This window comes from Chenopodium album, chromosome 10 (genome assembly GCF_948465745.1).
Source record: "Chenopodium album chromosome 10, dcCheAlbu1.1, whole genome shotgun sequence".
NCBI lineage: Eukaryota > Viridiplantae > Streptophyta > Magnoliopsida > Caryophyllales > Amaranthaceae > Chenopodium > Chenopodium album.
The window spans coordinates 50,231,596-50,303,684 of NC_137843.1; the positions used below are offsets into that span (position 1 = coordinate 50,231,596).

The 72,089-nt window shown below is 34.9% G+C and overlaps 2 protein-coding genes and 1 long non-coding RNA gene across 6 annotated transcripts; 1 reads left to right on the plus strand and 2 right to left on the minus strand.

Annotated features, from left to right (window-relative positions):
• Positions 1-21,598: 21,598 nt before the first annotated feature.
• On the minus strand, positions 21,599-24,922 carry LOC145564041 (cyanidin 3-O-galactoside 2''-O-xylosyltransferase FGGT1-like). The gene is made up of 3 exons (XM_081624398.1): positions 24,208-24,922; positions 22,679-22,860; positions 21,599-22,089 (listed from the first exon to the last, which is right to left on the minus strand). The coding sequence occupies exons 1-3, from the start codon at positions 24,918-24,920 to the stop codon at positions 21,599-21,601; spliced, it is 1,386 nt and encodes a 461-aa protein (XP_081480524.1). The 5' UTR covers positions 24,921-24,922.
• A 28,695-nt stretch (positions 24,923-53,617) lies between these two features.
• LOC145564042 (uncharacterized) lies at positions 53,618-58,390 on the plus strand. Of its 4 annotated transcripts, XR_014094732.1 has the most exons (7): positions 53,618-53,773; positions 54,075-54,134; positions 54,724-54,835; positions 55,562-55,627; positions 56,127-56,231; positions 56,331-56,769; positions 58,156-58,390. It is a non-coding gene; the product is annotated as an uncharacterized LOC145564042 (long non-coding RNA). The 4 variants fall into 4 exon arrangements; XR_014094731.1 differs by lacking the exon at positions 55,562-55,627 and having other exon boundaries at positions 58,156-58,389; XR_014094730.1 differs by lacking the exons at positions 54,075-54,134; positions 55,562-55,627 and having other exon boundaries at positions 58,156-58,388.
• Positions 58,391-69,022: 10,632 nt separating this feature from the next.
• On the minus strand, positions 69,023-70,337 carry LOC145565330 (uncharacterized). Its single transcript, XM_081625371.1, has 2 exons — positions 69,978-70,337; positions 69,023-69,619 (listed from the first exon to the last, which is right to left on the minus strand). Exons 1-2 carry the CDS (start codon positions 70,335-70,337, stop codon positions 69,023-69,025), a joined length of 957 nt encoding a protein of 318 aa, XP_081481497.1.
• Positions 70,338-72,089: the final 1,752 nt, after the last annotated feature.

The window sequence follows — 72,089 nt, forward strand, 5'->3', positions numbered from 1 at the left end:
TTCATTAATTAGATTGGAAGGAATGTAGAGGATTACATTGATGACATGATAGTCAAATCCAAGCAACAGTCGGATCATCTTTCTGACCTCCGAGAAACCTTCATCACACTTAGGCGACACAAGGTCATGCTCAATCACAAGAAGTGTGTCTTTGGTGTTTAGTCTGGGAAGTTTCTCGGATTTTTAATTGATCAAAGGGGGTAAGAGGCCAACCTAGAGAAGATACAAGCGGTGATAGACATGAAGTCACCTCGTACTATAAGGGAAGCTAAAAAACTTACTAGTTGTCTGGCAGCTTTGGGGAGATTCCTCAGCCGGTCAGGTGACAAGTGCCTTTATTTCTTCAAGGCGATAAAAAAGAAGACAAGGTTTGAATGGGGGGATGATGCTAAGGCAGCCTTTCAGAAGTTAAAAGAACATTTACACTCTTTGCCAAGGCTTGTTAGCCCTCTTCCCAAAGAGACGCTTTACATGTACTTACCCGTCTCATATCATGCCCTCAGTGTTTTTCTCCATCCTGAGAGAGATAGCATTCAACTCCCGATCTATTTCATTAGCTATGTGCTCAAAAATGCTAAACTACGTTACCCCATGGTTGAAAAATTTGGCCTTGCTCTTTACATGGCTGTCAAGAAGTTAAAACCTTACTTCCTGGCACATAAGGTTGTTGTCTACAAAGACCAACCTCTCAAGCGGCCAATGAAAACCTTGGAGTCATCCGGTAGGATGCTCAAATGGGCTATTGAAATGCAAAGTCTTGAAATCACTTTTGAACCGAGAAAGGCAGTGAAGGGTCAGGCGTTTGTCAACTTCATTGTCGAAATGATAAGGTCGGTTGCACCGGACAATGCTGATCAGGTTTAGAAAGTGTATGTAAACGGGAGCTCTACCATGAACGATTGTAGTGTAGGCATAATCCGTCAGTCTCCCGAGGGGGACAAGTATGAGTATGGTCTACGGTTCAAGTTCCAAGCCTCAAACAATGAGGCAAAATATGAAGCCCTGCTAGCCGGTATCCGTATGTGTAAGGCGGCAGGGGTAACAAAAATTGACGCCTACTCTGATTCACAGTTGGACGTAAGCCAATACCATGGTTACTATGAAGCCACCAATCCGGCTATAATAAAATATCTTCAGGCAGTCAAAGTGCCCAGGTCTGAAAACAATCAGGCGGATGCACTGTCAAAATTGGTATCCTCCGCCTCCTGTGATACGCCTCGGTTAGTCTTCTAGGAATTCATGGAAAAACAAAGCATTATTTAAGAAGAGCCCATTGGAGAACTTGACCGAAGCTCTACCTGGATGGATGGCATCCGGGCATACTTACAAGACGACACGCTGCCTGACTCACCACAGGAAGCGGCTATCATGAAGAAACAAGCTGCAAACTTCGAGATGAGAAACGAAGAACTCTTCAAAGCAGGTTTCATAAAACCTCTGTTGAAGTGTGTTACCCCAGAAAAGGGGCAAGAAGTCCTCGAAGAATTGCACGCGGGATAGGCGGCAGATCCTTGGCTGTCAAGGCCAGACGGCAGGGTTATTTCTGGCCCACTCTTGTGTTAGACACCATGGAGATGGTAAAAAAATTTGACAAGTGTCAAAGGTTTGGCAAGCTCATCCATCAGCCGACCACTAACCTGACAGCAATCCATAGCCCAGTCCCGTTTGCTAAATGGGGAGTGGACATCTTGGGTCCGTATACACCTGCGCCAGGCAGAAATCGGTACATTCTGGTGGCTGTGGACTATTTCACCAAGTGGGTTGAGGCAGAGGCGGTAAAAAATATCAAGACTAAGGATGTCATCTCTTTCATTTGGAAGAACATCGTCACCCAGTTCGGGGTACCTATGTCTATGGTTTTTGACAATGGCCCTTAGTTTGAAATGCCTCAACTCAAAACTTGGTTGGGAGATCAAGGCAACCGGTAGGGCTAATGAGAAGGGAAAGTTAACTCCTAATTGGGAAGGCCCCTATCCGATTTATGAAGAAGTAAGAAACGGCACCTACCGCTTGGAAACCCCAGACAGTAGGCGGCTGCCTAGAACTTGGAATGTAGATAAATTAAAAAAGTACTACTTTTGAGAGTTGTAAATTTTTGTAAATAAAAAGCCTGTCAATGAAAAGTTGCTTTTTATTTTCAATTACTTGTTGCTTTATATACATCCGGAATGTTTTAAATACCGTCTGTACAATGTACAGACGGCGTAGTTTTAAGTACTAGACATAATAAACTAAGTACAAAAACTTAGTGGCTAAATAAATGTCTGGCAAAGACGTGAGGCTAATGGCCGGATAAAATTTAAATTTATAAATCCGTCAGCTCCAATATGAGAAAGGCGTCTGGCGACGCCTATCTGGGTGGAATCGTTGCAGAGGGCATCTCCCATTTGGGTGGCAAATTGCTCTACAAACATATGCACACGGCCGAAATTGAACGACCTAATTGGTCAACTCATAGTCGTTTGAGCTGGGTAATCTAAATAACGGCTAAGTCTGGGAGCACCGGATGTCTAAAGACATCAGCTGGTGGCCGGCTGAAGTTCTAACTTAGATTATTTTTCGAAATTATGCAAGTCCTCCCAACGTGGCAAACGGACATTGAGCGTAACAAGATTGCAAATACCCCAGGCGAGGGAGAAGAAGTTCAATACAACTATTTCACCGCCTAGGCTAACGTCTGCTCCCTTGAATGATTGGACGGTTGTGTACTTGGCTTGGGGCAATCACTACTGTGATTGATTGACTTAGGAACATCTCATACTCCTTAAAATATCAAAAATTCCCAAGTCAATCAATCAACAAAGCTTTGAAACCAACCACACAGCCCAGGGGCATGTATAGCTGGTTTGTCATTTGTCGCAAGATATTAAAGAGTTAGGCAAAATTTCAAGTAGAAACAACCGAAAAATGCATAAAATCGAAGCAGATTGAATCAAAATCGACTCAGTTAGTACTTTCATAAATAAAACTCGGCTATAATAGCTGGGAGGAATAATGTTGACCGGATAACCATCCGGGTAAAAACAAAATTAAATTGTTGATTCATAAAATTTAAACACACGGCACGTAGGCCAAAAATGCAGGCGGCTCAAAGCCGAATAGAAGACAATAAGATTAAGCTTGAGGCACGGCCGATCCCTCTCTTGTCTGCTCAGGCGGCGGTAGAGTAGAGTTCACCAGAGTTTCCTCGGGACCTTGCTTTTTCTCCACAGCCTGCCTCTTGAGCTGGCTCCTCATCGACCTCCCTGTTGGCCCATGCGTCGAATAACCTTAGATCCGGCTTGCCTTCGTCCTTGGCGTTTATAACTTCATCAGCATACTGATAAGCCAAGGCCCAGATACCGTACTCCTTCCCCGGGTGTAAGGCCTCCTAGGCTATCTTCATATGGTCTGTGCAGTCGGACTCGTTCTCTTCAACGACTTGCTCTTGCTCGACCTCCAGCGTTACCTTGAAATTCAGCTGGGCCTGGTCCATTTCATTCTTCAGGCGGTTGACGTCTGTGCGGAGATCAATGTTCTCCTTGTCAACTCCCTCAAGATCTTTGAGGTCCGCCTTGGCATTTTTTAGCTCAGCCTCGAAGTCAGAAGCCTTCTTCTTGGTGGTTTCCAGCTCAGCCGTCATGCGCCTGATGTTTTCCGCCTGCGTTAGTTTAAACGCTTTAGTCTCAAGATCATTTACTGTAGTTTGGTATTGAGCAACGTCTGCGGAGTCTCGCGCAACTTTATTGGCTCTTTTTACCTCGTTCTGCTTGTGGGTCCATGGCCTCTTCAACCCATCAACTCTCAACATAGCCTATGGACACAAATGGAGTGTTAAGGGCTCAAGCGGTAACATACTTAACGAAATTTGTTGGAAAAGTCATACCTTAGACAGGAGGGCCAAGATCCGTTCAAGGTTGAACGTCTCTATGCCAGGGATGGCATCCTTCTCCTTCTTGGGGATGGCCCCAAGCATAGACTTGGCGTATTGCTGCACATTCGGCCACTGAGGGAATCTGCATCATAACCAAGATTGGGTGAGTAAGTTGTGTAGGTGGCACCTATCTGCAGACGGTTTCCAGAAGAACCTTCAGAAGTCTGTTGTGAGTGAGATTTCACCTGCATGGGCTAGGGAAGCTCAAATGGTGATCTGAAAGGAGTAGCCATACCTTGCTCAATGATCTGCAGGTTGTCATCACCTATAGCCGCCGTAGAGCTGCGAGCCACCTTGGGCTGCTCGCCTGCTCTAGTCACCACCTCGGTGCCAAACTTGTTGCCTAGGTCTAAACTTAGGCCGAAGCCTTTCAGATTGATGCTCTTCCCCCCGATTTTGAGACGAGTCGTCCCAACCGGAGCTTCGGGAGCCGTCTGGGTTGAGGACACCTATTGAGACTTGGTGGAGCTATTAGCTTCCTCATCCGGCTTTCGCTTGATGATTTTTTGGAAGGATCGAGGAGCATCCTGAAACGTAATTGCACAATGAGTATACATCCGGCATAGAGCCGCCTCTAGCTGAAAATTAAAACAAAGTACCAAGGTAATTATAGCAAACGGTGTATACATCACCCTTGGCTTCTAGTTTAGCCCTTTGTTTCTTCGCCTTGTCTTTGCGAATTTGAGCTCCAGACCGTCTAGGGGTTTTATCTTATGAAACCATGTTCCTACTCGTTTTTGCAAAAAAAAAAACGTTTGTCAGTACATACAAAAGAATATAAATGAAACCAACAAAGAAGCAGACGGCATAATAATTGTCGGATGCATGATTAACGTACGTCTATCAAACATAGAACTAAGACCACATGTGTAATACCTCGTATTTTATTTAAAATAAGTATTTTGAGAAGTATTTAATTGAATTAAAATGTCTTATTTAAAGTATTTAGTTATTTATTTTAAGAAGTTTGGAAATATTTTATAAAAGGAAAGTTTATTTAATTAATTATTTTAATTAAGTTGGGGTTTAATTTAGGAAAGTTTATTTTAGTAAAGTTTTATTAGGGATGGGATTAGGAAAATTAAAAAGGGAAAGTTTAGGGAGAAGGGTCTTAGAGAAGGGGTATAAATATCCCACATATGAGGCAAATCAAAGTTTGCCCAGAGTGGAGAAAACCCAAGGTAAATTTCTCTCTCCTTTTTCCTTATTTTCTTTCTCCTTTTTTCCCCTTCCCCTTTTCTTTTTTTCGGCTGCCCACAACCACCACCACTGCCGACCACCAGCAGCAGGTGGCTGCCGCCGCCAGCAGCGTCAGCCGCCGGCAGTAGGCAGCCAGCGGCGCAAGCAGCCGGCGTGGTGGCTGTCGCTGCCTCCTTCCTCCCCTTTTTCGAATGTAAAAAAAAAAATTAATCTTTGTTTTAAAAACCAATTTAATCCTAGATCTAAATATTAATTATGGGTTTTGTGATTTGATTTTTGATGTTTGATTATAAGTATTATGTTAATTAATTTTCAGATTATGTTTTTAATTAAAAAGCCCCAATTTTTGAAACCCTAGGTTCTTGATTTATAAATTATTGAAGGATTATGATATATAATGGTGTAAACCTTTGATTAAAGTGTTTTAAGACTAAATTACAACAAGATTTAATTAAAATATAGTGTTGGAATTTTTGGTAAAGCATTAAAAATCAAGTTTCTTTAAGGAATTTTAATTACCCATTAATTGGGATTGAATTATGATGTTTTAAATATAATTTCAGCTTATTTTAAATAAATTATGAGGGGTTTTATAAGAGTATATATTGCTGGAAATTTGGGTAGAGTGGATTTTAATATTCTTCTATGATTTTAAATTGTAGGAGACTTTGAAGTGAGTGATTTCTATTAATTGTGGCGATATTAAGATCGTATTCAAGGTACGTTCGCGTACTTAGCATAATTATGTTGATGTAATAGCATGCTAAATGTGCTTGATTGATTACAAGTAGTATCATGCTAGATTTGGATTGGAAATTATGATTTGGATGTTATTGGTGATTGGATTATGAAGCATGATTTATTTGTGATGGATTATTGAATGGAAAATAATAGCTTGGAATATTATTTATGAACCACATATTTATTTATGGCATGATAGATAGCATGTTTAATTAAACTAAATGTTTAATTTGGTTTGGAATATTGAAAAGAAATTTTATTATGGTTCATATAATTTTTATTGATGCTATAAGCATGAGAAAAGGAGCTATATAAGTGTCTATGTACACGGGGAATAAATTGTATGTTGGTGCCTTAGTGCACTTAAGGTGTTTTTAACACCGAGGGATAGGATTTGTGGCGCTTTATGCGTTTAAGGTGTCATTGGCACCGAGGTAGAATTAAAAAGGGTTCAACATTAAATATTATGTGGTCACTAATTATTCAAGAATTAAATTGGTATATTTGATTGTTTGAATAATTATTGTTGATTGAATGATTATGGTTTGAGAGTCATCACCAAGTTTAATAATCGGTAAATAACGTAAAGTGTAAGAGATTGCGCACCAAAACTCTTGGAACGTATATACCTTGAGTATGAACATATGGGGGGAGTTATGTGACTTTATATTTGATCATAACTTCTACTGGAGTACAGGACGCTGTACATTCCTTTTATTATTATTATGCGCTGGAATTCCGCCACCTATGTGTGGTTTTTGATGCTGGCACGGTTAGCTCCCGTGTCAGTAACCTCAATTTATTTGGGGGAGGTTAGTGGGAAACCCATTCGATGCATAATCAACGCTAAATAAATTATTTAGTGTCTAGTGAGAACTTTTATTGAATGTTGTATGCTTGAAAAACAGGTGCAATAAGGTAATTCGTGTGTTGATAGGGAATTGTATGCTAGTGTGTTAATTACGCATATGTACTCAGCTTTGCTGATTGGGTGTTTTGTGTGTTGTTGGCCTTGTCTTTATCATGGCCCTATGATGACCCATTTTCAATGGAGAGTAGTGGAAATAGGTAGAGATAAGCTTTTCAGGTGATGAAGCATTTTCATGAATGGGCATGAGTGAAGAGCGAATCATGCTAGTTTCCATAAGTATATGATGTGTTTAGCGCTTTAATTATTTATGACAATATTATTATGCGTGACTAACACCCAGAGCCGGCACCCCCAGTCCTAGACTCAGCCGTACCAGGAGACCGGCTGACTACTGACCTAGGCTGTGCCGTGTGTGTTGATCATGAATCCATTTATTGAATGTAAATGCACAAACGGAAAAAGCAAGAATGAGCTGAAAGGGGTAGAGATGGTAGCTTACAATTTGACTCTAAAAAGGGGCAAGCGATGACCGGCTGTAGCAGGCGGGTTGGAAATGTTCAGCTTGTATATAACACAAGCGGATGATAACCGGCTAAGTAGACGGGCAAAAAAGAGGTTGTTTGTGAATAACACAGGCGGGTCTCAGACTCTCACTCTCTCTAAAAAGCTTGACTTTCTCTCTCTAGACTTTTTTGGAAACGTCCAAAATTAGGGGGGGTAAATTTAGGGGTATTCTCGTAATTTCCCCGGAATATGAATGGTTAAAATTCACAGTCAAATTCATTCAACCAGTGGCAGAGTGACATGTGTCACAGATGCCACGTCACATCTGTAAGGGGCAAATGTTTTGGGTAAAAATTACCCATGCCACGTGGTCCAGCCAGTAGACGACACGTGTCAGCCTAGGATAAGGCCAAAGTGGACCTATCCCTATTTGACACGTGGCGCTCCTAGAGTTCGGGAGAAAAGACAGCTTTCAGGGCCTAAATCCCGAGAAAGCTAGAATGCGGCGCAGCCCATAAGAATTAGGTCAGAGTGACTTAATCAACGACACACTTACCAATGACCCTATAAATAGGGAGATACTCCCCATTTTGGGGACACCTTCAATTATTAATTACAACAAACCTACATTCTCTCACATCAGAAAAACACCTGATCTCGGAATCCGAGAAGATCTCACATTTACCTTTTCCGCACCTTTTCATCTCCTACGACCAATACTAACTTGATCGTCGGAGGCGAAGCTCCTACCAACCAAGGTCTCCGTGTTTTGCAGGTACAGATCGCGCCAGAACAGTCTTGGTGACGTAACTCTCCCGAGGGACTAAAAAACACCCAAAACACAACTTCTTATGATCAAAACCCGACCGAAACCCGATAAGATGTATGACCCGACTCAAGCATGACCCAACCTGAACCCGACCTGCATAGGTTACGATATTAACTCGAATTAACTCGACTCAGGTTGACCCAACCCACACTTATCGACCCAAACCTGACGCGTTTACCCGAATCGACAGCTCTAACAGAAGGCTACTTAAAAAGTTTTAAAAACGATAATTTAAATATTATAATTGATATCTCAATAATAATATCAATAATAATTACAATAATAATATTTAAAACTATAATTAAATTATGATATAAAAATATAAGGAAAATTTGTTATTATTAATCCCAACTTTGGGTCATTGAATTTATTTAATCCCAAGTTTTGATTATTTTTTTAATAATCCCAACTTTAGGGGATATTTTCATTTAACAGGCCAAATGACCAGTGACCTGATTAAAAGGTTACCTCTTTTATTTATTTTTTCTTTAAACGCCACTTGTCACATTTTCATTAGTTAAAAAATGAAAACAAAAAAACATAAAATTTAAAAATGATACCCCTTCCCGGCCTTTACGCCTCTCCCATCCCCCCCGGAAACACCCCATCCCCTTCTCCCCGCCGGCTAACACACTACCCCGCCCTTTCTCGGCCCACGAAAAGCATCGACCAACACTCCAACACCCTCGAAACTTCTTGCCCTCCCCTCCCTTACCTGCGATTGATGTTGGGTAATTCGATGTTGTCGTTGAAGATAGTTTGAGTGGCGCTGCGCTGGAGCATGAGGGAGATAGGTGGTGCTTCGGTGGTGGACAAGGCTTGTGTTGCAAGGCTGTTGTTGTTGGGCGTGAGAGGAGAACGAGCTAGGTGGATCTAAGGTTGTTGCTAAATCTTTCAGGAGCAGGGGAAGGGAAGAGGTAAGGTGTTTTCCAGCAACCGGTGGGGAAAAGGGTAGGGGATGGGGTGTTTTCCAATGAGTCAAGTGGGGAAGGGGATTAGATGGGGTGTTTTTCGGTAAGTGGAGGGGGCTGGTGGTAGTTTTTTTCATTTTTTAGTTTTTTTTTGGACCAATCAGGTCTTGACACGTGTCACGTAACCTGTTATAATAGGTCATTGACTTTAGTTGACCGGTCATGACCTGATAATGCCCCCCAAAGTTGGGATTATTAAAAAATAATCGAAAGTTGGGATTAATGAAAGTAAATGGCCCAAAGTTGGGATTAATAATAACAAATTTTCCAAATATATATAAAGTTCATATTTTTTAGAAAAGCGGCATAAAAGAAATACGAAATGTGAAACCAATAATATTATATATCTATAATGACCTATATTATAAAAGGATATTATAATGAGTTTTATAAATATAAAATGAAAAAATAGTTTATAAACAATATTGATTTGATAAACGAGTTGACAGAATCACCCAATACAACTTAATTTATCGATATTAATACGATTGAACGTAAAACATCTTTAAAACCATAGAATCATTTTATGTCTATCAAAGGCACTTTAGTCAAGGAATCAGCCATGATGACCCGTATCGATCACGATAGGTTAAATATTAAAATTATATATAATTTAACTGTAACACTTATTGAATTGACGCTTGAAGTTAAGGAATCACCCTTTAAGGAAAATATTAATTCAGACAAGTGAAATATAGTTGAAATGATAAAAAAAAAATATATATAAAAAAAAAAACCGAATGTAAAACCTTTTAAATAATAACTTTCAATCATTTCCTCAAAATATTATAATTAAGGTTTCAAAACCTTGGGATGACACTTAAATCAAAATAACGATTTTTATAATTAAATCAACATTTCAATTTAGAAATTAGATTTAATAGATTGAAATGCACATAAAATAGTGGTTCAAAAATACATGGTGTAACAGCTTCTCTAGCAAAATAATCCCAAAACCGCTTGGCTTCGTCAAAGTACGGATTTAAAGCAGCAAGTTTCAGCTCAATAGCCCTCAATATCCAAGACACCAATATGGAATTCCCCGTGTCCCAATCATGCATCTTTTTCTTCTCAGACAGTAAGGAGATGGTGACTTCAACACACCTAAATTTTTGTCTACATTTCAATGACAAAGTGATTTCACTAGACTATGATATATAATTTTTTCACCCTTCAAGAATTACGTGAGTAATTAGATTACTGGGTTGATCGCTTGAGCCAAGGTAGAAAAGAGAAAAAAGATCAATCTTGCTCTCGTCACCCGTGTCGATTAGAAAGATTTTTTTTTTAGAGTTTAGATTGTAGAGGCTCCAATATCGGGTTAAGAATTGATTTTCCGTAGTCGTATTATTGTATTCACAAAGTTTATATATATATATACAACCTTAAACAAAATACTAGACCACTAACATTAACATTGACCCATTAGCTAAATACAATATTAGGGTTTAACAAAAGGGAATAGGTAACAAAACTATACATTCTATAATTGTGTTGATCGAATTTACATCAGAAAAGATGAAAGTGGGTATCTTATAAATATAATAGTCAACACGTAGCAATAAAGATGATCAATGGGTATTCTATTAATTTAACACTCCCTCCGTTCCATAATGATGTTGTTGTTTGGAATCTTTAACCTTTTTAAAAAAGAGAAAATCTTCTAAATTTCTCTTAATCTATAAGAACAAATATAGTTATGTGGGATCTAGTTTGATTCGTCTTAATGAGTAGATTATTAATATCTAACTTTTATAATTTTTACTAGTGTGATATTAAAAATATTTGCGGTCAAAGATAAGTAAAAAGTTGCATCGATTTACGAAACAAGAACACATTCTGAAACGAAGGGAGCAGTCAACACGTAGCAATAAATTTGATCAATGGAGGTTTCTTGAGAAGCCCCCATCTAATATCATTACATTTATGTGGTTCATTATTGTTCAACTATGAATAAAAAAAAAAAAAGAAAAAAAAAAAAAAAACAAACAAACAAACTTCTTACATACTTGTATAAGAATAAATCACCTATAAGTCTATAACCATGTTAGATATGATATTTTTTTTTTAAAAAAAAAAAAAAAAAAAAAAAAAAAAAAAAAAAAGAAGACGTAAGAAGAAAGCGCATAATTTGGCACTATTCGCAACCTCCCTCCTTATAAAGTAGGGGACCCCAAAGACTAGGTCTAATCTTGTACAAAAGTTAAAACTATTTGTCTAATAAATTTTACTTTCCTTGTTTGAAAACATTTATCACTAGAAGAGTAAACAATATCATGACTCCTACCATGACAATGGAAGCATGGTTAGCAGAATTGGTAAGACCTCTAATCTCTTCTAAATTTACTTCTCTGGATGTCAGTAATCAGTTACTTGCACTATTCGCATTGCTTGTTGTTTTATTTAGTATAATTTGATTAATAATGCAATAATATAACCAATTTGGATCAAGTGAACATATTTATTTTTCATTGCATTAATATATACTGTAATATGTATGAATTTATTTTTGTATCGTTCATATAATTTAAGTATTTACTAAACAATAATGATATATACAATACCATTTATATATAAATATTAAATTTATATTCTTTATTAAAACAACACAATGTAGAAATTTGAAAGTTTATATGAACTAACAAAATCACTTGCCAATCATTTTTAATACATATTTTTTCTTTTGTTCTTATTACTAACACTTAATAGCTGTTAATCTTTTCTTTGTAATTTCTTATATATAGGCCATAAAGTTATTTTTATCAATATTATCAGTTTCTTGTAGTATTAAACATTTAAACTTCTATGTAAGCAAACAACTGAAATACTCCAGAGTATATTGAGAAGTTATCCGAACATATGCATGCCAATCCAGCAGTTAAGTGAGAATTTTTAATTCTTTAAATATATTACTAGCTCAGATTTTAAGATGAATTTTATCAACTTGTAGATGTTAAAAAGAAAGAAAATTCTCCCTCTATATTTTATTACTTGCTCTGTTTACACTATTTATTTGACACATTTGGACTAATGTTTGTGATTTTTATACATAATAAGAAAAAAAAAAAAAAAGAATGAAAGAAAAAAAGTCTTGTGGGTACTTGTTGGAATTTTTACAATGAATAGATTATTAATTTTTAATTATTATAACTATTGAAAATTAAATATATTAGTGATCAAAACTTTGCATTGACATACGTGCTTAGGAGAAATGGAGCAAGTAATAAAATACGGAGAGAGTATTGCCCTTTGACCTTTGCAATCCGTAACTGCGAATTTAATTACATACTTCAATTTGTATTTTTTAAAAAAGAACTACCCTCCCCGTTTTTTAACATTCATCACTTTATACTCCCTCCGTTTTTTAGGTGCTCCACTTCTTAAAAACATCTGTTGTTTTTAGCTACACATTTTCAAATAAAGAAATCCCTCTCACATTATATATTAATTCTCTCTATTCATTGTGACCCTACTATCATTTTATAATATTTTTTCCTTTACATTATACCTCGTAGTTCGTTCTCCAGGCCATTAATATTTCGCTCTATTACTTTTCTAAAATTTTTATTTTGGGTTTTTCTGAGCTATGCTCCTGTGGTTGTTGAGTTTCTAAGCTATGCCCATGCTTTTTCAAAATTACAAGATGTACCCTCCAACTTAAAGTGTTTATTCAATCGTACCATTTGACATTAACCCAACGTTATTAGTTTGTACTAAATGTGAATTACCCCACTTTGGAGAGAAATTTCACGTCCAAATCGGGTTAGAGTAATATAAGGGGATTAATATTAAGCATTATTTCCATATTTTCTCATCTACTTTTTCTTCTTTCTACTAAAAATAACCATTGATATGTCAAGCTCTCGGTGTACTTCTTCCTGTTTTTCTCATGCGCTTCTTATTACTCCTTATTTTATTAAAATTATTAATATCAAGTTAACATCAGAGGGTACGATTGATTAACAACTGGATCGGAGCTTGAGGGCACAACTTGTAATTTTGAAAAAGCATGGACACACCTTGAAAACTCAACAACCTCAAAGGCATAGCTTAGAAAAACCTTTTTATTTTTAACCATACATACTTATATACTTTGTGTTATTTTACTAATTTGTTGTCTAAAACTCGATGCACGTCTTTATAAGGCACTGAAAAACATGGAAGGAGTATCTAATAACTTTATATTATCCATTCAAAAAAAATAAATATTATAATTTTTTTTTTTTATCTTCTCTAATAAGCCCCCCTCCCCCCTAATTAAAATATTTTATCATTACTCACTATTTCACAGTCTCCATTTATTAAAAAACTACTTTCTCCTGCATATTATCACTTTTCTAATTCACATTACACTTTTTGTCAAACTAACTTAATCATTCAGTCATCCCACTTGCGCAATATTATATTTGAGCGAATAAATTTTCCTAAAATTTCTCGTAAATACACGTGATACATTTAAAAAATTAGTTTATATTGTAAGTCAGTCATAATATACGGTATGATTGACGTTTGGACTATTGTTATTGGTTTATGTTATGCAAATTGTTATAATTAACATATTGATGGTACCAATTATTTGATGTAGGAAATGGAAATGGATCCAAATAATTCTAGTCTAATCAACAACCCTTATCAGCAAAGTGAAAAAATGGAACCAACTTTTGAAGAACATCTTTCTGCCACACTTGGTAACGATTTCCCTTATCCAATCCACAACACGAACTACACGGCTTCTCCTGAGGGAGATTTTGATGGTATTGATCAATATATATCGACCCCTGATATTAATGAAATCAACAACGATGATAATAACAACAATAATGACAATGATAATGATAACATTGTAAGCTCTGATGTTCTAAAGAGCGAACCATCCAAAAATAAAAAAGAGACGAAGAAGCAAACAGAGATTGCTAAATCAAAGAGGAAACGACAGCCAGGCCAAGTCCAAGATCACATTGTTGCCGAGAGGAAGCGGCGGGAACTACTCAGCCACATGATGATTTCACTCTCTGCCATGATTCCCGGCCTTAAGAAGGTGAACATTTTTTTACCATTCTGAGTGATAATGTTTGTTTGACTACTAGTATTATTAATCTGTTTACTATTATAATGATATACAGGTCGATAATAAAAATAATTACTTTTCCAAAAAGAATAACAAAAAAAGGCATGTTGTGGTAAAAATATAGACATAAAATAGAAGATTTGAATTTCCTATAAAAGGCACATTTGTTGAGAGACAACATTATAAACGAGTAAACCGAAAGAGCAAAAACATAAAAAAAAAAAAAAAGAGAGAGAGAAAAAAGAAATGGAAAACGGTGGAACAACAAACGTTAATGGTGTGAACAAAACATGGAGATTCAAAGGTAAAGAAGATGGTCACAACAACAATGGTGGGTGCACAGCGATAGCAAAAGCCGATAATACGAACACGAATACGAATGGTACGAAAAATACGAGTAGAGGTGTTACGGTTAGAGAAGCTAGGACTATGATTATGGAAAATTTAAACCCTATGGTCCGAAGTAATTGCCAAAAAATCTAAATTTAAAGCCGATAATGGCAGTAGTGATGATAATGTTTCTTCTTCTACTGTGGAAGACTATTGTGGCGGTAGCGATGACGGTGATGGGGGTAGAGATTCATTACCAGAAATTCATGTAAAGGTAATGGAGAAGACATTTCTGTTAAGAGTATGCTGTGAAAAACAGAAGGGGATTTTCGTCAAATTGTTCCTAGAGGCAGATAAGCATGGTTTGTCCATTACAAGTTTTAATGTTACACCATTAAATGACGTAGCCCTAAATATTACCATTGTTGCACTGGTGATTCACCTTCCGCATTATCTTTACTTATTACCTCCGTTAACTATCCATGTGCAATTTTTAATTTTTTTATATCTGGTAAATAATACCCACATAATAGTCAACGAGACAGTATTTCTTTCTTGAAATCTTATCAATCTACATCAATAAATTTTTTCTATGATCATTTTTGCAGATGGAAATGGGCTATAACAAGTATGTTAGAGATTTGGTCAGAACACTTCACAACGTCCTTCATTTGGCTAACTAGCTACCATCGTTTCAAATCCAACAAAAATGATTAGTTTTTTTTTTTTTTTTTTTTTTTTTTTTTTTTTTTTTTTTTTTATGTAGAATTTGTCTAAAAGGGACATATATGTTCAGTATTTTGTCTAACAGGGACATATATGTTTAAAGTGGTCTAAAAGGACCTTATAAGTTTATTTTGTTGTTTGGGGGACCTTGAGGTCGGAATCCGACAATAATTGACTTTTTTTTTCCGACGTTGACCTCTCACGTGACCTTAAAAAATGACCCCTCATTTCTTTTTTTCCCACGATTTCCCTCCAATTCCTCCTTCTCTCTTCTAATCCCTAAATGACACAAATCAAAATAAGGAAATTTGAGGGAAATCGTGGAAAAAAATAATAAAATGGGTCTTTTTTAAGGTCACATGAGAGTTCAATATCGGAGACAAAAGTCAATTATTACCGGATTCCAACCTCAAGGTCCCTCCAAACAACAAATTAAATTTATAACATCCTTTTAAACCACTTAAAACATATAAGGTCCTGTCAAACAAAATAGTGAATATATATATCCCTTCCAGACAAATTTTTTTAAATGGTTGAGCTTGTACTTGTTTTTCGATTTCATTCCAGTTTAAGCTTATATAGAGAATAGTTGTTTAATTATCATCCGACTTTTATTGAATAATAAGAAGTAGGAAAGTATATGCCCGCATGATACGGCTGCAAACGCTATTTTTTATATGAAACAATTCCATTTTTGTCATTTCAAAAAGGGCGCATATGCTAGAATCGTATTTTCCGAGTATAACGCATCTTGTCGTTTATATTAATCATGTTATTATTGTTATTCCAAAGTTCATTAGAGCCATTTATATAATATTGGAAAACCAGCAACTTGCATATGATATCTTTGAAATTTTTTCTATGGAGGCGGATGCACCATGCTTGGTGCATCCAATGTTCTTTAAAAAAAGGCGGAATGAACATTTAGCTATCCAATAAAGAACATATAGTTGTTTTGTAAAGAACATATAGCTATTTTATAAAGAACATCCAGTTTTATATGTTTTTTTGTAAATCTAAAGAACATTTGTAATTTTAGTAAAGAACATGATAATATTAAAGAACATTATTCATATAGTAAATGTACATTTGGTATAAATGATCATGTATGTATATGAAAAATGTACATTTTACTGTATTATAAAGTACATTGTATTATATTCTAATGAACATATATGTTATAATGTTGGTTACATGTTTTATATACATTGTATTATTTGCATCATATAAGTATATGAAAAAAGAACATTTTACTGTATTTTAATGTACATTGTATTATTTGGATCTACAACTTTTTCTAAATTTGTCTATTTGCTTGTTTTCTACTTCCAAAATATATTAATTGGTTGATCTTCTTCAAGAATTTCATTTTACTTCTCATTGCAACAACAAAATTATATCAAAATCGCAATTAATTTTCAATAAAATCAAATATTACAATTTTCAATCAAATTTATAAAAAAAAACACTCAAACTCAAAATAAACAAGTATGAATGTCAAATAAACAAGTATAAATGTCGAATTTGGTCTTACCTTTGGTTTTTATTTGTCATCTTGAACAATTTTAGGCTCAAAATTTCGAATTTCTTGAAATTTTGTTTGAGGTTTGAGGAATTTAAATTGGTTTGAAGTTTTGTTTGGAGAGAGAAAGTGAAATTTTGGTAAAAAAAAAAAATTAAAATGATTTGTAATTAATGTATGGTAAAAAATAATAATTATAGTAGTATTTATCTATTTCATTATACAAAATTTCATTTTAAAAAAAAAATATACAAAATTGTTGCATAAAAAACTGATGTACATTATAAATGAACACTATGTTCTTTTATGTATATGTCCATGTACATTATAAATGACTACTATGTTCTTTTATATGACCATGTTCATTAGTATATATCTTAATGTTCTTTCCGCGTTTTTGCATTTTGGAGCGGATGCACCATGTGGATCGTGCATCCGCCTCCACGAACCAACTATTCTGATATCTTTACCTTAACTCCTATATAAAAAGGAAAATTTCCGGCCACTTTTGAGTTCCAGAACCATTTGAGTAACTGTGGTGTCAATACTTCTTCCGTTTTTATATAATTAACACGTTTGACTTTTTTCACTATTTATATACTCCTCATCGTTCTTAAATAACAGACACGTCTAACTTTTTTCACTATTTATATATAACTTTGACCATTATTTGTAGTAGCGTATAATTTTTTTTCCTTTTTAATCATGAATGATATTGGAAAAGGTATTAATATAAAGTTTTATGATACCAATTATGTTTTTATATTTTTTATTGGTTTTTTTTTTCTTTTTTTTGAAGGGATTTTTTATTATTATTTAATCATACATATTTAAGGTCAAATTATTACATTGACATGTGTGCCAAATTTAATTGTGAATTATTTAGGAATTGTGGAGTTATTCCATTTTAGTACCCTAACATTTAAACTTTGTTTCCCTCTAGTGCCAAATAATTTGGTAATTCTGGTATAATGCCCTAAAATTATGCCCTAAAATTTATACTTTTCTTTACAATTAGCTAAGATATTTGTCGTCACTTCAAAATCCAAGCAACCCAACATAAACTTCCTTTGTAGGGTTGTGCAGAGCGTAGTTTAGACCGCTTCAAGCTGCAAAGTGGTTTGAAATTAAAATTGCGGTGCGGTTTTGAAAATGATCAAATCGTGGTTTGCGGTTTGGTGCAATTTCCAAAAATATTTAGACCAAAACCGAAATTTAATGTGATTTGCGGTTTTTATATTATATTATTATTAAAAAAAAAATAAAAAAACTTAAAATATATGAGCTAAACTTTGACTATTAGTTAATTAAAGGTTATAAAAAATAGTTTAATATTTGAATTATAAATTAATAATTACAAAATATAATAAAGTTTTGTTTTATAAAGGTATAATTATAATTTTTTAAAAATATGGTTAAACCGCACCACACCAAACCGCGTTTTGCGGTGTGGTTTTTTTTGAAGTGCGGTTTGGTGCGGTTTGAAAAAATTACACACCGCAATTTTGCGGTTTAAGATCAAAACAGCACCAAACCGCACCGCAAACATCCCTATTCATTTGTTTCTCTTTATGTACACATTTTGATTTTTCACTATTTACACACTTTCTTTTATTGTCATTTTTTAATTTATACATAAGAAAAATTATTGTCCTGTGAGAAGTTATTTTTCATCATCTTAAGGTTCTGTTCACTTTCCCTTATTTTTTCTGAACTGAAATTATTTTTGCTGAAATTAAATTATTTTTACTGAGATGACATTAATTTTACTGAATTGAAATTATTTTTGCTGAACTGAAATTATTTTATTGAATTTCTATTATATTTCTTCTTTAAAGTTACCAATTTTTACTGAATTGAAATTATTTTTGCTAAACTGAAATTAATTTTACTAAACTGAACTTATACTTATTGAACTGAACTTATTTTTACTGAATATTATTTTCTTTAAGGTAAAGTGAACATGGCCTAATACATCATTTTGAAAAGGAAAAATTGTCCATTATAATCCCACCTTTTAGGCGTCCGCTAAAAATAATCCCACCTTTGGGTTATTTTTAATTAATTTGACCTTTGTACTCAATTCATTTTAAATGGCCCATGTGACCTGTAACTGGTTGATTAGGTAATTTTTTTTTAATTAAGCCTATACTACACGTGTCACGGCGTTATTGGTAAAAAAAAACTTTTACTTTAATTCTTTTTAAAGAAATAATTATTACTAATTAGCATTAATTAACTTCTTTAAAACTAACTTTATTAAAAATTTAAAACCACCACCACCACCACCACCACCAACCCCAGCCACCTCTTCACCCCACCATCGGCCTAGACTGGCCGCCAGCCTTCGCTGCGCCCAGACCGCCGCAGCTCCTTCGCACCTATCGCCGCCCCTCCCCTAACCCATTTCGTCACCTCAAAACCACCTTAACCCTTACCGAAATAAGGCAGCGAAGAGGAGGGGGTCAAACTCGAGGTATGGGAAGGGTATGGCTGAAATCGGGCCGAGGGGAAGTGAAGAAGGCCGAAAAAGGGACAGGGGAAAGGGAGGGCTGGAAACGTTGCGGGGGAAGTGGGAGGTCGGGATTAATTAGGACGGGGAAGGGTTTCAAATTGAAGGTGATTGGTGGTACAAGTGGGAGGGGGATGGGTAATCGGTGCGAAGCGGCGCTTCGACAATGTGGGGTTGTCGGAGGTTGGGCTATTGGGAGTGGCCAGCCGTGATGGGTGGTTGTACTGGCAGGGGTGGTTTTTTCATTTTTTTTTATTTTTTGATCAATTAAGTAATAATATTTTTATTTTTCTTTTTAAATTTTTTTTATTATTTTAGACCAATCAGACGTCAACATGTGTCATGTAACCTGCTATAACAAGTTAAATGACCGGTTGGGACCATTTAAAGTAGATTGATGAGTACAAAGTTAGAATTATTTATAAATAACCTAAAGGTGAGATTATTTTTAGTGATCGCCCCAAAGGTGGGATTAATTTGGAAAATTTTTCATTTTAAAAAACAAATTTTTATAAATTTTTATCATCACCATCAATAATTATATAATTAAAGATATTAATGTTTAACATATACATCAGCAAGTAGCCAAGCATGACTAAAGAAAATAAAAATTGTTAAGGTTAAAAAAAATGAAACAAACAATATCCACAGACTTAATAATGCATGTGTAGACACCTATATTTGCCCTCTCCTTGTTTCGATGGGAAGTGTGGTGATGTATAAGACCCATTCTTTATGATAGATAAAAAATCCATATTATAGAAGTGTCTCTAGACTACGAAATATGTTATGAAGAAGTAATCTTTAATCCATATTTGAGACCAAATTATCTTATTATTAATTAGGCGTAGATCGTGCTCATACATGGTTAATCTCAATTAATAATGGACCCAAACGCGTCAATTGAAATGACTGGATCAAATGGATCTTACATTGTTGAGAAACGATCCAATCAAATAATTTAACCACCCAATTTTCGTGCAAAGCTTGTACATGTGGATAGTTCTTTTAAAGAGTTTTCCAACATATATTACAAACCCAATTCTGAGTTAAAGCAAAGATGATATCATTCAAATACTAAATTGGGCCCAACAAACAACAGTCTTGTAGTCAAACAGCCATATCTTTTAATCCCTAAAAGATTTTAACCTAATTCTAACAGTATTGAAAAGTATACATTCATAGCTTTCCAACGATATCTCATTTTCATTAATCCAACTTTGAAATAAAAAAGTTAAGGAAGTTTTAATAAATGTGTTTTCAAATAAGGCAAATCGTGCCGCGCACAACTTTCGATGTTACGAGCAATTGCTACACACAAATCCGAGAGTTGCGCTTGGCAACCCATTGTAGCTATAAGGTTTGCGCCACCCTCTGACATTGCGGCTCTAAAGTCCTAAACCTAGATTCCTACACATATAAATAGGGGTATTCGGTTAAACCCAAAATTTAGAAATAATAAAACCCTATACTACTAATATTTCAAACTCTCTTGCTATCATACTACATTTCCCCTCTCTTCCTGAATACTCTTCAATCCTCTCTATTCTTTTGAAATCCTTGGAGGTACGAAGAAGGAGGAAAGTCCAGGCCATAATCGCCTACAAGGGAAATCTAGCAAACAAAGAAGAACAGTTAGTTTCCTTATCACTTAGTTAAATCACTTTCTTTTCTTGTTTTAAATAATTTTAATTGGTTAATTTTATCACTTTTAATCAGATTAATTAATCTATTCATATACTATTTTTTTTTAATCAAGATTAGAATTTGAATTAAACTTTTGTTTTATCACTTAAGAGGTTAAGCTAATAATGTTATTATTTTGTTCTTTTCACGAATTTGGAATAAAAAAGAATAATGACATTTGTTGCAATGTAACCCTTTTATGATTCTTGCTTCAAAATAAAATCAACTAACTATAAGTTTTTAGGTATCATGTTACTATACATATATTATTTGGTGATGAAATTGTGAAAAAAAGGAAGAGGTAGTAGATGACGTATTAAGGCTAGGTCTTTTATTCTCAAATGAACGATTTCCTTGTACCCTTGCTCCCAAACTCATTTCTGGTTTAGTACGTCAATTTAGACATGGGTAAAGTTATGATTCATATTCAGTATCCCTTGAATTCTACTTGGGAGAAAGGTATGAACGAGATTTATAAGTTTTCCAAAAACTCATTGCGGCTTTGTATTAGTTTCTTATAGAAAAAGTGATTGCTTGACTCCTCTTAAATTCAAGGTCTTCCAAAAGGTCAAGAATTTAAACCCTACTATACCTTAACAAAGTGTTAAGTCTCATGCTTTTAAAGAGCCTAGGGCGTCGAAGAAAATAAATCCCTAACGACTGTCTACCAACCTCATAACATGATACACTAAAAATTCATCACTTTATAGACTATCTAATTAAATTCAAAGCAAATCTTGTAGACTTTGAACAAAGCCATCGATGTAGGAGTCCTCAAGCCCTTCCTGTGATAAAAGATTTCTCAATTTAGTGTGATTTTCTCTCACCTCTTTCCCTACTACACTTTCTGGCTCCATTACTTTCTCAATTGCTTCAAATACAGTCTGTTTGGTAAAACAATCATCATCTTCTCCTTTCTCTACTTCAACCCCTACTTTCAAGTCGAGGCTCATCATTCTTGCGTTGATAAATTGATCTACTGCCTGAGGTATCAAAATTAATTGACACTCACTCAACATGGCTTCGGATAGTGATCCCGCCCCACAATGTGTCACAAAACAACCTACGGAAGGATGGTGCAAGATCAGTTGTTGTTGCACCCAACCACCGTGAATTATTCCTCGTCCTTTGATTTTATCCATGCATCCTTCCGGCAAGGCTTCTTCAACTGTTTCACATCCACTAGGTGGTCGTAATACAGCTAAAAATGGCCTACCTATAAGTATATAAATAAATTATTATTAAATAGTATATTAAGTGAGTAGAACAAAAAAAACGAACACAATATATCATAACAGTTAAATCATTCCTACAGTAATCATTCAGTTAACTATCTATTTTAGGAAATGTGTCTTTGAAATAGCTACTCCATTTTTATCTTCCTACTTTCTGATTTGATATGCAATTTTTTTTTTTTTTTTTTTTTTTTTTAAAGAATTTTACCACCTTTTATTTCTAAAAACACCAAATTTATCACCAAACCACACAAAGACCCCTCCATGACATCATGGGGGTCTATGCGTATGTTATCTTATGATAAAATATCATAAATTAAAGGGATTATAAATTTCTTATAAAAAAATGGTTTGTATCAAAAAAAAAAAAAAAAATGGTTTGTATCAATTATATGTCACATCTATATGTACAGGATTGGTAGGCCGCCCGGCAAATAATTTTTTTTTCTTCTTACAATTAACTTAATTAATTAACAATTTGAGGCATTGTCTCGGACACAAATTAGTATACATATATATAGCATAATTAATATGTCGATGATGAATATTAAAACATAACATGTGACATACCAGTGAGTTCAAGTCCATAAACAAGCGCTTGAAGCTGTTCTTTATCAAGAACACATTCACTCCCAAGTGCACAATACACCACGCTACCATTACCAAAACCCTTGAGCCAACCATCGAAGTAGTCATCGAGCGTAGACATGGGTGGTTCAGGCATCACTGGTCCAACTAACAGAGAAGGTTTGCTCAACAGGCAGGGCCGTATCTAGCCCGGGGCAGCCGGGGCACCCGCCCAGGGCCCCCAAATCTGAAATCCAGATTCGTTAAAAAAAAAAAAAAAAAAAAAAAAAATCAAATTAATGGTGAGTGTTACGAAGTAATTGAGCAGCATTTCTTTTTAGTCAGTTAATCAAATTATTCCCTTAATAATCTCCTCACATTAATTTCTCCTAGAAAATAGCTATTTTATTTTGGGGAATTGCCAAATTATTTCCCATAATCTAAACAAATTTATCCGTATAATATTTAATTTTCATCCATGAAATCAATTATTTTTATCACCTTTATTTTTCTGATCTTTCATCTTCCCAAATTAAATCTAAAAATATGATTTCCCCATAAACGTTCTTCTTTGCAATTAATTTTCAATGGGATACAAATCTAAGTCTAAAATTATACTCTTTCAATTGTTCTTCACATATCAATTTCCTTAATCACTTTTTTCTATTTTTTTTTTATTATTTTTTCACCATTATTATGGAGTTTGGCTTCAACGTTCGAAGATGAAATCAGAAACAGTACGAATCTTCTATTATGTCATTGGTAAGTTCTTTAATTTAATTTTTTTTCCAGAAATTAAAAGTTACGGAGTATTAATTAATTTTTTTTTGACATCAGGAGTATTAATTAATTTTACTTTATGATTTATTCTGAAATATTAATTTTATACGATGTTATACGAATTATAGTTTTTATACGATGTCTTACCTTATACGGATTATACTTTTCTAGTTAATTCTCATTTTGTTTGAATTATGATATTTGATTAATGATTATGAATTGTCAAATTGTCAAATGATAAAGATAAATTTTTAATTATGATTTATGAATTATCAGTATCATAGTATATGGAATTTTCCATTGATAAATTTTTTATTATGAATTACCGAATTATCAGTATCACATTATGTCAAACTGTCAAATGATAAATGATATTTATAAATGTATTATTTTATTATACTGAATTTTTAATTTGTGCTATCAATATTTATGTTATTGACTATTGTAGGTGTTGCTCATTCAACCATATATGACAACTTTTGGACTTTCCGGCTTTACTACTAGCATTTTGCGAGATTCGGTGATATCATTCTTTAACTTTTATTGTACTAATGTTTTGTATAAGCGTTATTGTTCTACTAAAATATCTTAAATTATATAAATAAAGTATTGTTTTTTTTTTTTTTTTTTTTTTTTTTTTTTTTTTGCATACCCAATTTTTTCTCTTAGTAAATTAAATCGTCACCCAACTAGGGCCTCATTTTTTTTATCCGCCCCTAGGCCTCCAAAATCTCAGAAACGGGCGTGTCAACAGGTTCTCAAAAAAATCACAATATGCCCCTTCAATCTCCCTACTAGTCTTGATCGCTATTAAATCACATTCTTCAAAACATATTCTTTTTCTTTCAACCAATGTCATCCCTCCTCCGAATACCATCTTACAAAAGTAGGCAAAGGTACGGGCTTCTTTGGCCCGCATCCTTATGGCAGGGCATGGAAAACTAGGAGGCGGACTCACTAGGTCCGCCTCCCTGATTTGATGGTTATCAGGAAGGTTTCGGGCTTGGAGGCTACAATAAGCCATATTTACCAAGTATGAGGTAGAATAATATATAGATTTGATAGAGTATTTTCGGGCCACACTAGGGACCCATTCAGTGAAGTCAAAAAAGATGTAATCAGGCTTGAGATGGGCAAGAAGGGAATCAATAATAGGTCGAGTCAGGTCCATGGCATCCATGAGGAAGGGCCGGGCTGAGGCGGGGACATCATTGGTTGTCTCCGCCTCAGCAGGCAGTCCATGGATTGATGGGACGGAGATGGAGATAAAGGTTATAAGGTTGGGATGGTGGTTGTGGCTGGCTAGTTTGGTTTGTGTTTTGGAAGGGAGAAAAAATGACACTTTGTGACCTCTTTCGGCTAGCTTGTTAGCTAAGTGTAGGAAACAAGTAAGGTGTCCGTAGGCAAACCAAGGGTACATTGCCATATGCATAGATTTCTCTTTTTTGTTGGTGTTTGAAGCCATTTTTGTTTGTTGATTTTGTTTAAGATTTAGGCAAAACGTAGTAGCTGAATTTGATGGTTTATGAAGATGATAATGTGTAACGTATTCATGCATGTATGTATATATTATTATAAAAAATTAATTGTATTTACATATTGCGTAAAATTTTAAATACTCTATTTTTGAAGCTTAATTACAAAAAAAAAAAAAAAAAAAAAAAAAAAAAAAAAAAAAAAAAAAAAAAAAAATCCCTATTCGTAACACTTGTAGCCTTGTTACCTTGTAGGTGCTGCATGCAAACGTAAACTTTTTGTTTTTAGATAGCGGAGAAACCGCGCGCCTACGCTGCACTATGCTGAATTTGATGAAACTCAGATCATACACGTAGTATTGGATTTATATGGAGTAGTTTTTTTCTGGTGAAGGTGTATTAGATTTATGTGCATTGGAATGAATTTCGATGCAGTAAACGTAGAGGGTATTGCAGGAAGTGATATACTACGTATACGAGTAAGTTTGATATGGAGTAAAGTAAACTCATAGTCGTACCCCTTCATATCAGTTTAAAATTTGCCCGGTATTCTAATTTCATAATTTATACTTCGTATTTTAAATTTTTAATAAGGCTAGGACAAAGTGAAATTGAAAGAGTTGGACAAAGGGAATAGCTGTAAATGATAAATGAAGGTTATTCCGCCATTTTCTTTTAAATTTATCATTTTAAATTATATATTTATTTAGATACAACTTTATTTGTTAAATCTATTTTTCACCAATGCAACTAATAGAGTGACAAAATCGATGCCGCTAATCGAGTTATTAAGAAAGTATAAATGCATAAGAAAATACACCCTAAAGTGGCCGATCACTTTATGAGGTGTATCATTGTAATATTTTTTTATTTTAAAGTGTTGTACTTACTAGCAAGCTGATCGCAAATAATATATCTCTCTTCTCATGATTAACAGTCAAATCCGATACTATTTTTTTTTTATTATTATTTCCTTCTCTGTCTTATTTTTTACTTTTTAATAAAATATTAACCTCATTACAAATTCTTAAATAGACCTAGTTCCCACTAATTTAATGTGGACCACAAATATTAGAGAGATACTATGACTGTTTTATTAATTAAAAAAAGTCACTATATTTAAATAAAGATTATTATGTTGTAATAAAAGTAATTGTGGCATTATATAAGACTATCGGTCAATATGAATAATAAAGGTTCTCATGTTAGAATTAGGGTCACTATGTTGAACATAACGTCGTATTTTAGATTCACAATAATATTTCACACAATTTTTAATAAAGGTTATTACATTAAAAATAAGGTTACTATGTTAAAATTAGGGTGTTCAATATAATGTCAGTTGTGTGCGCATAAACCTTAGGTCCACAATAACATTATTGTGCACCAAGTCCACAAGTTTTTTCCTAATCTCATAATAAATCTTTTTATATACTCCCTTTGTTTTGTAATAATTGCAACATTATGTAATTTTTTTTCAATAAAATTGCAACATTATGTATAACATTAAATTTTTTATTTATAAGGTAGGGACTATAGAGGAATATTTTGGATCTTTTAAAATTAGCTACTTTTACAAAATTATTTACCAAAATGACTATTTATAAATTCTAAGTCCAAAATTAACTAAATTATTAACATATTATTGACTTGGAAAGAAAATTTATTTTTATATTCTTCCGTGTGTTTAAGTTTAGTTAATTTATTTATTTTATTTATTTTTATTTTTTATTTTTTTGTTGTTGTTGTTGTTTAATTTGTTTTTGCCATGTTTTGATAGAATAGCCTTTTCTAATTATATTCTCACTCTAAAAATGAGCCAAAATACAATTAGATGTACACAAATTCTCCAAAAAGGGTGTACGTTAATTTTTAGTAAGACAGATTAAAGTTATCATAAATGTGTTTAAAAATACCCTTTACACTACAAAAGTTATTATTTTTCTAACAATGAATTTTACCTTATAAAAAAGTATTAGATTAATCATATTAGCCTTTATAGTATGTAATCATGAATCTGTAAAAAATGACACATTAAAATAAAATTCAAACCAATGACAATTTAAAAATTACCCTTTAATGGTTTAAATTACCATAAAATTAGTACAAGTTACCCTTAAACTGCCATGTTACAATAAAATTAACATACACAAGACTTATAGTTAGATGAAAGTTGTTCCAATAAACTTTTATTACCACAAAATTCAAATCTCTTGAAAATTTCTAGGAAAATTTACATAAAAATATATGCAATATTTTATTACCAACATCAATATTCTATTAAAAAAAAAAAGGTTCACTTCATCAGAGTTTCTAACCACTATATTATGCATCGTAGATTGTAAGCCATGTTGTCAATCTTCAAATTGCAGCCCCAAAGTAAGATCTTGCAACCATTTTAATTTGAGAAAGATTAGAAGAAGCAATTTATCAAATCAACAACTTTTTACAAGGTGTGTGCAATTATCATACATATAAATAATAAGGGAAATTCTCAACGGCGACCCTCAACTTCTGTAGCACTGAAATGGTGACCTCCTTTTTTTTTTTTTAATTTCATAAAATAACCCCAATTATGAATTTGTTTTCACTCATAACCTTATTTCACTAAATGGTTAATTTTAATTAACTATAGTTAGGTTTTTTTTTATAAAAAAGAAAAACTTACAAAAAAAAAAAAAGATAACAAAACCACCAAGGCACCAATAAACCACCCACACCACCACCTCCAAACTTGCCAACCACCGTCACCTCTCCCCCCTTCACTTCCGGTTCCAAAGCTTCCCCTCCGTCCGATAGCGACGCTGTCCCAGCCCCACGATGCTCCATTTCTCTCTCTCCTCTCGCTCTTCTCCTCCCATCACAACTTCCCTCTCTTTCTTCTCCGCCCTGATCGAACCCAAACCATCGTGGTTAAGGTTTCAACTGGGGTGCGACGGCTCGGGTTAGGGTTTTGAACCACCACCACCTTTATCGAAACCCTAAATAGATGGTTTGGGTTGTGGATTTGAGTTCAGTCTGGGCGGAGGTGAAAGAGAGTGAGGAGCGGCGTGCCGGCGAGTGACCTAGATCGTGGGTCGAAGGAGAGAGATAGGGTGAGTCTTGGGTCTGGTAGGGGTGTCGGGTTGGGGTGAGGGCCTAGTGGCGGCAAATGGGTAAGGCTGAGGTGGTGGCAGCGGCTAGGAGAGCGTGATGGTGAAGGTGGCTGGTGGTTGGTGAAGGTGGCTGGTGAAGGTGGTTTAATTTTTTTAATTTGGTTTTTTTTTTTCCAAATAAGATTCATTAATGTCATAAATAGGATAAATTTCTTAAAGAAGGTCATTTTGTATAATTGAAAAATAAGAGGGTTACCATTTCAGTGTTACAGAAGTTGAGGGTCGCCGTTGAGAATTTCCCTAATAAGATAATAATCACAAATATAATAAACATGAGAATGATTCAAAGAATATTTATGATTTGATTATCGTCGTATAATTTCGGTAACTTGGATAGAGCGATTCTAAAAATTAGGGTTCGATAAAATAATAATAATAATAATAATAATAATAAATAAATAAATAAATAAATAAATAAATAAAATTAAAAAAAAAAAACAAACCTACAACCATTCCATGATCCAAACTAAACAAACATAAATATAAAAGTGAATGGAATCATGGAAGATCGATTATATGCAAAGGTGTAATGGGAGTGATTGGAATGGTAATGATGTGAGGCTATAATAAAAATTTATGACTTAAAAATGAAAATCGAAAATATAAAAAAGGACATTTTGTGAAGAACTATCTTATACAAGTCTATTTTTGTGAAAAACTATCTTATTAAAAAAATGTTGTGAAAAACTACCTTTTAAACAATAAATGTTGTAAAAATCTACCTTATAAAATAATTAATGTTGTAAGCTACTTTATGTCGAATTATTGCATTGAATAAGAGGCGTTTAATGACCCATTTTCATTTTTTTTTTCCCCTCCTTTTTCCACCCAATTTCTCCATAGCCCCCTTTGTAACCCCTAATTCCCCTTTCTCTTTCATTGTTAAATTAAGCACATGGTAACAAATTACAACATTTAGTTTTTATAAGATAGTTTCTTATAACAATTTTTTTATAAGGTAGTTTTCAAAAAATTTGATATATATAAGGTACTTTTTCACAAAATATCCTATAAAAAACAAATCAGTTGACAATCTTGACATGGAAAAAAAAGGGAAAAAATTGGTTTTGATAATTCTAACTTTGAGCGATTTACTTAAAATAGTTCAAACTTTTGATTATTCTGGAATAATCTACTTTGGGGTGCGTTTTCTTCTACCACAAACTAATTACTTGAAATCTAGTAGGGCTAACTTTGAATATTGAAGATATCTCTCAATGTATAAGTGATATTCAAGTGATTCACGTTGAAGGTCATAGCTTATTTCTATATTTTTTTCAACGATAGATCATATGTCTAATTCTAATAAGAAACGAGAAATTTATTGTCGTTTTGGGAAGAACTAACGAACCTGGAATTTGTTGACAACATGGCATGTTGGTGTCAAAATGGGGCATGTATCTGCCTGGTCGAAAATTTTAGAATTTGAGCTTCTGCTATAGGGGTGAGCACGGATCGAATATCCGATCCAAAGCTAGATTTTGGATCGGATATCCATATCCGAAAATTGCTATGTTTGATATCCATATCCGATCCGAAAATTTTCGGATATTCGATATCCAGATATCCGAAAATTTCGGATCAGATACGGATATCCAATATCCGACCCATTTATTTATTTATTTATTTTGAGGAAAACATTATGGTGAATCCGACCCATTTAATAATATTATATTATATAAATAATAATTTTATGGTAATTTTTTGAAAAGTTGAATTAAATTAATTCTACATCAATTCTCTAAAAATAAATAATTCATTGCAACTGTTATAGGAAAAAAAAATCATTGCAACTACTTGAACAACCAGAACAACAAGAAAAAAATCAAATAGACTAGAAATTTTAAAAATACAACAAATAATTTTCACAAATTACAAAACAAAGAAATTATACACAAACCAATCACAAAACAATTTTTTTTACACAAGTCAAAATACAAAACAAAAAAATACATTGAAATGAAGTTGAGAAGAGGCGTCGTCGACGTTGTGGGTTGGAAGCTCGAGGTAGCAATGGCCCGAACGGTCGCGGCTGTTATTGCGGTTGTTGAAGATGGTTGAAGGAGACCGTGAGGATCGGACCGAAGGGGAGATGGAAAGCTGGTGGTGCGATGGGTTGCAAAGATCGAAGGAGGAGAAGAAGATGAAAGAGAAAAGATAGAGAGGGGTGGTGGGGTTGTAGTCGTTGCTGAGATGTGTGAGATCTAAGAGGATAATGAAAAAGAAGAGAGAGAGTGGCGGTGAGGATGAATTACAGAGAGAGAAGAGAGAGAGAAAGGGGTGGTGGGATTCAAGGGTTTTGATTAAGAGTTTGTTGGCTTGGGCATTTGGGCATTTGGGCCTTTGGGGGTATTTGGGCCTTTTTAGGGTTTGCTGGTTTGTCTATTTTTTCGGATATCGATATTCAATCCGATATTCGACTTTTTTTTTGGATATCAGATATCCGAAATCTAAAATTTTGATATCCGATATCCGATTCGATATTCGAAATTCCCGGATCGGATGTATTCGAAAATATTTTCGGATTGGTTATCCTAAATTTTCGGACCGGATTTTCGGATTATTAGATAGTTTTGCTCAACCCTAACTTCTGCCTGGGCCTCTTGGAAGGGTCAGGGACTTGTCAGATGGGGCATTTTAGTCTGAATTAAGTATGACTTATTTTAAATAACTTTGGCTATGTATAAGAAAAAATTTTAAAATATTGAAATTTGAAAAATTTATCATTAAGGGAATCTAATAAGATCAAACTTGGTAAATTGTATTGATTGTATAAATCATTAAATGTGGTCAAAGTTATTTTATTTTTACCACATAAATAGTAAGTGAGCCGAGCTTTCAGGAACGAAGGTAGTATATATTTTGAAAAACTATGAATTCGTATATCGTACATAGTCCCTCCGTCCCACATTATAGTTCTTGTTTTTCTATTTTGAAGACCCTGAATGTTGTTCCTATTTTTATTTTTTTTAAATAGTATATAAAGACCATTATACCCTCATTTTTTTTAACATTATTCATTAAACTTTGGAAATTACCCTTGAAATTCTACTTGCCTTGTACTTTTTTCGACTTTCTCTCTCCAAATTTTGTCTATAATAAATTTTACATCTTTTTAATGTACTTCATCTAGTTTCTCCTCTTATTTTTTAAATACCATGAAAAAATAAAAACATAAACTATAAATTGGGACGGATGGAGTACTAGCTAATGGTTTTTGCTTCTTGTAAGCCTTTATTAAAACATTAAAAATTCTCAATAGAAAAAATTTATTATGAAAATTTTTCCGTATACCCTTTACCTTTTAAAAAATGCACTGTGTACCCCTGAAAACTTTCAAATGCACTATGTACCCTCAAAGTTTGTAAAAAAAAATACATCAAATACCCTAACCATCTAACAAATACACATATCATTAACTTATTAAATAAAAATCATGCCTACACATTGACTCCCTTATGATTTTCCTACTCTCAACCTCATCCTATATTTGTATAGCATATGGACCAATCTTTAAAGTTTAGTAAATTCCAATGCCATAATTATAATTATCATGTATTTTGCTTGCAATTAAGGGGTCACGAGGCCTGCGAGGATCTATATTACTAAAATAAATAAAAAAGGCCACTAGACTAGTAACATCATTTCACTACATGTCTACATCTATAAAACCGTCCTTTTCTTCCTCCTTAATTAAATCATCAAACTAATCAAGTTTAACGAAGTTTAAAAGATGAAGAAAAATGCAATTCGTTTGGTAATATTAGTAGCCATCTTAATGGTTGTCACTAAACCTCAACCTGTTTTGGGTGTTCGCCAAATCCCTAACCCCGTCTCAACCATCCTACTCCAAGAGGTTGTTGATAGCAATGCTCTTACTTGCCCTGGTCTGTGGCAACCTTGCACACCATACATCAGCCCGTGTTGCAAACCATATATCTGTTAACCGCTGAGTCCGGTAACTTTCAAGTGTACCAAATGATCATTCGACTATCACTGTGTTCCGATGGCTCCATTGAGTTTAAATCCGTTCGTTATTAATATATGAACTTCCGATCAATCGATCATCCATGAAGTAATTATTTGTCCGTTGATCACGTTGGAGGACGTTGGAGGGAGGCTGTTACTTTTACTGCTAACATAGTCGATCTATGTTCAAGTAGTTATACTTTAAGTAGTATGTTGTCTGACTGTTACCATTTCACCAACTTTAGCATTAGTTACAACTATGTTTTTATTTTTTTTTTTTTTTTTTTGGGTTATAATCCATGTTGAACGTAGTTATCTAATGCTTTATCATCTATTTGAAATAACATAAAAAATTCTCGTTGAAAGCTTTGTTAGTTTCATTTTCCTATGTAAAGCCTTGTAAGTTGTTCTTTAAGTGGAATGAACAATCAGCTATTTTGGTTCTCTTCTAAACTTTAGTTAAATATTGTTGGCTTGCGTTTTCATGGTATTAGAATGACCGAAATGACAACTAAACCTTAACCTAACATTTCACAGCGTGCAAAAAATAACAACATGCAAATGAAGACACATATAACACGGCATTTGCGTGTTTTTTTTGGCTAATTTCAAGGTCAATTTGAATTCTTAAGGGACAAAATGAGTCAATAACCTTGATTGATGATAGAGTATAAAACATATTCGTGGGCCTTAACTATTAGCTTAAACTTTTAGTTGAATTAACCCTTTAACATAGTATTAGAGTCAAGTTACGGGTCTCTTCTAAATTGGGTATTTGATTGAGGACACTCACAAGTGAGAAGGAGTATTGAGACAAACCCATTGTAGCCCACTTGTGAGTATCCCACATTGGAGAAAGAGGAGATTTAGTTTCTGTAGGGAATATTTCGAGCATTACTCCAAACTTGAACCCCACTGTGATCATACATTTAAGCATGGTGGCGTTCAAAGGGAAGGAAGCTAGATCAAAAGAGTCGCCAACAAGTTTTAAGAACTTGTAAACAGTTCATAGGGTGAAGGTTACACCCCTTAACGATCCAGGAGATCGTTAACTCCAATAGGTCTGGAACCAAGACTAGAAGTTCGGGGATGAGGGTACGAAAACAATATCTGCCTGTCTTTGAACATCTTTAAATTCGAATAGAATTAGGTCTTAAAAAATGGAAAGTTTTAAAAACGGAAAGTTTTTATTCAATTTCAAACTCTTTGATTTTATCTTTTTCAAAAAGGATAATTAAGATATTTTAGAATCTTATAGAAGCTTCTAATTAATCCTAATTAATTTAGGAATAGGATTAAACCTTTGGACCCTCCACATGATCATTGGGCCGTAGGTAAAATCCGATTTGAGCCCAGTTTAGTATTTTGGTCATAATTTCCTCATTATTCATCGGAATTGGGCTTATAATATATCGTTGGAAAGGTCTTTTCAAGCCCCATCCAACTACACTATTGTTGGACCCATATCATGAAGCAAACTATACTAGAATGTACGTTTTTCACAAATAGGGTAAGAAAAGAAATATTTTCAAAAACAGAAAGAGAGATATTTTAATAAAAACATCCTCATCACTAGACTTTTCACACTTTCGCTTCGTTCGATAATCAAATGACGTGAAAGGTATTCATCACCGGGTTTGGTTTTGGGGAGACATATTTGGGTGTCTATAGTTTCACTTTATAAGGTAGAAGAATTACTCCTACTATTGCCAATTGGTTTTATTATGGAAGCTCCTTAGCCTTGTTTGTGGACTAAACTCTCTTCCTCCTTGTTCGGGTTGCCCAAGTCCATTTTATATTGTCTCGAAATTTAATATGGTATCGGAGCTGGGTGACACATAGGTCACGGGTTAGAATCACATTCACCCCTCCTTTCAAAGTGGAATATTAAGCGCAGGGTATGTGGAGGGCCTATGCTGCATCCACACTTCAAGCCTAATGGGCTCATGTGTGAGGGGTCGTGATAGAGTATAAAACATATTTTCGGGCCTCCAAATAAAGGCATTTGATTTTTAAAAGGGGTAGTATAGTCTTTCTCCTTAATTGATTAGCATATTTTACTAACTATTAACGGCGTTAGTCACAATTAAGAAAAATATAAACTACATGTGCACCAGTGGGAAGAAAAAAAAAAGTTAATAGTGTACCAATGAAAAAAGTCAATTCTGGAGTGGTATAAATAGGAGTTTCCCTAATTGTTATTTTATTAAAGTAAACGTATTTGAAAAATGAATCAAGTTGTATTAAATTCCACTATTTCAGAGTTTAGAATAGAAGTATAGTGATAATTTAAAATGTTAGATGTATATGTTGTCAAGATATTAAGAGTTTGGTTAGGGCTTATGATTTAATGTAATAATTACGGAGTAGTTTTGAAAATGTGAAGAGTATAGGTGAAGAACAAAGTGCTAAATAAGATTGGTGATCACAATTATTTAGAGAGATTGTTTTTTCTTTTTTTTTCTTTATAAGTTAAGGATGATTTTGTCGAAAAAGAAAAAGTTAAGGATGACGATGTAATACATCACTTTTATAATATGAAAGACTCGTCGAGTTCAATTGTAATTTTTTGAACACATGCAAATCTAAATTATTATTTGTAATTTCTATTTTAGATTATACTATTGATTTTAGTTTACTATACACGTTTAAGGACTCTGAATTCACAAGAAAAAAAAAATTTGGATCTTTCCCTAGTTCAAAATCTTGAATGTGCCACTGATAAAGATCACCACAATCTACGTTTGTCAGATCCAAATAAAGAAATTATAATGCATGTGCATATTAATTACGAGAAAATACAAGTTTATAACCTTGATAAACAATTATATGTAAATTATATCTAATTTTGGTTAACAATTGTTTTCTCTCTCCTCTTTCAACCTTTTGGTATTTTCTGATTTTCTTTCTTCTCCTTCAACCTTTTTTGTTTTCTCTCTCCTCGTTTAACCTTCAATTTCAATGGTGGAAAGTACATCTTTTAATTATATGACGTCAAACAAGTCAAAATAATGGAGGGAGAAAACTTATCTACCCTTTAAGGTTAACCATGCCTGTTTTGGGGTTTTTCTAGTCCCTCGGGAGAGTTACGTCACTAAGTCTGGAATCTTCTGTCAATACCTGTAAAATAACGGAGACTCCAGGTAGTAGGAGCTTTGCCTCCAACGATCAAGTTAGAATGTGTTTGGAGAAAGCTAAAAATTGCAGAAAGTTAAAAGTGAGATTTTCTCGGATTCCGAGTTTAGGTGTTTTCTCTGATGTGAGAGAATGTACGTGGAATGTAATAAATGAACGTGCCCCCAAAATGGGGGAAATCTCCCTATTTATAGGGTCATTGGAATACGTGCTCCTTAGGTCATTCTAACCTAATGGGTGCGCCGTTTTGCGGCTTTCTCGGGAAACGGGCCTTGAAGGCCGCAATTCCTCTTGTCATCTGAGGGTGACATGTGTCAACTAGTGAGTGGCCCATGTTGGACCTGTCCAGGGATGACACGTGTCCCTCTCTGATTGGGCCACGTATCTAGGGTATTTTTACCTTAAACAATTGCCCCTCACAAGGGTGATGTGGCAGGCCACGGGGCGCCTGTGACACACATCCCCCTGTAAGTGGTGAACAAATTTTTAACTGTTAACCTTCTGGGAGAATGACGAGAATGCCCCCTGTTTTAACCCTCCTATAAATAGCACTTTACCCCCCCCCCCCCCCATCCCCCCTCATCTTTGACCATTTCATAAGTCGAGAGAGAGAGAATTTTCTAGAGAGAGAGAGACTCTGTCACCGCCTGTAGCAGATTTCCTGAAAGTTTTCGTCTGCAGTTTCGTTGACACAGCCGGTCACCGCTAGAGACGTGTTTCAGAGTTTTACAAAGGTAACCATCTTTCCCTTTCTTAACTCTTTCAAGCTTTTACCGTTTGTACATATATAATTTTTCAAAAAATGGATTCACCATCAACACACACGGCACAGCCTAGGACAGTAGTCAGGCAGTCTCCTGGTACGGCTAAGTCTAGGACCAGGGGTGCCGACTCTGGATGTATGGACTTGCTTTGCTCATCCCCGAATCCCACCATCTCTGTGTCTGTGCAAGACACAATGGCGAGGGTTAAATAGACGGCTACAAATCCAAGAAGGAGAAGGGGCTCTTTGGAAGTTCCTGTTGATGACGTTACCCCAGTCGGGGAGTATGAAAGATTGGATGAGCAAGCAAAGTCTCCTCGGGTGCCCCCATGTAGACACCTGATTGTGTCTCCCCAAAAACCAACCAAGTGATGAATGTTTTTCACGTCATTGATATCGAGTAAGGTGAAATGTGAAAGAGTCTCGTGAATCTCTTTGTTTTTAATAAAAATACTTCTTTCTATTTTCGAAAATCTTTCTTTTCGTACCCTGTTTATGAAAAACGTCCAGTCTAGTTTAGTTTGGTTCATGATATGGGTAAAATAATGGTGTAGTTGGATAGGGCTTGAAAAGTGATTTCCAACAATATATTAGAAGCTCAATTCCGAGTTATAACAAGGAAGTTCTGGTTCGCAAATTTTAAGGTGGACCATTCTGGTCCGCATACGACGCCGTTTTAAACATTTTTAGCTCTTTACTTTTCCTTCCCCTGTACTTCTCACCGCTTCATTTATCATTCCACCTCCATCTTTGTTTCTCAAACTCCATTTGCCTCCTTCCTCAAGATAAATTGTCAAATATAAATCAAGTAATTGTTTTCTAAATCTCATTAATTTTTCCAGTCTATAATATTTCTCTTTCAGCAACTTTATTTAAAATCCAGAGTTGTTGTGAAATTTTCGGCGAATTGGGTATGGTTGAGCTTGAAATTGATGAGGCTCTACTAGATTTGCTTAGTAATTCTTATTGATTTGGAAGGATCTATTGATTTAATTTGTTGGAAATTTCGAAAACGAATTTTGCATTTGATTTGATAAAATTAAATTGAAATGATGAGAGGAATAGGAAAAGGACTAAGAAAGAATCAAATTAAAGGAGGGCATATCAAAGATGCATATAGAGGATTTCCCATTATATGTTGTTTGTTTCTCATCTTTGAGAAATAAAGATGATGGAGGTCCCTATCCTTTTTATCAATGATCGCACATGTGTCTTCCACTCTTCCTATCCTTTTTTTTTTTGGAATGGCAATGTGTCTTCCGATTATTGGCTCATTGCTTTATTTGTAGTGATAATGAACATGTGATTTAATAAATTGAAAAAAACAGCAACTTGAAAATATATTGATATAAAATTAATATATAGTTGTTGATGTATACGATAAACACAAAAGATCTTGATATTAAAGATTAAATTAAAAAAACAAACTAATAATTTTGTATAATTAAAATAATTTTAAACATGTATATTTTGAACACTATACATTTGCTAAATGAACATACAGAATTTTGATATGAACATCAAATTGATAATAAGTCATAATATATTTTAATTTTATATAATTAATATGAACACACTACATGATCTTGTTATGATCATCAAATTGTAAAAAAAAAAGTATTAATTATGTATAATTCAATGACTAATAATTTTGAGCAAGTGTTCATATTTAATCTCGATACAGTACGGTTCATATTTCATATGTTATAGTTGTACACATGTGATTTCAGCAAGTGGTGTTCTAAATTGAACACAGTGCATATAAAAATGAACATTAAATAATTATATATGAACATCAACATAAACCAAGTCAATACAAATCTTTATTTTGATTGTATCTCTTAAATTAATTTATTTTTCGGTCCATGATACAACAAAATTCACAATACTTCTAACTAATCAGTAATCATATACAGGAAAAAAACTAATATCAAATTTTTATAAAATATAATTAACAATGTTTGATTATAATATTTTTGAACATTCTTACTTTATTAAATGAAGTCACACTATTTCGATATGAACATCTATTAACTCTGATTTATGAGCATTTATTTTGTTTCTTATTTATGCATCTATTTTTTTAAAAAAAGATTTTAATTCTTAACATGTCAAGTTAGCTTAGATATCTGAACATGTTATATGTTTCTTATGAACATTTGAGTTAGACATTTGAACATTATTGTAATATATCTTAACATATACCATGTATATTAGGTTGTTTAACCATACTCGTTATTATTATATTTCAATGAATACAGATGCAACCATATTAGTGGAAACTAAAGAGTCCGAATTAATGAGGAAACAAGTTAGAAGTGACGGTAAAAATGATATATATATATATATATATATATATATATATATATATATATATATATATATATATATATATATATATATATATATATATATATAATGATTATGCATTTAGGTTTAGGTGCAATGCAAGGAATGAAGTGCCTGACGCTGCTTGTTCTTCTAAAAATTCATCTTTATTTTTTTGCTTTTGATTTATGCATTTTTAAAATTTTGTCAAAATTTGGAAATATGAACATATTAAGTTATATATTTGAACATTTTATTCTTTTCTTATGAACATTTAATTTAATTCAGATTTATGTAATATATATTAATCTTATAAGATATCTGAACATGTTATATTTTTCTTATGAACATTTGAGCTAAATATTTGAACATTATTCCTCTAGGCACTCCATATACAATGTGCACTCCATATCCACTCTTCCTTCTATAAGGAGGTCTTAATCTGCAACGTATCCGGCCATCCTCACTTATGTAATTTTGTTTTTAGTATTAAAAGTTGTAAAGGCTTAAATGTTAAAAGCTATGTAGTGGTATGTTTTAGTTTTTATTTCTTAGTTTGTAAACTCTGATATTATTAATATAATTTGCTCTTGTCAAAAAAAAAAAAAAAAAAAAAGAAGAAGATATTAACTGATTTGTTGTATGGCAAGTATAGAGTGCAACAGTTTTCTTTAAAATGTCTCAAAAGCCAACCACAAAATAGTGCATTACTTTGTGGGAGGTTGACATAAAGTAATGCCCCAAATCCTGTTTCTTACACTGCTTGCTTCTGTTGTGGGGTTAAGTTACTCACAAACTTCATAAACTTAACATGTCCCACTCTAACGCTTAGCCTGTCTTCTTCATCCTTTAAAACTTCATTATCATCACTCAAATTAACAAACATCATCTACATCAAACAACTCCTCATCATCATCTTTTCTCTTTCTTTTTTTTTTTCTCTCTAAGTCCACCTTTCTCGACTTTCTGAATAGCCTTTGGTTTCTTCTGTACTCCCTTAGGTGATTAGATGATTTTTTACCCTCCTTTACATACACCAAAACTTTGTATGTTCTGAACCCCCTTCTTTTTGTTTTGAACTCCCTTTTTTTGATTTCTGAACTTCTCGTGCTCTCTAGAACTCTTTCATCTAAACTTCTTGTGCTTCTTCAATTTGAACATTATGTGCTTCTTGGGAGCTTTTGCTTCTTGTCATTCTGCTACTTACAGGAATTTCCTTCAGCCTTTTTTGTTTGCAACATGATTTCTTCTTTTTCCATAACTGTTTTGAACATTTAAGTCAATTTTATTAAGCAAATGAATATTTTTATATAGGAAATGAACATATTATGAAAATAAAAATGAACAAAAATTATACAAAGATTTAACCTCTGAGATGGTTAGAAGACTTTACTAAAGGCTAAGCAGCATTCTGAGCAGTCTCTCCAAGTGTAGAAGTTGTTGCAGGTTGTTCAGTATTTTCTGATTGCAGTTCAGAAGATTTTGTAGGTGGTTCAATGGATTTTGTAAGGGATTCCTTATTTTTTTTATTGGGGTTCAGAAGCTTTTCAAGTGGGTTTAGTGTTTTCTGGTGGCTTATCAGAAAATTTTGGGGGCTTTTTAGTTGCTTCTGGTTTCTTCGCAGATGTTTCAGGTAGCTTTTCAGTTGTTTCTGGTTGCTTCTTAGAAGTTTCAAGGGGCTTTTCAGTTGCTTCTGATTGCTGTTCAGATGTCTTTAATGGTTGTTCATTGGTATTTGGTGGTAGATAAGATGTTTGTGGGGGTATTTCAGATGCATGCTTGGGTTGTTCAGTGGTTTGTGATGGCTGTTCAGTGGTTTGTGAAGGTTGATCAGATATTTGTGGGGGCTTGTTAGTAGTTAGACTGTTAATAAAAAAATAAACAAGATAATGAAAAACAATGAGCATCTAAACAAAATTTGACTTCATAAGCACAAAATATATGAACATAAAGCAAATTGAATATGAACATGAAACATAACATATACGAACATAAACATTGAAGTGGGGACTATTCAATGTTTTTTGGGGATGTTCACTGATTATTGTTTGTTGTTCAAAAGTTTCTTAAGGGTGTTCAATACTTGGTGTAAAAATTAAACATTAAACGACAAAATAAGCAAATAAACAACATCCAAATAATTAATTATTTTATAAACAAATTATTACTTCATAAAGCACATATATCTGGACATGAAGCACAACGTAAATGAACATCAAACATATATATACGAACAAAAATATACATGTTAATTATACTTTTTGAAATTTCTTTGTTTAATTCTTCCAAAAGTTTTTGATCAACAATTGGACTTTTCTTCTGTATATCATCTAATTTATTCTTTTTTGGTAATCTGACCTTGAACATTTGACTAATTGTACTATTTATAAAATTTAGGGTTTTAATTGAGTATTCGATTCTAAAAATTAACAATTTAAGAATAAATTAAAATTGCGATTTTGAACAATAAATTACTCACACATCTGATCTTCATCTTCTTCAGTAGGAGTAGATACTTTCGATTTTCTACAAAAAAAAAAAAAAAAATTAAAACAGCAATTATAGCATAATCGTAGCAAATTCAAAGAAGTTTAAGAATTGTTCACCTTTTCGAAGGAGTTTTTCCTTAGCTTGTGTTTTTCATCTTTAGTCATGGCAAAATATATAGTGTAGTTTTTAGAGTGAGAAAAATGGTGAGAGGAGAGAGAAATAAAATGGATTAAATGATGAAGGTTTTTAATTTAAGAGAGGAGAGAGAAATTTTTAAAATAATTAAAAAAAGAGAAATGGCAGTTGGAGAAAGGAGAACTGGTTTTTTTTTTTTTTTTTTTTTTTTTTTTTTTTATAAAAAATAAAATAAAAACTGATTCGTGAGTGGGCTGATTTCTGTTGGGCGCGCCTGTGGGCTTCTTCTGTTGGGTAGCGGATTGGGCCTGGTGCACCTAGTATTTCTAGGTGCACCATGGTGCATGTAATACTGATTGGTTCTGGTCAAAATACTAAACTGAGTCTAAACGAGTTTTATGTGCGGCCCAATGATCATGTGGAGGGTCCATTAATCTTAATTATATTTCTAAATTAATTAGGATTTATTAGAAACTTCTACAAGTTTCTAAAAGATCTTAATTATCCTTTTTGAAAGATAAAGATCAAAGAGTTTAAAATTGAATAAAACTTCTCTTTTGAGAGTTCTTGTTATGTGCGAAATATGTTCAGATATTATTTTCGTTCCTCATAATTTTTATCCAAATCATAGATGGTTGGATAGATCTTGAAATTATCTTTCCAATTATATATTATAATATTAATTCCGAGCTATAACGGAAAAGATATGAAAGAAATACGAAACTCTATCCAAAATTGATACTTTTTCACTATTTCTGCCATATCTTTTATTCTACAAAATATTTTAATCTGATTCTAATTGGATTGGAAATTAGACTTCAAGAGATTTCCAATGACATATTATATGCCTTATTTGAACTTCTGGATCAAAAGTTATGATAAAAACAAAATCTGTAAAAAAAACTGTTTTATCGCGCCGCAATACTTTTTATCTTGCTGCATCAAAAGGAATTTTTATCTGATTCGAATTATAACTCTTTACTAATCGTTTTTGGTCAATTTTATCTATAAATAGAGTTTATATTACCCCTTTTTCAATCATCAACAATCATCTTTCTATTCTTTCTTTCTCTCTTTAAGCTAGAAGCTTATTCTTTCTCCCTCTTTCTAAGCCTTGCCTTTTTAAAAGTACCGTTCGTCCATCACGAGACTTAGACACACATAGCCAAACTCAAAGTTTCCTTCTCCTTAGACGTGAAAGGTTGATAATTTCTGAGGGTTTGGTCCTAAATCCTTATTTCAATTATTTAAATTTATTGTTTGATTTATTATTTTCATTGAAGTTACTAATGTGTGTATTGTTTTGATAGAAAGAGATACGAGGTAACAAAGTGAGTAATTTCATTGCTCTATATCTTTAGAAAGCATGCTTATATTATTTTAATTCCTAGTATCATTTTTGGATGCTATTTATTGCTTTCTAGTATCATGTTTAGGTTGCTCCCTATTTCTTCTATCATGTTAGTATCATGTTAGGGTTAAAGATTTGATTTTTAATGTTTAGTGACATGCTAGGATTTGTTATTAATCATGTTAATATCATGTCTAGGATCTTGCTATTATTATTATGCTTAAATGAGAATATTATTATGACGATGATTGTTGTATTAATAATTTATATGTTGCTTGATATTATTGTTATTGCTTGATCACGCCCTCTCTTGCAGGTTTAAAGGGAATTTGTACTTGAAATCACGCTTAATAAGATAATTAATAATTTTATTTAGGCTAATGTGATTTTAGTTCAAGTGATCGCCAATAATAGATTTGTTTGTGCATTAATATTCAACCAACATATATTAAACAGGTTTAGGGTTAACATATTGGTTGTATGTCAATCAGAAAGCGCACATGAATATGAGAAGAATAAAGTAGAGGCCTATTTTTAAGGCAGGTTCAATCTCTTTCAGGTTGGATTTGTACCTTCATCCAGTCATGGTTCCAGCCCACTATGGAGTTAGCGATCTCATGGATCGTGAAGGGGTGTAACCTTCACCATGTGAACGGTATATAAGTTCCTAAAACTTGTTGGCAACTCTTTTGCTCTGGCTTCCTTCCCTTTGGACACCACCATGCTTAAGTGTATGATTACAGTGGGGCTCAAGTGTGGGATGCTTGAAATATTCTCTATAGTTTTTGGCGACTCCACTGGGGAGGATTTCTATTTTAATTCCTAAAATTTATTTTGGCAATAATTTAGAATGAGTGGATGAGACTCGAAAAGTTCTAAATATTCATGTGCGTAATTTTGATTGACATTATTGGCATAAGGATAAAATGGTCCGCATTGTATAGACCATCCGTAATGCGTCAAAACATAGGCTTTTTACACGTAGGAAATTTGGGAAATATCTTTCACAACTAGAATCGAAAAAACGCTGCGAAAACTGGAAAATTCAAAGAACACAGAGAGATGCTGAGGTATGTAGGAACTAGCACTGAAAACAGTGCCCATCTGTAGACACCTGATTATGTCTACCCAAAAACCAAACCTAGTGATGAATATCTTTCACGTCATTGATTATCGAACGAGGTGAAATGTGAAAGAGTCTCGTGATGCATCGTTTTTAATAAAATATACTTTTCCAAAATACTTCTCTTCATACCTTATTTATGGAAAATGTCTAGTCCAATCTGGTTTAGACCATAATATGGGTCTAATAATAGTGTAGTTGGATGGGGTTTGAAAAGAGCTTTCTAACGATATATATGAGGAAGTTATGGCCAAAATACTAAATTGGGCCAAAATTAATTTTATATGGCCCAATGATCAAGGGAGGGCCCATTAATAATTATTTCTAAAGTTATTAGGAATTACTTTTATGTAACACCCTAGAAATTCCTTTCCTTTAAAATACCTATTTTGCTCTTTCTAAAACTCAAAATAAAAAAATCTAAGACATTACCGCCACCGTGAAAACGGCTAAGGCAATCATCAAAGGCACACAGTGGAAGACTATATTTTAAAACATTCAAAACAACTTCAACTTTAATATTCAACCAAACGAAAGTAAAGCCAAACGAAAACAACCTACAACTTGGAACCATTGTAGGCCCTTATTAAAACCAAATAAGACTTGAAAACCTTTGCATTAGCCTCACAAGCATAATAATAATTTAATTAATAAAGCGGTAAATTACATCATAGTCTTATTGAAACTAAGCATGATTCGCTCTTCACTCATGCCCATCATGAATATGCTTTACCACCTGAAAACTCCTCTCTACTTGTCCCCATTACTCGCCATTAGAAATGGGTCGTCGTAGGGACAAAGTAAAGATAAGGCCAAATAAACATACAAACACACAATCAGCAAAGCAGAGTACATAAGCCTAAATAGAACACACTGACATGCTTTCGTCCTATCATCACACAACTTACCTTGTTGCACCTGTATTCAAGCATACAACATATAACATGATTCCATGACCCAATAACTAAATAATTTATCCAGCTTGATTACGCATCGAACGGGTTTCCCCTCTAACCTGCCCCAATAAAGGGGTACTAACACGGGAAATAACTGTGCCAGTATAAAAGAACCACTCGTAAGTGGTGGAATTTCTACGCATAATAAAAATGGAAAGTACAGCGTCCTGTACCCCTAGTAGAAGTTATGGTTAAATCTAAAACCCCATAATTCCCTCCATATATTCATACTCAAGGTATATACGTTCCAAGAGTTTTGGTGCGTAATCTCTTTCGCTAGCTTTACGTTATTTACATATTATTAGACTTGGTGATGACTTAACCATAACACACTCAATAATTATAATTATTCAAACAATTAAACATACCAATTTAATTCTTGAATAATTAGTGACCATATAATATTTAATGTTGAACCCTTTTTAATCTAACTCGGTGTCAAAGACACCTTAAACGCATAATGCGCCACAATTCCTATCCTTCGGTGTTGAAAACACACCTTAAGTGCACTAAAATATAATTTATCCCTCGTGTCCAAAGACACTTAAATAGCTCTTTTCTCATGCTTATAGCATCAATAAAAAATTATATAAACCATAATAAAATTCCTTTTCAATATTCCAAATCAAATTAAATATTTAGTTTAATTAAACATGCTCATTAACATGCCAATAATAAAATTGTGGTTCATATACAACATGTCAAATTAACTATTTCCAATCACCAATCCAAAAAATAATTTATTTCAACCAATCATGCTTAACAAATAATTCCAAAACCATTCTCAATTCAATCAATCCAATTCATATCACCAATCTCATTTCAATTCAACCATTCCAACAATTTCCTAGCATGACACTAACTTGGAATCACTTAAATAAATCCTAGAATGTTTCTACATGCTTAATAAATTTTCGAGTACACGTACGTACCTCAATTAAGCCCTTAAAGTGGCCAAATACACTACAACACTTCTCAAACCAAGTCTCCTACGTAAAGGGACAATAATACTATATTAATTACCCTTGTATAACACAATTTTCAACAACTTAAACTCACTTTAAACAACTTATAATAATCTGAAAATTATAGTAAAACCCTTAATTAATCTCTCTTTTAATGGGTAATTAAACCCTTTTATTAAAATTACAATTCTACTACTTTAAATAAAATTCCAGCAATAATACTTTGTTAAAAACTCCTTAAAACTCATCAAAATCATATCTTTATACTTAAATTATCCATAGAAACATTGAGTATATAAAAGCCCCAAATTAATTAATACGAGAACCCTAAAAATCAAGTCTTGAATAAATTAAAACCCTAACTTTTAATATTTTACAAAAATCCAAAATTAAACCTCTTTATAATCTGAAATTTATACTATTTAATCATTAAAACACAATTATAAAACATAATAATCATATTCTAATAATTAAAATCAAAACCCCAAAATATATACTACTTAAAAATAAATTAAAAACAAGAGGAGAGAGAGGGGACCACCGTGGGTTGCGACCGACAGTTGGACAGCGGCGGCGGCCGGTGGGACGTGGGCTCCAGGTGGCTGCAACATGGGATGAGGTGGCTGCAATTTGGGGGCATGCATGGAGGCATGCCATGCGTGAAGAAATTTCAGGCATGAAACCCCAAATTACAAGGAAAGAAAAAAAAATAAGAAAAGGAGAAAAGAAAAGAAAAAGAAAAAGAAAGAAAAAGAAAAATAAGGAAAAGAAAAGAAAGATTACTTACTCTTAGAATTCTGATTTTTGAGCCATTTTGTATGGGGAAAATTTGGGGTTTTGAGGGTTATTTATAGAGTTGAGAGTATAGGGTAGGTTTGGGCTTAGTAAATAAATGGGCTTGAGTTATGGAATATTTGACCCACAAGGGTTCAATTAAAGAGTTGGACTTATTTAAATGAAATGATTTATTCCAATAAGAGTATGTAGGACTAGTTTATATACGATATTTTAAATGAGCCCAAATAATTAATAAAAGTTTGACCCAAAATACATTTTACTTTTATAAAACTTTATAATTAAAATGCTTTAGCCCTTTAAAATACATTTTATAAATACTTAAATACTTTATAAAAATACATAAAAATACGTAGTATTACAGTCTACCCCCCTCAAAAGAAGTCTCTTCCCCGAAACTTAGGTACAAAAACTTTAAAAACTTGTTTAAAGCAGAATAAATACTTAAAATCTCTAAAAGTTTTCTCAATACTTTTAGTTGCTGTACTTTTTGTGACTCATACTTTCTATTTCTTTTACTCATTTTTACACAAACTTATGTGTAGAATAGTAAACTTTCTAACAACTTACACAACCTAGTGCATAAAATAACAACTTTACTAACAAACTTACACAAAATAATGTGTAAACTATCTGACTATCTAACAAACTCATACTACTATTAGTGTAAGATTCAACCTTGGTAATAGACTTACACATCTTGGTTGTAAAATAATTTAACTTAACAACAAAATCAGTGTAAAACTGATGAATAGCACTTTAAAATGCCAAATTAAGGAAAAAGCGCGTAATTTTACCGCACTCTACCCCCCTTAAAGAAAACAAGTTACGCCCCCGTAACTCCACTAAATTCAACTTTAGAATTGGGTTATTCTTTCTCATTCCATCCTTGGAAAAATCACAATATTTCTTTATATGTATTCTTTGTTGCGAATACCAATAATTTTAGGAATCCTTTATTCATCATACTAAAAATAATTAACTTTCATCTAAGCCATATTTTACCAATCCTTAGTAAAAGTATGAAGCACTTTGCTATTCAAAACTTGATTTTGTCTAGCTTTCTCAAGATCAAAATCGTTAAACTCAGTAGTTTCCTTTACAACATATACCTTTAGTCAATGTTCTTTCACAATGACTTATGAAAAATGTCTTATACCTTATTAAGGTCCAAAAATAAGGCTAAGTTATTCGCCACTTTACCAATTTTACGCAAACTCATATATTTCCATACACTTTGGGTCATCTTTTCTTTCTTACCAAAATTTATCCTTTGTTTCATGGGTTACACTTTCAATAACACTTGTCCCTTATTTCTTTGTTTAACTTGCACCACTTAAATCCATTCTTGGATACTTTTCACTTGCTTCTCTATAACTTTACTCGGTTATGTCCTTAAAATGGTCATCTCACTTATGTTCCATGACATAGTGAACTTTTAAGGTTCTTTCTATACCAACCTCTAAATGTTGCCATGCCAATGCTGGCTTGTATGGGGACTTTGTATTTGTTTTCACTCCAATGCTATCTTTACATCCTTTTTTTTAATTAAATTGAATACACATTCTTTCTACATGACCTCCAATGTCAAATATTCCTTTTGTTTGTCCATTTATTACTTGGTGGATGTTGTAATCATTCTCAATGTATTACCAAATTTCTCCTATATACCTTCTAGGATCTTGAAAGAAACTAGGAATCTTTATCTGACATGATATTCTTAGGAACTCCATGTAGTCTCACAACAAATTTGATGTAAGCCTTCGCAAGTTGCTCCATCCTCCAAGTCTCCTTCATCGGTTTTTAAACATCGTGGACTTAGACAATATATCCACCACAATCCAAATGAACAATACTCTAAACCATCTATACACCTTTATCAAATCCTTTTACAACTTGTTCTTTCCTGGGTGTATTTCACTTTCCTTCCATTATATTCCTTTCAATTAGTTACTCTTACAAAGTATATTCATCTTTATGAATATTAAAATCAATCATCTTCTAACGAATTCGATCTAAATTCACATTTTCTACTTGATTTTCCTTCATCTCCTCGAATATTGTCGGTCTCATACACTTGTTGCCCCAACATTTTCTTTACTTTTCTTTCCAACACTTTCGAAGAGGTTAATTTCCTTATTTCCCATTTACTTTGTTGTATATTACTAATGTATCAATCCATTACATTACCTCCCTTTCAACGATATTAAATGTCTTGTTTATAATCCTTTATCCACTCCAATCATTTCTTTGTTACATATTCAAATCCTTATGTGTGAGAGTCTATCTCAAACTTTAAACTTCATTCAAATAATCATGTTTCCATACAAAATATTTCACATTTATTACTCCCCAAGAACTTTCAATTATTCTCCGCCAGGGCATTCACTTGTCAATAATCCTTTCGAATCCATCAAAATCTTCTACATCATTGCACAACTTAAAAACCTCAAACAACAATTAATTTATCACATAGTACATAGTTCACCGCTTCTATCCTTACTACACCAACAATTTCCTCTTATCACAAGGTCTCCCAAACTGGTCCTTTCTTTAATCACAACTCATTCTCAGGAAAACCATGCGTGCATTTACTTCTCTCTCTATATTAATAACTTTATCACAAGTGTTCACATTGTCCTTTCTTTCCCACTCTTAGAATTTACCAAAATATCTTCAATAAAAACACTCTATTCCTTTGAGTCCATATAAAACATAGGTGCTTCGTTAACCTAAAAGGAAAAATAAAACTCAAACCGTCTAAATCTTGTCAGAAAATGTCAATTTCGAAATGTCCTCTTTCGAATATTCTTACTTAGTAGTTTCTATCCTCAAGTGTAACCTCAAAAGTATTTCGCCCTTATGTTTGATCAAACAAATCGTCACTCTAAATCAAAAGATAATTACTCTTCATTGTCATCTTGACCAATCCCCCATAGGCACTTTACAAACACTTTTATCATCCCTCTTATCAATTACATGCACCCCAAAGCGATGTCACCTTCTTAAACAACCCTTCAACTGTATCATCTAACCCCTTTAAACAATGAAACATTATTCCTTTCTTTCCACACAATGTTGTCCTTATAATACCTCCAAACTTCATTTAACCTCTATATTTCCTTGCTTACATTTCTCTTGATTACATTTCCCCTCCAATCAACTTATAATCTTTCCTCCAACATCCCTTGCATATATCTCTTGTGACTCATAATTGATCTCAACATCAATTATTTCACAAGCAATCCATACTCAAATTATATCAACATATATCAATCAAATCTATAAATCTTGTCATAAACTCCTCTCCTTTATGACATTTTCATGTCCATAATTCAATAATCTCAATACCTTTAAGTATATTATTTCTTCATAGTTCAAAAATCCTTAACTTTCAAGAGTTTGATGCAACATTCATGCTCCTTATGCCTTCCCAAAATATCCTTTTAAAGCTTCTTTAGCCATATTGTTAGCCTTTCTTCTACCTTCTTTCTTGTTTTGATCCCTTATCTTCATCCTTAGTCTCACTTTTCTTTCAGTGAATATATTAATTGATTACTCTTTATACAATTCCATCAAACTCCTAAAGACTTTATATCTTGACAATTACCATTAGAACTCATAGTTCACCATCCTTTAACTTGTTCCTTGGGCTTTTAAGCAATACCACTCCCTTGAGAACTTCTAGATCTTAACGACTTGGAGCACTACTCCAGAGCAAATAATCTATTCATTTCCACCTAAACTTCACTACATGTTCCTTCTATCTACATGAAAGTAAAACTTATTTCGAGTTTGCTATCTCAAATGTCTCTCAAATAAGATTGGAGTATTCATAACTTATTCGTTTTCATTGACATGGTAAAAATCAACTTCTTTCTTTACTTATCATAAAAAGTTTATTCACTCTCAAATTCTCAAGACACATTTTGCCTTTAAACAACTTGCATAGCTCTTTAACTCAACCCTCAAAAACTTTGGGAATTGATCTCCCTTTGGTATATAGGTGGTTTTCACTTCTTAACACTATCTTGTTACACCTTTTTCCCACTACGGGATTATTGGTGGTTATATCATCCTTGGCAATCTATCAAGCTTGCTTTACTACCTTGCTCAAATCATTTCCATTACTGGAATTGTTTCTTTTCACCATACTTTCTTAATGATAAAACTGGTTGCTACACAGGTTGGGTTGAAACACTTAGCTTCCTCTTATTCTAATCAACTAACACCAACCAATAAACTCAATCAAGAAACAATTATTATTTAATTCGAATTAAGGTTTGAGGTAGAACATTTTTGTCCTCATTCCCCATAATTCAAATGCATAAAATCATGATTGATAAACAACCATAATTCATATAATTAAACAAACAATCAAAAATAAAAAATAAAAAAATCCCCATAAAGTGCTACTCGAAAGGGAGAAAGCAATGAGTAGCACATGGAAAACAATAAGGTTGTTAAAAAACTCTAATTGAGTAGGTGAATGAACATAAGAATTATCCAAAATGGTAGGATACCTACATATAATAACCTTTTGTTGAAAACAATTATTTTCATAGCTCAAGGCTAAATAGTCAAACTCATACTCCAAGATAACATGTGAAAATATCTTCAAAGTTCAACAAGTTAAAAGTCCTCAATATTTCAATAGAATCATAAGTTCTCAAGACTCCAATAATATATTAAAATATATATGCTCAATTCTCCTTCCCAAAATAAATAACCTTAATCATAAGAAATGATAAGTCACTAAGTTTACAATGTCAAATAAAACTCCAATTGATTCAATTTGAGTATCCCTTAGCTCATATAATGACTTCCATCATTACTCCTCTCTATACAATTCCTATCATAATCTCTCATGGGCTGTTGCTCAATCTTGTCCTCAACACAACTTGTGCTCATAAATATAATACATAACTCAAACTAGATAACATCCCAAATGCTCTCACATACAAGCTCTTTAATCGTTAGTATCAATCTCTTAATTCTCATACCTTTGTGTCTCAATACACAAGTGCACAAAACCCAAGTACTCATTCTTAATAACTAGACAAGGTGTCACAACAACAACTATCCTAAAACACAATACTCACACCCATGTGATGATGTGCATCTTAATATTTCTTCCAAAATACATCTCAAATAAGAACAATAAAGCGAACAATCCTAACATAAGCAATTGAACTCCCAAAATCCTTAACATTCCTAAAAATTCTCATCATAGAAACTCACAAGGTATAGGTTCAGGGATCTTACTTGAAAACGGGCTTAACTACCAATAGTAAACCCTTCCCATAACAATATAATATAGTTCTTGCAGAAAATTAAGTTCGGTGTTCAATCATACAATTTTGATAGCTCACATATAATAATTCACATATTGCATGCTTTCCTCAATAAACATTTAGTTATACAACATGCTTGAACACCTCATACAAAAATATGCACATAGGAAATAAATTAAATTCTAGCCTATATGCCCTTTCTTCTCCTACCCAAGCTCACCACATGCTTAGAAAGCGATTAACACATAATTACATACCTTAATTTCTTCGCATTCATGCACACATTTTTCTTTTAAAAACGAACTTTAACTTTTGAAATATAAGTCCGAACTAAAAAAAATTCGAACTCCCTCAAAAATGAAAGGAAAATTCGGCCCTCTTATTAAAAAAAAAAATCAGACCAATTTAAATAAAATAAAAAAAAAACAAAATTCGATCCTCTTTTTTTTGAAATTCGTACACTAAAATAAACGAACTTAAAATAAAATAAGTACTCTTAAAATATTTTTGAAATCATTTAAATAAGCACTTGGCCAAGCTTTTAAAACATAGGTACCTTAAAAACACATTTTGGCTTTAGTGGTAATAAAAATCTCAACCAAAGCTCCAGATACCACTTTGTAACACCCTAGAAATTCATTTCCTTTAAAATACCTATTTTGTTCTTTCTAAAACTCAAAATAAAAAAATCTAAGACATTAACGCCACCGTGAAAATGGCTAAGGCAATTATCAAAGGCACACAACGGAAGACTATCTTTTAAAACATTCAAAACAAGTTCAACTTTAAAAGTCAACCAAACAAAAGTAAAGCCAAACGAAAACAACCTACAACTTGGAACCATTGTAGGCCCTTATTAAAGCCAAATAAGACTTGAAAACCTTTGCGTTAGTCTCACAAGCATAATAATAATATAATCAATAAAGTAGTAAATTACATCATAGTCTTATTGAAACTAAGCATGATTCGCTCTTCACTCATGCCCATCATGAATATGCGTCACCTCTTAAAAACTCCTCTCTACTTGTCCCCACTACTCGCCATTAGAAATGGGTCGTCGTAGGGCCAAAGTAAAGATAAGGCCAAACAAACATGCAAACACACAATCAACAAAGCTGAGTACATAAGCGTAAATAGAACACACTGACATGCTTTCGTCCTATCATCACACAACTTAACTTGTTGCACCTGTATTCAAGCATACAACATATAACATGACTCCATGACTAACTAACTAAATAATTTATTCATCTTGATTACGCATCGAACAGGTTTCCCCCATAACCTACCCCAATAAAGGGGTACTAACACGGGAGCTAACCGTGCTAGCATAAAAGAACCACTCGTAAATTGCGGAATTCCTGCGCATAATAAAAATGGAAAGTACAACGTCATGTACCCCCAGTAGAAGTTATGGTTAAATATAAAACCCCATAACTCCCCCCATATGTTCGTACTCAAGGTATATATTTTCCAAGAGTTTTGGTGCGTAATTTCTTTCGCTTTACGTTATTTACATATTATTAGACTTGGTGATGAATCTCAAACCATAATACAATCAATCAGTATAATTATTCAAACAATCAAACATACCAATTTAATTGTTGAATAATTAGTGACCACATAATATTTAATGTTGAACCTTTTTTAATCTACCTCGGTGTCAAAGACACCTTAAACGCATAATGCGCCACAATTCCTATCCTTCGGTGTTGAAAATACCTTAAGTGCACTAAGGCACCAAAAATATAATTTAGTCCTCATGTACAAAGACACTTAAATAGCTCCTTCCTCATGCTTATAGCATCAATAAAAAATTATATGAACCATAATAAAATTCCTTTTCAATATTCCAAACCAAATTAAACATTTAGTTTAAGTAAACATGCTCATTAACATGCCAATAATAAAAGTGTGGTTCATATACAACATGCCAAATTAACTATTTCCAATCACCAATCCAATAAATAATTTATTTCAACCAATCATGCTTCACAAATAATTCACCAAAACCATTCACTACTACAAAATGCTTGTATTCTCGACGCTTTACCTTCGACACTAGGGAAGACCGTCACAATTAAATTGAGAGCTCCGTATTTCGTCGACGCTTTTAAGCGTCCTTTGATTTTCTCGTCTATTTTCCGCGTCAAGAAACATAATCACATGCCCTGCACGTGATAATACGTTGCAGCTTAGGGTTATCACTTCTCAATCTTGCTATTTTCAACCACTGCCCCTCTCATCTTCTCTATTCTCTCTCTCGCTCTAGTCACTACTCAACTTCTTCCTATTATTTGCTTCAAAATTCAAGATCTACTTACAAAAATTAATGAATTTTTCTGTCTTCACAAGATCTGTACTTCTCAAGGCATTTCTAGCAGGTGCAATTTTTTTTCCACATCTCAATTTTTCATTCTAATTGTTGAAGTCGATCGACAATCCATTTTTGTTTGTCTTCTAATTTCTGTAGTTTACCCTTAACTTCACTCGTTTTGATTTGTCTTCTGGTATGATTCTTTAATTTCGTGTTTTAATTTTGCCATTTTTAAGGTTTTCTCTAATTTGTGTTTAACTAGGTTTCATCAATTTCATTTCAGTTTACAATGCCCAGAAATTAATACACTTTTATTATTCAAATTCAATTTTAAAGTCTAAGGTTTGGATAACCAATTTCTTTGTCAGAAATATCCTTGACAGCTTTTAGCATCCATTGCAGTTTTAGAGGTTGGGCTATAGAGATGGGTAATTAACTTTCCGTTTTTTTTATTTTTTATTTTTTTTTTTAATTTTATCTATTGTATATTATCAGGTTTAACTATTTGCAAATTATTGTAAATTTTGTGAATTATTGTTTTATTTAGTTTATCTTGTGCAAAATCTGCTATATCGATATCATATAGAGTAGTATTTATGGTGAATGGATGCTCTGCGATTGTATATTTCTGCTCTTGCAATTGTATGTTGAAAACACCTATGATTTTTATGACCAAGTGTATTAATACAATGATTGCTAGGAAGTTAGAACTATAAACAGGCCTAAATGTATAATATGTTGAGTTTTTCACTCCGGTCAAGCAAGCAACAGATGATTAAGATTTGGTAAGCAAATAGATGTCTCAAATTTGGTGTTGGTGTTGTTCTTAATTATTTGTGGTTATGGTAGATAGGATAAGGAGTAGGTGACTAGGTGGGTTGCGGGATATGATATCTTGTTGCTTTTATTATGAATTATTCATTCTTAGCTTTTAATATACGTTGCTATCAAATATTAATGATCTAGTTTCTTTGTTTATGTATGATCTTTATCTAAAATTCCCTTCTATTGGATCAGATTTGAGGCTAGTACACTAGCTATTAATGAAGCAATTGAATTAGGATCAGCTATATATATACTATCTATCATTCTATCTAGAATCGACATGCAAAAACTCCACGATTACAAGGTAGATTATTGTCTTACACCTGATATATTCCTGGCCTGTCGCTCATTGATTTCTAATATTCAGGCAGCTGTCAATTTTGAAAATTTAATCTCCAATATTGGTTATCATAATCCTAGTAGTAGTACTACTAATACAATTATTACTTATTTGTTATTGTGTGATTGTGTGTATGGTTGATTAGATGTGCATGATTTAATGTATATTAGTTTAGGATAAAGTAAGATTTGTCTTTTATCTTATTTCACAACATCTTTTAAACTTTTAATGCTCTTTTTTTTAATGGTCTGTAGCTTTTAATCTGTTATTAGATTAGATGTGCATGCTCTTATATTCGTGGTGTTGTAGGGATGATAAACTTAATGTTAGTGTTAATTTTTAATCTACTATTATAACTAGAGGTTGACACAGAAATTTAGTACCTTCTTGAATGCAGCTCTTGTCAGTCACATTCTTAGTTCTTAAGAAGGTAGGATATTAATCAATATGACTTATGACCTTCTGAGCATAGAGTATGGATTCCTTATATTCTTGCATAGAACTTCAATTCCTTTTTTTTTTCTATGGACCTCTATATCTGTAAGTCTGGAACATTTTGCCATGTTCCATGTAAAAAACTTTATGATTCATACATGCAGAATTGTAGATAATCATTGGTGTTATTATATGAATTTCACACGTTTTTAGTTCTACACTATTGCTTTGTAAGAAACAAGTGTATTTATGTAGGTTTGTTCGTGTCAACATATGGTATTAAGGGGCCTGCTAATTAATTTATATTCTGAGACACTAATTGTAAGTACTATATCAATCCATATTATTTCTCTCCATCTTCTTAAACTTCTAATGTGTTGGAGTTAATTCTTTTAATTAGTTAAAAGCTAGACTAAACTTTTCTTAGAAAATTAAGAAAAGCCTTAGCTGGTGGCTTATGCCACATGGAATTACCAGTAGTAACTGGGTTAAGTTGGTGAAATATTGGGATTCGGATTACGGGAAAGCAAGGACAATATTTAGCTTACTGTTTACTCTATTAAGCGTTAATTAATCTCCAACTAAAAATTTGAAAATATGAGTGCAGACTATGTTAGCATGCGGTAAAAAAGCACGAGCTTCTCAAAATCAGTTTCATAGATCTGGCTCTAAAAGTTTTGCAAACCAACAAGCTAATTATGTATGGAATACATATGTCATTTTATATTTACTTAGGATGTTAGTAAGAGCAAAGCCAGGTTATATGCGGTATATATTGTTGTACAAATCTTTAATGCTTGTTTTGCGTTATTATTTATAGGAAGATGAACATGGATAGAAAATGAGCTTGTTAGCGTTGTGGATTAAAACCCATAAGGGTAAAGACAGAAGCTTTCTTTCTAACACAGTCACTCAAGATTTTGTGGTATGGTTTTATGACAGATTTCTGGTATGATTTTGTGCAGATTTGTGGTGTGATTTTGTGTTATTTATGGTCTTACATTACTCCTAAATGTTGGTATAGGATGTTGTTAAAGCTAAGGTTGAAGAGCTGAGGATGATGCACCCCAAGATGTTTGAACAAGAGCACGAAGATGAAGCGTTTTAGCAAACTATGTATCGCGATTAGATTCCTGATCGTCCTGTGGGTTACGGACTAGGGGTTAAAAAGGGGGACATTTACAGGGTGCGTGGTGTGTTAAGAAAGGAAGGGTATGAAAAATTTCAAAGAAGGACTATTGTAATGGATGGTGTTAAAGAAGAAGTGACTGCTTTGCACAAAAAAAAACGACACACTATCTCAAGAAAATGAAAAGCTGAAAGAACAAGTCGGACACAATAATTTTCTTCTTAAAGCACTTATTGGACAGTTTTCTGAGGTTATAGGTGCAGGTCGTCAAGGGATTAGATCTCCAATTCTTCTAAACAAAACATCTGGATTCTTAGAACTGGCAAACCACTAGGTAATAAAGTCGCAATTCTCTTTATAACAAAGTACTAGTGATGTGTTGTGTTTAGATGCTAGAGTCCCTATTTATATTTGATGAATTATATCTTTGGTACGTATTGAATTTAGTATTTGCTTTATTAAGCTGATGAAAATAGACTGACCTAGAACAACATTTTGTGTGTTAATTCATTGGAAACTCCCTTGAATAGAACAAACCAGAAAAGGCTTTCTAATAATTACAGGTGATGTGTCCTGCTGACTAGTTTCTGAGTTAAAACCATCTTTATCAGTCGTGCTAGCCTTCTTTAAGTCTCCATCTTTTTCTTTATGAGCATATGATAAGGAAATAACTACTGCGCATCACATTACAAAAAAGTAGTCTAGCAATAAGTAGTCTTCGGGCATATCTTCACTATCAGCTTCTGCATTTTCTGAAAGTAGAGAAACTATAAGTTAGGAACAGAATGTCAAAGGCAGGAGCTTTGGCAGATCCCCTCGTGATTTGGTTGTGGAAGACGTTTGTTTAATAGCTGATGAGTTTGATTTTTTTTTCTTGTTTTCATGTTAAAAGAAATTGGAATGCAGTAGCCCATTTGCTAGCTAGGATTGAGTCTACAAATGGAGAGGAAATTGTGTATTTGAACTCTTTCCCGCAAGGGGTGTTGTCTGTTGCGGAGCTCGATCTTGTTGGATCGCTTATTTAATATAGTTATGTTTGTTGGGCCTTTAAAAAAAATTAGGAACAGAATTTGGAGGAATGGATTCACAATGGACTTGAGAATGATTTAGGCAATGATCTCCTTCAAGTTTTGCAATGAATTGTATATACAAAGCGAAACAAACTCTGATAATATTTGGTTGGAACTTGTAGTACTATACTTTTCAGCTAAAAGTAATATGCCTTGAAACTTGTAGTACTATACTAATAATAGTAGTGAAAGTGGGAAGAAAATAGTAGCACATGCTAAATTACTAGACTACTTATCAAAGATACTACTTATTTGTTCACAAGTGTCTTGTTGCTTGCAATATATGTTTCAATATCATTTATAACTCTCAATTGCTACAGTTTTACATGTGCGGTTTTAAAAATGGTTTTTTTTAGTTTCTCCTTCTCATACTTTAATTGATATAATTATGTATGTTGGAATGTGCTTGTGCCATTCTCCATTAACTAACTCCCTTCTTCTCCTGTTGTGTGTACTATTTCGGGTTTTGTCACTTTTAAGTTTTTGGTTGGGTTTACTAGATGATGAGAAACGGTGGTAGCTAAAATAGTAAACATGAAAGTTATCTCCTGATGAAGGGAGTATATGTCAAGTCTGTCTATGTGAATTCTTGAATCTTGAGCCTATATTGTGTAAAGTACTAATTTATACTTTGTATTTTTTTTTTGAAGATTGGAAAAGGCAATGTAGGTGCAACAAGAGAATAGGCCGGGAAACTTGAGCATCAAAACAAGTGACTATATCGTCTATAAGGCCATCATCTATCTATTTTGGTTTTTTGTCTTATATTAGTGATGTATTTATTTAGGGACTAGCTACTATAATATGCGACGTTTTTTTTATTATTAATTGTGTTGATGTTTTCTTTGATAAATTTGGTAATTAACTACGTACTCTTATTATTGTTGATTATTAATTTATTTTTTTTATCTAGTTATATAGATATTTGTTTATTTTAATTTTAAAGTTATTAATTTAATTTATGATAAGTTTAAATAACTATAATGTACGTATGATGGTAATAATTGAATAATATTGAAAAAGAGAAAAAAAAAGCTTAAGAAAAAAAAATTCTCCCTTTTTAATGTCTACATATATATTTTGCACATTTTCATATTTCAAGAGTTTCCCGCCATACCATAGGCTGACACGAATAAAAGCAAGACAACAAAAAGCATCGCTAAATTTGAGTATGTGGACATGTAAAAGCGTCGCTAAAAAAACTACACAAATTTGGGATTATGCGCAAAATAAGTATTTTCCGAAACTTCGTATATTAGTTTTTTCCCTCAAAATTCTAGACTCACGTATTCTCGAAGCTTTTTAGTAGCCTTGAGAAATATTTTTGCGACGCTTTTTAACGTCGAAAAAAGCCTCAAAAGTGTCCAAAAACACGCTTTTTGTAGTAGTGATTCTCAATTCAATCAATCCAATTCATATCACCAATCTCATTTCAATTCAACCATTCCAACCATTCCCTAGCATGAAACTAACTTGGAATCACCTAAATAAATCCTAGCATGTTTCTGCACGCTTAATAAATTTCCGAGGACGCGTACGTACCTCAATTAAGCCCTTAAAGTGGCCAAATACACTACAAAACTTCTCAAACCAAGTCTCCTACATAAAGGGACAATTATACTATATAAATTACCCTTGTGTACACAATTTCCAGCAACTTAAACTCACTTTAAATAACTTATAATAATTTAAAAATTATAGTAAAACCCTTAATTAATCTCCCTTTCAATGGGTAATTAAACCCGTTTATTAAAATCACAATTCTACTACTTTAAATAAAATTCCAGCAATAATACTATATTAAAAATTCCTTAAAACTTATCAAAATCATATCTTTATACTTAAATTATCCATAGAAACATTAAGTATATAAAAGCCCCAAATTAATTTATACAAGAACCCTAAAAATCAAGTCTTGAATAGATTAAAACCCTAACTTTTTATATTTTACAAAAATCCAAAATTAAACCTCTTTATAATCTGAAATTAATACTCTTTAATCATTAAAACACAATTATAAAACATAATAATCATATTCTAATAATTAAAATCAAAATTCTAAAATATATACTACTTAAAAATAAATTAAAAACAAGAGGAGAGAGAGGAGACCACCGTGGGTGGCGGCTGACGGTTGGGCGGCGACGGCGGCCTGCGTGACGTGGGCTCCAGGTGGCTGCAACGTGGGATGAGGTGGCTGCAATTTGGGGGCATGCATGGAGGCATGCCATGCGTGAAGAAATTTCACGCATGAAACCCCAAAAATACAAGGAAAGAAAAATAATAAGAAAAGCAGAAAAGAAAAGAAAAAGAAAATAAAAGAAAAAAAAGGAAAAGAAAAGAAAGATTACTTACTCTTAGAATTCTGATTTTTGAGCCTCTATGTGTTGGGAAAATTTGGGGTTTTGAGGGTTATTTATAGAGTTGAGAGTATAGGGTAGGTTTGGGCTTAGTAAATAAATGGGCTTGAGTTATGGAATATTTGACCTACAAGGGTTCAAATAAAGAGTTGGACTTATTTAAATGAAATGGGTTATTCCAGTAATAGTATTTAGGACTAGTTTACATACTATATTTTAAATCAGCCCAAATAATTAAGAAAGGTTTGACCCAAAATACATTTTACTTTTATAAAACTTTATAATTAAAGTTCTTTAGCCCTTTAAAAATACATTTTATAAATACTTAAATACTATATAAAAATACAAAAAAATACAGAGTATTACATTTAATCTTCTATAATAAACACAGAGTCTAATCGTCTAAATATATTAGGAAAAGGACTCCGTACGGCTGTTTTGTCGTAGCCGCACCATCGCGCTGCGAGGAATCTATCGCGACGCGATAGCTCTATCGCATCGTAATAGGGGCTTTTCTACTTTGATTCAAATTCGGACTATTTTCTAAGCATTCCGGATATTTTCTCTATAAATAAGGACGTTATTTTCCCATTTTCAATAATCAACAATCATCTAATTCTATTCTCTTTCTTTCTTAAAGCTAGAATCTTATTCTTTCTCCCTCTTTCTAAGCCTTCCCTTTTCAAAACAACATTCGTCCATCACGAGACTTAGACGCACCTAACCAAGCTCGAAGTTGCCTTCGCCCTAGACGTGAAAGGTTGATAATTTATGAGGGTTTGGTCCCAAATCCCTGTTTCAATTATTTAAATTAATTGTTTTATTTAATACTTTCATTGAAGTTACTAACGTGTGTATTGTTTTGATAGAAAGAGGTACGAGGCAACAAAGTAAGTTGCTATATCTTTATAAAGCATTCTTAGATTATTTTAATTCCTAGTATTATGTTAGGATGTCATTTATTGCTTTATAGTATCATGCTTAGGTTGCTTCCTATTTTCTTCTATCATGTTAGTGTCATGTTAGGGCTAAAGATTTGATCTTTATTGTTTAGTGACATGCTAGGATTTGTTATAATATTGTTAGTATCACGCCTCGGATCTTCCTACTATTATTATGCTTTGATGAGATTGAGTTTGTTATTATGATGACGATTGTTGTTATTATGTTGTTTGATATTATTGTTACTGCTTAATCACGCTTTCTCTTGCAGGATTAAAGGGAATTTGTACTTGAAATCACGCTTAATAAGATAATTAATAATTTTGTTTAGGCTAATATGATTTTAATTTAAGTGATCGCCAATAATAGGTTTGTTTGTGCATTAATATTCAACCAACATAGATTAAAAAGGTTTAGTATTAATATAATGATTGTATGTTAATCAGAAAGCGCACATGAATATGAGAAGAATGAAGTAGAGGCCTATTTAGGGCAAGTTCAATCTCTTTTAGGTTGGATTTGTACCTTCATTCCCAAATATCCAGTCATGGTTCAGGCCAACTATAGAGTTAGCGATCTCTAGGATTGTGAAGGGGTGTAACCTTCACCCTGTGAAGGGTTTACAAGTTCCTAAAACTTGTTAGCGACTCTTTTGCTCTAGATTCCTTCCCTTTGGATGCCACCATTCTTAAGTGTATGATCACAGTGGGGCTCAAGTGTAGGATGCTTGAAATATTCCCTACAGTTTTTTTGCGACTCCACTGGGGAGGATTTCAATTTTAATTCCTAAATTTAATTTTGGCAATAATTTAGAATGAGTGGAAGTGACTCGAAAAGTTCTAAGTATTCATGTGCGTAATTTTGATTGACATTATTGGCATAAGCATAAAAAGGTCCGCATTGGATAGACCATCCGTAATGCGTAAAAAAACATAGGCTTTTTTACACGTAGGAAATTTGGGAAATATCTTTCACAACTAGAATCGAAAAAATGCTACGAAAATTGGAAAATTCTAAGAATGCAGGGAGCTGTTGAGGCATGTAGGAATTGACACTGAGAAAACAGTACCCATTGCAGTGCGATGTCTTTGTCGCGATGCGATAGCAATATCGCGGAGCGATAGAGCTATCGTCGCGTGACGGTCCCTATTGTCTCACGCCAAGTTCTTCCAATATCGAGCCATAAACTGCGTTCTTGCTTTGACCGGTGCTAATACTATTTGCTTGATTTTACTTCCTAATTGAGTTTATCCATCTGTTCAGAACCCATATGTGTTCTACATATGGCTATAACCCTTTGGGAATTCACGCTCCATTTACCTAATCGAACGCTCTTGCAAAGAAGGGTACATCCGAGTTTGTGAATTAACCAAACCATGGAAACAAGTTTAACTTGTGAGGTCCCATCCATACGCGCCAACCCTTCCAAAAGTACGGCTTCCGCGCGATGCATCTGGACTCATAACCATGTACCCTCTTTGACTAACCCTTATCCTTGAACTTTAGAGAACTAAAGCCATGGTTAGTGTTCCAGGTGTGGATCCAAGGGTTTCGTTGGCACGAGCCGGGTCCCGTTGATGACTTGCGCAAGGCAACACACGTGAACTGCCCTCGAAGGTGGCTCAAGGAACCCCCCTCCGATGCTTAAGTTAGAATGTGTTGAGAGAGAAAAAGTGTACTTAGAGAAATGTAGAGAGTGTAGTAACTTATGTGTCTAACCTCTTTTCCATTGTACTTTATCCCTTATTTATAGGTGTACGATCTCCTTTGTGGAGAGTCTTACTTGGTCAGCCTGCGGGCTGACCCTGTTGGGCTGGTGAGCCCTTTTGATTATTCTTCCAGTGGTAAGTGCGCACCCCGCGGGCCAGTCTGGGAGCCTGGTGATAGCTCATCAAGAGCTATCCTATACAACTAGCCCCTTAAGAGGTGGTATGAGGTCACTCATGCCATCTCTTGTTTGCGCGGTGTAGCCTTTCTTAATGATTCTAACTGGAAGAAATAGCTCAGCAGGAGCTATCCCCAACAGCTAGCCCCTCAAGAGGTGGTATGAGGTCACTCATGCCGGCTATTCTGAGCGTGTAGCCTTATCGGCGGTTGCTCAACAGGTCGTCTGGATAAATTACCTCGTGTACCTCTAGCCCCTCAAGTCTTTAGATTAACTACGTGATTCTGAGACTTGAGAGGTCATGCTGTAAGTTGGTGGAGACGTGTTGTGCTTTTGCTTGTTGATAGTGGCTTTCTTCTGCCTGCGACGCTTTGTGTATCAAAAAGAATTTTATTTATTACTATTGATGCTAGAGGAATAATTTATCTCCTAGAAGGGACTTTAACTGTTTCGTCTGGAATTTTAGACATGACGAGCCTGCAAGGAGGAACTTCAATTACTCTCACTGAAGTATGAGAAATGACGAGCTTGCAGGGAGGAATTTCGATTACTCCCGCTGGAGTCTGAGAAATGACGAACGTGTAGGGAGGAATTTCGATTACTCCTGCTGAAGTCTGAAAAATGACGAGCTTGCAGGGAGGAATTTTGATTACTCTTGCTGAAGTCTGAGAAATGACGAGCTTGCAGAGAGGAATTTCGATTACTCCCCCTGAAGTCTGAGAAGTGACGAGCTTGCAAGGAGGAATTTTGATTACTCCCGCTGAACTTTTATTTCTATATATTATTTTTTTTATTATTGATTATAATTTTTTGGCGGGAACAGTGTTTTGCATGAGTGGGACACGGTCAGTCATCCGAGTGGTCAGTTTATTTAAACTGAAGTGACATGGCGATTTCGCTTAATTGCTTGACTCAACCGCCTATTTATTTTCCCATTTAATTCACTATCCCTCTTTCTTTCATTTTACCTTCTTCATTTTTGTATCTTCCTGTTTCTTTTCTCATATTTCTCGCCCTTCATGTTCTTCACAGACGCGCGTTGTTCCTCCATTATTGCTGTAAGTTCTCGTCTTTCTCAGTTTCTCTACTCCTTGCTTTTGTTCCACTTTTTTGTTTTGCTTATTTATTTTCTCTTACTTCTTCATTTTTCACTGAGGTTTCTTGCTTTTTTGGTTGCAGTTTGAAACCTTGCTCTTCGCTTGGCTCCTTGGTGTCGCCATTGTTTTTGTGCTTCGTTGCTTCTGTAACATTTTGTCATAAAGGTACTTTCTTTGTGCCTTTTCTTGTATGTATGTACCCAATTCATTTCTCTTTGAATTTTTTCTTCGCAAAATTGCGTCTTTTTGATCAATTTTGACTATCTTTGTCCAATTATTCTTCCCCTTCCGTTGTTGTACTTGTACTCGCAATTCCTTTCCCGCAATTCTTGTGTTGTCTTTTCTGCGTTTGTTCTTTTTTATGATTTGACTGATCCTTGATTTTTGGCACCCCATTTTCTTTGTCTTCTTGGGGGGCTGTTTTGTCTTTGTAGACTTTAGAATTTCCAATGCTACTAACAGTCAAAATATGAGTGAGCCTTCTGTAGCCACTGAGTCTGACTCTCCTTCTGAGTCATCTCAGTCAAGTGAGCGCTCTGCGCGCACTTCCTTTACTTCTCCTGCTTCTCCCCCCTTTCCTTTGCAAATGGTTATGCCTTTCGGTCGCGCTCCTGCTGAGAGCAGGGCGAGTACTGCTGTGACTCCTCCTGTTGCACCTGGATCTGGTAGTAGTCGCCTTGCTGAGGTCAGCGCTTTTCGTCCTTTTCGGTCTAGACCTCGTTCTTATTTCTTGACCCTTATTGCGAGCGGGTGCTTATTCAAGATGGGATTCCTTTATCCCATCTCACCCATTTAAGGATGCACGCGATGCGCCATAAGCTGTTAGCTCACCAAGTCAAGGCTAATCCTCCTAATGTTTGTCTTGTTAGTTCCATTCCCCATGTTCAGCCTTTAAACAGTTTTGCTTGGCTTGATGACATGGTTGATGTGAATCGGTTTGACCATTATGTAGTGCAGGGTGGCAGCGCTACAACTTCTTCACCATCTCCTTCTCCTGCTGCTGCGAATATGAGTGGGGTAGTTGAATATCCCGGTGAGCGTGCTTTTTACGACTGTCAGCCTATATATGTGGAGGAGCCTGTTGAGTAGGGTAAATCTGACTTCTTTCTTGACGAAAGGTGTCATGGCCCCAAAAATTGCGTGCTAGATTCCAACTGGCGTAAGGACGTAAGGAAGTTAGATCTTGTTGCTGTGGGGCAGAAGTTTTATGGGTTTGGCCAGAGATACGAGCTAGTTTTGCTAGCTAAGGGCTCTAAGCTATCTGCTTCTCCTGATGGTCATATTGCTGTCTTTGCTTCTCAGCTAGACTTGGGCTTGAGATTCCCCCTTGACCCTACTTTAGACAAGGTCTTTTAGTCCTTTAATCTTTAATTTGTATTGCTTTGCTACATCCTGCTTCGCTGCACACTTTGATATGTTTACTGTGGTTTCTACGACTTCGGAGGTATCCAAAATCGCTGCATCTATTCAAGTCTCTGATGAGCTTGAAAATGTCATCTTTTGGTTCTGAGTCTTGGTGATATTACGTGACTCCCAAAGAGGGCAGAGTCTTATCTTACCCTAAGCTTGGTCGCTTTAGGGACTGGACTGGCAAGTTCTTCTAAGTTGCAGTGCCTTCCTCTTTTGCTGTGCCACGCAATTTTCGGGAGATTTGTACTAATATGGCTGGGGTTACTGTTTCTTCCACTGAATCTGCTCGCAAAACAGATGCTTTTGACATGTTGCAAGGAGCGGGCACAGGTGATGCCAAGTTTCCCAAGTTCTAGCTGCCCAACTCCTTGTACATTATGGGCAATGCACAGCTTTCTGCTATGCGCTTGTGTTCTACCCATGAGCCTGGTAAGCCATTTCTTCCTTTTATTTTACTTTTTATTTTTAAGAGTTTTTCTACCTTTGCTTTTGCCTATGCTGCGTTCTTATCCCTTTTGTTCTTTCTCCTTTGCTGCCTGATTTTCAAGTTATGACAAACTGGATAGGCACATACTTTGGCTGAAAGACAACTGGAAGGACCCTTTCACTGCCACTCTTGATAATCCTCCAGAACTTTTTGAGACTTTGGAGGTCTATGCTAGCTCTTTAAAGGGTGAAGTTCGCTTGGCCCCAGCTGAACTGAGAGCTGTTTTTGGCACTGTGGCCGCTGCTGATCGTGCAGGGTCTAGTCGTGCTGAAGCTGAGCCTTCATCTTCTAATGTTGGGGGTCAAAGGGAGACTCGCCCTTCATCCAAGGAAGTTACCTCAGGGTTTGAGGCGTTAGTGGCGCAAGGTGCTTCTCTTGAGAAGCATCCTGCTGCGGCTTTCGGCCGGGTGGCACCTCAGACCTCTGTTGTAAACGAACCACTGAATCAAACTTTGATAACTCCAAAAATGATAATGCCGATGACTTTTCCGACAGCGTTCTTAAGTTTCCCACTGAGGAGGCTGAGGCTAACGATGTGGTGGGTGAGAAACCCATAACTTCTGCTGATTTATAACTGGAGCATACTTTTAGCACTTTTCACACTTTTTGACGTATGCTAAGGCATCTTGTGCCAGAGTTGGCCAGTATGCTCCCCTTCTAAGCACTTCAACTCCCAGGGCTTTTCCGCCGATATGGTTTGCATAGATACCTGAGTGTGCTTCTTACATAATTTTTTCCTACTCCCACTCTAGAATACACCTCAAAAGTGGCTTGGAGAAGCCCTTTTTGTTGAGCTCCCCGTTCATCACCATGTACCAATTAGCGTCCTTTTTGACTTTTTTGGCTTGTGCCTCGTCATCAGGCGGCGAGCCATGTACCTTATAGGTTAGTATGTCTGTGAACCATGCTCGCTGTTGCCTGGTGCAATTCACCTGCTTGCTTTCTGCAATGCTGCTCTCTTCCAAGACTTCCACCATGACTTTTCTTGTGAGGCTTTGCAGAGTGGAACTTGCTAACTTTAATAATGCGTCAGCTTCGGAATTTTCCGCTCTAGGGATAAAATCTATCTGAAAATGCATTAGCTGGGCCACTAGCTCTTTGACTTTGGTTGTGTACTTTAGCATTGTAGGCTCTTTAGCTTTATACTCCCCTTTTAGCTGGCTGGCTACCAGCTGAGAGTCAGTCTGCAGGTGCACTTTTTTGGCTCCTGCTACAATACTCAGCCTCAGGCTGCTAGAGTTGCTTCATACTCTACCTCGTTGTTCGATGCTTGAAATTGAACTTAATGGCATACTCGAATACATTGCCTTCTGGCGATGTTATTATTTTTCCTGCTCCGCTTCCTGTTTGAGCTGAAGATCCATCCATTGCCACCTTCCAAACTCAAACTTCATCCTCCTTCTCTTCGTACAAGGCCTATACTATGAAGTTTGCTAAGGCTTGAGCTTTGATAGCTGCCCTAGGCTTGACCTCGAACTCGTACTTAGAGAGCTCTATCACCCACTTCAGGTGTCTGCCTGAAGCTTTCATTTTCTACAGAGCTTTTTCTAGTGGGTGATTTGTAAGGATTTGAATTGTGTGTGCATCGAAATAGGGTTTTAGCTTTCTTGCTATTGTTACCACTGCGAAGGCCAGCTTTTCTACCAGCGGGTATCTTTGCTCAGCCTCTGTCAGCACATAGCTTACAAAGTACACCGGTTTCTGCTGTTTCTGCCTTTCGACTAGGAGAACCAATGGAATTGTCTGTATAAAGGCGGAGATGTACAACTGTAGTTTTTCACCGCTCCGGGCTGATCATGGTTGGGAGCTTGGTCCAATGCTCCTTGATCCCCTCGAAAGCTTGTTTTTCTGCTTCACCCCACTTGAATTCTCTGTTTTCTTTCAGCAACTAATAGAATGGTAGGGCTTTGTCAGCTGACTTGCTGATGAATCGAGTCAGCGTCGCCATTCTCCCTGTCAACCGCATGATATCTTTAGTGCATTTGGGCACTGGGAGGCTTAGGACTGCCTCCACTTTTTCTGGGTTGGCATTGATTCCCTTCTCACCGACCAGGAAACCTAGGAACTTCCAAAAACTCACCCCGAAAACGCATTTTTTGGGTTGAGCTTGATATTATACTTGTTCAGTATGGCAAATGTTTCCTCTAGATCCATGATATGCCCTGCTTGCGTGACGCTCTTAACAATTGAGTCGTCAACGTATACTTCAACATTTCGTCCCTTTTGGTGCATGAACACTCTATCCATTGTCTTTCGAAAAGTAGTTCCTGTGTTCTTCAGCCCGAAGGGAATAGCTATGTAATTGTACACTCCCCCTTCAACGATGAACGCGGTCTTCTGTCTGTCTGGCTTGTGCAGCTGATCTGGTGATACCCTAAGAAGGCATCCATGAAGCTTAGCAAGGTGTGGCCACTAGTTGAGTCTACCAGCTGATCGATCCGTGGCAGCGAGTAGTAGTCTTTTGGACATGCTTTGTTGGGATCTGTGAAATCCATGCACATCCTCCACTGGCTATTTTCTTTGTTTACCATGACCACGTTGGCTAACCACTCAGGGTAATCACAAGGCTCGATGAACCCAGCTTCTAGCAGCTTGTCCACCTCTTCCTGGATTACCTGATTTTTCTCCATGGAGAAGCTTCACTTTTTCTACCTAACTGGCTTGATGTCTTCTTTCACATTGAAATTGTGAACCATAACCGCTGGGTCAATTCCAGGCACCTCGTCTGCTGAAAATGCGAAAATATCCTTATTCACTCTTAGTAGCTTTATGAGGCGCACTCCCACTCCAAGGTCAATATCTTTCCAATTTTTACTGTCCTTGAGTTGTCGCCCTCTGTGAGCTCAACGGTTATATGCTCCCCGCTGGGCAGCGGCCTGGCTACATCTTCCTTCGCATGCTAAAAGTTTTCCATTGCTAACTTCTGCTTATCCTTTTCCTTGTGGTACTCTTCTCACTTCCTTTTTCTTGATTTCCTTTCAGCATGCTCACTAGACCTTAGCTCTAAGCCTGGCTGTTGCCTGGTCCTAGCTGGCTGCTTCAGGGATGTGATATAACATTGTTGGGCTGTCTTTTGACTTCCCTTGAGCTTTGCAGATCGCCCATCATTGGTTGTGTATGCCATGACAAGGTGATAGGTTGAGACTACCCCGCCTATTTTGTGAATGAGCGGTCTTCCCATGATCACGTTGTAGAGTGATGGAGAGTTTATCACTAAGAATTCAGCTCGAACATCACGTCGCCTTGACCTCTCTCCGACTCGGAATGACAACTCGATTATACCCTCAGGAATCAGTCCGGGCCCATTGAACCTGGTGACTTTATAGCTCACCCTTTTCAGGTCTTTTTGTGAAGCTTTAGCTCTTTGAACGCACTGATGTATATGATATTGGCTAAGCTGCCACTATCGATTAGTACTCTATCCACCTCCCAATTTGCAATTCTCATTGTCACTACCAGAGGGTCGTCATGAGGGTAGATTATGCCTTTTTGGTGATACTCGTTAAATGTAGCTCGAGGCTGCGGGGGAAGTGGGGGCCATCTGCGCTTTTCATTATAATTTATTTGGTGGATCATTGCTCGCAAGTTACCCCTTGCTCTATTCATAGTTCCAACATGTACTGGTCCACCATTGATTACATATACACTGCCTTCTGGCTTGCTGTCTCGATCTCTGCCCTCAGCTAGGCCTCTGTGACCTCCTCTGTGGTCATGGCCAGACCTGTCCTCTTCCCTTCTCCTGGAGGAGTCAGAATATAGCTTGATCTGGCTCAGGTTTCCTCTCCGGACTATGTCTTCAATGTTATCCTTCAAGTGTGTGCATTCATCGGTGGTATGTCCGTGGTCCCTATGGAAGTCACACCACTTGCTAGGATCACGGTTTCTATTCACCATCCTGGGTGGTCTCTGCCACTTATCATCAGCTTTGTTACACTGAAGATATGGGACCTCAAATGAGTAAGCGCAGTGTATTGATTAAACCTTCCAGGCCTGCCTCCCCGTTTCTGATCTGATCTTCTTACTCCTACTGCCCTGTCTACATCCCTGCGACCATGTTTGGCCTACTGGCTTGGTCCACCCCGGCTGTATTTTCTGCTCGGGTGGCTTCAGCCCGCTTTACTGGGTCACTTGGTGCTTTTCTGTTCATCATTGCCCTGTTAGTCTCATCTGTTTTTGTGAACTTATGTGCTTTTCCCAGCGCTTCGGCCAGCGTTTTGAGACTCTTTCACTCCATATACGCTCTAAATGGTGAGCCCGGTAACAAGCCGCTCTACATTGCCAGCAGTGCTACCTCCTGGCTCATATTTGGGATGGTTGTCGCTTCTTTGTTGAATCTGGTGATGAACTCTCTTAGGGGCTCATCTTTTCCTTGAACTAGTGACATCATCTCGGTGGTCATTTTTATACGATCCACCAGGGTGACAAAGTGCTCCATGAACATTCTCTTCAGCTGATTGTAGGAATAAACGAATCCTTTCGGGATAGCTCCGTACCACTCAATTGCCAACCCTTCTAAGTTTGATGGAAATGCCTTACACCAGACTGAGTCTGTCATAGTGTACAGCACCATGTGGTCCTCAAACGTTGAAACATGGTTCTTAGGTGTTGTGGTTCCATTGTACTTATAGCTGGGCATCTTTACTTTCTCCATCGGCTCTTCTAGAATCTCCCTGCAAAATGGGGAATCACCTGGATTCGTGCTCGCTTCTCCCGATCTAGGCTTAGTCCTCGCTCAAAGGCTGGTGACCTACTGCGAGCGACTCTAGTCTCCGGGCTGCCCTTATCTTGGGCTGCCTCCTCTACACTCCACTCTCGATTCAAGTTTCGAGCTTCTAGTTGCAGCACATTCTTCCTCAACTGGACCAACTCTTTCTTCTCCGGGGTGAGAGTTATAGGCGTCGCCTTCTTTGCGGCTGGCTCTGTAGCTGTAACTACTGGTGAGGAGCCTGTCCCTTTACCGAAATTGGTAAGGACTGTTGCCATGGCTGCCAACTGCTCTTTACTGCACTTAGAGAGGTTCTACAGATAGCTGGCATATTGACAGGCTGCGGTTTCTAGGTTACTGGTGTTGAAATGATGGGTTCATTGTTCGCGCCTGTCAGTGGCATTCCAAATTTAAAAGAAGAACAAGACCCTACCGGATCTACTGGCTGTAGTAGACGCCGATCCGGTTGGGTTAGACTTTTGGGATATATTGGATTTTTGTTTTTTAGTTGATCCTTTTGGATCGAGAGTTACTGACGTTGTTTTCAATGGTGTTTGGTTAGCTTCGATAGCCTTAGAGACTGGTGTTTGTACGGCTTCTTCTCCGGCCATGGCGGTTTATCAACTGGTCCCTTGCTCAGGTGGTGAACCTCAGGTTAGATGATCCTACCCCTCCTTCTAGCTCCAATTGTTCCAGGTGTGGATCCAAGGGTTTCGTTGGCACGAGCTGGGTCCCGTTGATGACCTGCGTAAGGCAACACACGTGAACTGCCGTTAGGGGTGGCTCGAGGAACCCCCCTTGATGATTAAGTTAGAATGTGTTTAGAGAGAGAAAGTGTACTTAGAAAGATGTAGAGAGTGTAGTAACCTATGTGTCTAACCTCTTTTCCGTTGTAATTTATCCCTTATTTATAGGTGTACGATCTTCTTTGTGGAGAGTCGTACTTAGTCAGCTTGTGGGCTGACCGTGTCGGGCTGGTGAGCCCTTTTGATTATTCTTCCAGCGATGAGTGCGCACCCCGTGGGCCAGTCTGGGAGCCTGGTGATAGCTCAGCAGGAGCTATCCTATACAGTTAGGTTGCAAACTCATTGCATCATATTATGCTTATTTGACTATTTGTGCATTTTTTGCTTGTGCATAATCTATGTGTGTTTACATTAACCGTTTGTTTGACTTGTGTATAAGTCTAAATAAATAATTAATGACTAAAGGACTTTGCTTAATTAATTAATTAATAAGGGTAATTAAAGTCTAATAAATTGGCTAAACCTGACTTAGTACGACTATAAGCTTGTCCTTTTAAGGTAGAACGCTGGAAATAGGCCCAGACTAACGTTCCAGTAATGACGCGAAGGTTTGACCTGTGGTGCGACACGCAAGTGTCCATCGCGACGCAATAACAATATCGCACCGCGATGGCTCTGGCGCGCTGCGACAGTCCCATTGCCTCTACGATAGTCTAGTTTTCTGACTGAATCCTCACGCTGAGTCTAATTAATCAATTTATTAATAGCTAAAGTTATATTTAGGCCTTAATTGAGTCAAGGCACATATTCCCATGGTCTTATACAAGTCTCAAAACATGCCACTTTCACTCACTTTTTAAGCACACACTTTGTATATGTGTCACCATGACCATGTCTTAGGTTCATGCATGAGTCACCCTTTCCGTCAATTTGAGTTGGGGTCCACTCTATT

Bases quoted from the DNA above. Each gene is read 5' to 3' on its own strand.
- LOC145564041 (XM_081624398.1), bottom strand. From the start codon at position 24,920: ATGGCTTCAAACACCAACAAAAAAGAGAAATCTATGCATATGGCAATG. The intron at 22,861-24,207 runs GTTGACACGCCC...CTGCCTGTTGAG, and splicing joins TGTGATTTTTTTGAGAACCT to CAAACCTTCTCTGTTAGTTG. The intron at 22,090-22,678 runs GTATGTCACATG...ATATACTTATAG, and splicing joins TTATGGACTTGAACTCACTG to GTAGGCCATTTTTAGCTGTA.
- LOC145565330 (XM_081625371.1), bottom strand. From the start codon at position 70,337: ATGGAGAAAGTAAAGATGCCCAGCTATAAGTACAATGGAACCACAACA. The intron at 69,620-69,977 runs GTAGCACTGCTG...CCATATCTTCAG, and splicing joins TCCCAAATATGAGCCAGGAG to TGTAACAAAGCTGATGATAA.